The 66904-nt window shown below is 32.8% G+C and overlaps 5 protein-coding genes, 1 non-coding gene and 1 pseudogene across 13 annotated transcripts; 4 read left to right on the top strand and 3 right to left on the bottom strand.

The window, feature by feature from the left end:
- The first annotated feature begins 6711 nt into the window (after positions 1–6711).
- Positions 6712–11199, top strand: LOC100800618 (protein SOSEKI 2). 2 transcript variants are annotated; one of them, XM_006592650.4, is made up of 7 exons: positions 6713–7046; positions 7135–7437; positions 7513–7582; positions 7889–8004; positions 8100–8976; positions 10392–10694; positions 10809–11199. In XM_006592650.4, the coding sequence occupies exons 2-7, from the start codon at positions 7248–7250 to the stop codon at positions 10852–10854; spliced, it is 1602 nt and encodes a 533-aa protein (XP_006592713.1). In that variant the 5' UTR covers positions 6713–7046; positions 7135–7247; the 3' UTR covers positions 10855–11199. The 2 variants fall into 2 exon arrangements, with proteins under 2 accessions (XP_006592714.1, XP_006592713.1); XM_006592651.4 differs by lacking the exon at positions 10809–11199 and having other exon boundaries at positions 6712–7046; positions 10392–10698.
- A 12873-nt stretch (positions 11200–24072) lies between these two features.
- Positions 24073–26573, top strand: BHLH57 (bHLH transcription factor). The gene is made up of 4 exons (XM_003540155.5): positions 24073–24779; positions 24973–25173; positions 25289–25462; positions 25569–26573. Exons 1-4 carry the CDS (start codon positions 24291–24293, stop codon positions 25671–25673), a joined length of 969 nt encoding a protein of 322 aa, XP_003540203.1. The 5' UTR covers positions 24073–24290; the 3' UTR covers positions 25674–26573.
- A 531-nt stretch (positions 26574–27104) lies between these two features.
- LOC100788114 (uncharacterized) lies at positions 27105–34248 on the bottom strand. 6 transcript variants are annotated; one of them, XM_003540156.5, is made up of 8 exons: positions 33554–34248; positions 31103–33225; positions 30362–30852; positions 29570–29623; positions 28986–29316; positions 28259–28351; positions 28097–28169; positions 27105–27665 (listed from the first exon to the last, which is right to left on the bottom strand). In XM_003540156.5, exons 1-2 carry the CDS (start codon positions 34007–34009, stop codon positions 31306–31308), a joined length of 2376 nt encoding a protein of 791 aa, XP_003540204.2. In that variant the 5' UTR covers positions 34010–34248; the 3' UTR covers positions 27105–27665; positions 28097–28169; positions 28259–28351; positions 28986–29316; positions 29570–29623; positions 30362–30852; positions 31103–31305. The 6 variants fall into 6 exon arrangements, with proteins under 6 accessions (XP_003540204.2, XP_006592717.1, XP_040863494.1 ...); XM_006592654.4 differs by having other exon boundaries at positions 30362–31007; XM_041007560.1 differs by having other exon boundaries at positions 28269–28351; positions 30362–33225.
- Positions 34249–35370: 1122 nt separating this feature from the next.
- LOC100527058 (uncharacterized) lies at positions 35371–38277 on the top strand. Of its 2 annotated transcripts, none has more exons than XM_041007067.1 (8): positions 35371–35670; positions 35948–36021; positions 36105–36144; positions 36249–36344; positions 36429–36460; positions 36856–36931; positions 37201–37254; positions 38078–38277. In XM_041007067.1, the coding sequence occupies exons 1-8, from the start codon at positions 35505–35507 to the stop codon at positions 38101–38103; spliced, it is 564 nt and encodes a 187-aa protein (XP_040863001.1). In that variant the 5' UTR covers positions 35371–35504; the 3' UTR covers positions 38104–38277.
- A 15808-nt stretch (positions 38278–54085) lies between these two features.
- ZFP3 (C2H2-type zinc finger protein 3) lies at positions 54086–55297 on the top strand. The gene has a single exon (NM_001317604.2). It carries the CDS (start codon positions 54324–54326, stop codon positions 55263–55265), a length of 942 nt encoding a protein of 313 aa, NP_001304533.2. The 5' UTR covers positions 54086–54323; the 3' UTR covers positions 55266–55297.
- Positions 55298–59590: 4293 nt separating this feature from the next.
- TRNAV-UAC (transfer RNA valine (anticodon UAC)) lies at positions 59591–59663 on the bottom strand. Its single transcript has one exon. It is a non-coding gene; the product is annotated as a tRNA-Val (tRNA).
- Positions 59664–62988: 3325 nt separating this feature from the next.
- On the bottom strand, positions 62989–66170 carry LOC100801706 (thaumatin-like protein; annotated as a pseudogene).
- Between the last annotated feature and the right edge of the window lie 734 nt (positions 66171–66904).

Below are 66904 nucleotides of genomic sequence, written 5' to 3' on the forward strand. Positions count from 1 at the left end.
AAATGATTTTAGCCAATTCAATTATCCAACAATCCCTACACCTATGAATTTCATGACAAGAAATTACCCACGTGAAATAAAATATATAGTTTGTAAAAAAAAACAGTATCAATATATATGTACACGTATACACTGCGGTGTAAAAATAATTATCTGGACACAATATACATTAGCACAGGAAAAAGATTGAAAGGCCAACATATCTGGTATAAACAAAATCACCACCACACAATTTTTATGTTAATTATAAAGAATTCTAATTCCTAAGGTACACACCTAACAGAGAAACACATCAATCCTACAAAAAACTCGCAACAGAACACCAATTGGTTCATCAAACACACTCAATCCGCGATTAAACATGAAAACATAATTAAATTCATAAACACCCCAAAATAACCCAAAAATTGATCCTCTAGGGATCCCTACACATGTTCATTCTAATCCCCAAGCGTGAGTAACTCATCCCTTACCTCGAGGTAGTCGCTTAAATGTTCTCTGTTAGCAATGGTGGCGTCTCTGGTGCTCTCTAGAGCTCCTCCTCTGGTTGCTCTGTTAGGGTTCTTGTGCGTCAGAAAAGAAAAAGGGGCAGAAGTGTTTTGTAAAAGCTGCTCTAGGTTAACATTTTGTTTATATAGTGGAGATTTATGACCTAATTATATTTTTATTTATTTATTTATTTATTTATTAACTTATTACTGTATTATTTATTTATTAAAAAAAACGACTGTTACAGACACTAGAGGATTACTCTAGTACAACTACCCCATAATTCTTCACCAGTATTGCAAGGTCGGAGGTTCAAGCGGCCAACATATATTATCCTCACTCTCTCATACAACTGATACAAGGAAACCTCTTCCATGGTCTACCAAATGAGGATCCTTATGCTCATCTCGCCACCTACATAGAAATCTGTAACAGGTAAAGATAGTCGGTGTTCCCGAGAATGCCATACACCTCTATCTCTTTTCTTTTTCTTTGGTAGGGGAAGCAAAAAGGTGGTTACACTCCTTCAAAGGAAATAGCTTGAGGACCTAGGAAGAAGTTGTTGAAAAGTTCTTAAAGAAATACTTTCTAGAGTTAAAGACTACCGAGGGGAAGATGGAAATATCCTCATTCCATCAATTCCCCGATGAATCACTCAGCGAGACACTCGACCGTTTCCATGGACTACTCAAAAAGACGCCTACACATGGGTACAACAAACCGGTGCAATTAAGCATCTTCATAGATGGCCTGCGACCACGGTCAAAGCAACTCCTTGACACATCCGCAGGGGAAAAATCAAGTTGAAGATATCGGAGGAGGTAATGGAGCTGATAGAGAACATGGCAGCCAGTGATCACGCCATCCTTCGTGATCTAGCATACACGCCAACAAAGAGGAGCCTTCTGGAACTCACAGCCCAAGATGCAACACTGGCCCAAAACAAGTTATTGGCCCGACAGATAAAGGCCCTAACAAAGACCCTCAACAAGCTCCCTTAACAACTACAAGCGGTAAGTCCCTCTTACTCTTCAATAATGCAAATAGGGGGATGCCACATCAGTGGTAGAGCACACGAGCCAGGGCAATGCATAACCCAAAAAAATTCTTCCAGGGAGGTGAACTACATGGGAGCTCAGAATCACCACGGATTCCAAGGCTACAATCAAGGAGGACCGTCGGGATTCAACCAAGGGAGAAATTTCACATAGGGCTCAAGCTAGAGGAATCATCCGGGGAAACAATTCAACAAGGAGCAAAGAAGTCAACCTGTCCAGAATTCAAACCAAGGGGTCGATCTTTATGAGAAGACCAACAAGCTTAAGGAGACACTGAATCAATTCATAGAGATGTCCAAGTCCAACTCTAGGAGCACAAAGTCATCCATCAAGAACCTGGAGATACAAATGGGACAATTAGCCAAATAAATGGCTGAAAGGCCCACTAACAGCTTTGGAGCCAACACCGAGAAGAATCTCAAAGAAGGGTGCAAAGTAATTTTCACTAGGAGGGAAAGTACTGAGAAGAAAAAGAGAATTGATAAGGATGTGCATGATGAGGAAGGAGAAAAGAAAGAAGAGGAGAAAAAGATAAGAGTAAGGAGAGTGATGATGAAGTCTTAACCACTAAGACCAAGACCAAGAGCTAGTTAGCTCGGGAGACCAAAAGAGAGATACCACCAATTTCATCAAAGGAGACATTGTACCCTCTGGTGCCATCAAAGAAGGATAAGGAATGCTATTTCAAGCGGTTCCTTGACATATTCCAGAAGCTGGAGATTACTATGCCTTTTGGAGAGGCCATACAAAAGATGTCGTTGTACAAAAAGTTCTTAAAGGACATCCTCATAAAAAAAAAGGAAAGTACATCAACAGTGAAACCATTATGGTGGGAGAAAATTGCAGTGTAGTAATCTAGAAGCTACCTCCTAAGTTCAAAGATCTAGGAAGCATCATCATCCCATGCTCTATTGGGAGTGTATCCATAGGTAAGACTCTTATTGACTTAGGAGCAAGTATCAATTTGATGTCGCTTTCTATGTACAGGAGAATAGGAAATTTGAAGATTCAACCTACAAGGATGACGCTCCAGTTGGTAGACCGCTCCATCACAAGACCGTTCGGGGTAGTTGAAGACATCCTGGTCAAAGTCCATCAACTCACTTTTCCGGTGGACTTTGTAATCATGGACATTGAAGAATATGCTAAGATCCCCTTGATTCTGGGTCGACCATTCATGGTGACTGCAAAGTGTGTTGTGGACATGGGGAATAGTAACTTGGAGATGAGTGTGGAAGACCAAAAAGTCACATTCAACTTGTTTGAGGGAATTAAGCATCCCAGTGATAGCAAGACTTGTTTTAAGGTGGAGGAAATTGAGCAAAAAGCTAACCTCGTTGGGGGGAACCTGAATTCTGTGTTCCTAGAAGAAGATGAAGTCAATCCAGTTGAGAATCTTACAGACTCTTCTAGGGTCAAAACAGGTCAAGACCCGAGCCACTCCAAACATTCCACTAGCTACCCCTCTACCAGATGTCTCTCCTCCACCTGCTGGTCAGACCTTTATGCCTTTTTCTCAACCGGAGCAACTCCTCCCTATGCTATATAGCCTCCACCACGACCAATACCTACTGATGCAGAGCCTCCACCATCTCCCTCCAACAGCCCGTGATGACACCAGAGGCATTCCTAGCCCAAGTTACTTGGCCAGGAGTCCAACTTCCTTTTGTTATGGGGGGTGACACCTTTGGTGTAGCTGATGATGATACCGCAGATATTGAAGTTGATGATGATTATGTTGCGAACATTAGTGATGCTCATAGAGCTTGGGATTCAGGGCCCACACAAGATTGAGACCCAATTTTTTTACCAAGATTGTTTTTCTTTTGTTTCTTTATGTTTCTTGTCTTTAGTTTTTTTTTCTTTATCTTTATTTATTTTTCTTTAATTTCAACAATTTAATTCTAGCAGTTTAAATTCAGTCATTGAATAAAAATTGCATGATATTTATGAAGTCATTGCTAAAGCTTTTTCTGAAGGACTCACACTTGAAATGGTGCATACCATTTTTGTGAAAATGTTGGTTCCATGAAGGCAAACGTCAGTTCAAGTAGTGGAGTATGAATCACAACAAAGAGAGGAAAAGGTTAGTCTGTCTGAAATAAATCATGGTGCGGTAAGCCAATAATTTTATTTTGTCCCGGTGAGTTGTGTGAAACTTACTTGTGAGAGAACGTCTATTTTTAATTTCCCGATTTTGTATCATTCTTAGACTGTTAGATTAATTACATGAGGTGGAAATGATTAAGGTTATGTTTCTCTTATTTTCAGTCACTTAGCCAAAAAGCCAACCTTTGGTGATAATTTATCCCTTGCACCTTATTTGAGTCAAAAATGATAATCATGTTTTTTGTAAAACCCCTAAGCCTACTTTAGTTATCTCCTACCTTGTTTTAGAGTTTAAAAGAGCATAAGGATTTTAGTCATGATATGCCTTTAATTTGGGGGAGGGTTAAGGTAAAAATTGTTTCAAGAAGGTAAAACAACATACAATAAGGCACCCTAAAAAAAACTTGTAAGCCCAAAGTTTCTTTCCTAAAAAAAAAAAAAAAAGAGATAGATCCCCCCAAAAAAAGAAGAAAAGAAAAGAAAAGAAAAATAAGGGCAGAAAATAAATAGGTGTCATAAGTGTTGTTAAGAACAATAAATTGAGGCTGAAAAATAAACTCTAGGCTGAATAAATGGAAGTTTTTTAGGATAAATTCTCTCTTACAACCCTAATTTTTGAAATCCTAGAAAAACCATAATTTCTTTGATTAGTCAGGCCACATTACAAGCCAATAAAAGTCCTTAGTGATCCACCAAGTGTAAGCAGGATAACTTTAACTGAGATGAAGTGCAAATTGGAAACATTAATTGCAGGTCATAGAATTTTAAACACTCACCCAAGACACTTATGCGCAGAGAAAAACACTAAAGCCTTGTGAGGAAAAATGAGGCAAGCTGACCTGATTGATTTCTGCTACTAACCAATTCTATCTCAATGTTTGTTTATGCTTCCATTGCAAGATCTTGGCAAAAGCAAGAAGGTCCGACTAAGGGAATTTGAAAAATTGCAGCTATTGAAAGTGTTGGAGCATTCAGAGCTTGCTCTCATTTTTGTTTTTGCTTGAGGACAAGCAAAGTTTTTAATTTGGGAGATTTTGATAACGGTTAAACATGAGATATTTTTTATAATAAAAATATATTAAAAATATCTTTAAAAATATTTATTTAGTATTTATTTTTGGCTTAAATATTAGGAATTGATATTTTTCTTATGTATGGCTTGCAATATGAAAATGATGGATTCAAAGCAAAAGAATCCAAAAAATATAAATAAGGAAGATTTTTTGGCATTAGACCCAAGTCCACTCTAGCAACTATAGAAAGAGAGTCAAGTCCAAGTCCACCCCAGCAACTATAAAAAGGGAGTCAAGCCGAAGAGAAAAGACACATCGAGTCTCAAAACACTCTAATACACACCGAAAGCCTGAGAACTCTCCCTTAGGGAATTCTTTCTTCTCTTTCATAATTTTCGATTCCCTTTTTTCCATCCCTTCTCCTCAATCAATTCTTATACCCCTTTTCTAGTGTAAGGCCCCTTACGGCTATGAGAGACTAAACCCTTAGTTAGGGTCTAGCAGCCCAAAAAAGCCAAACGATGTATTGTACACTTTCATATTTATCAAGGCAAAAAAGTGTTTTCTTTCCTATTATCATTTCTTACTTTTAATTTCATGCATCATTCATCCTTACACCATCTTTGAGGCTTAGGTGTTCGACAGAGGGTAATCCTTAATAGAAAAACAAGGAAAATTTTGCATGCATTTATTTTAGGAATTAGTCGCTCGATAGAGGGTAATTTCTAATATAACTAAAAGGAATGAATATCTTAATAAAATCATTGCTAGACATAGAGTGATTGCATTATGCCCATGCATCAAAGCAAACTTCTAGAATTAGAACTTCATGCATTTTATCTATTGACTCTTTGCAAAGACATTTGAGAGATAGATAGGTAAAATAGACTTGTCATCGTGAGACATCAGGGGCAAGTATTTTAATAGATGTGGGTAGGATAAATTCACCTGATTGATAAAGAAAAATCGCAAATAATACATCTTAGGCAAATAAGACATACTAGGTCATAACATTCTCATTCCATTGAATTTCCTTTTATGTCTTTTGTCTCTTTTTATCTATTATTTTAGTTATTGTTTCTTTTAAATTCATTTTTTTTACCTTATCTCATTTTTTCTCTTATAAATTGGAAATTGTCCAATACAAGTATAAAACAAAGTCCCTGTGAAAATCGATACTCAGACTTTCAAGTAATTTATTATTTGTGACAAATTTGATACACTTGTCAACGAGTTAACATTTGACTATTGCAAGAATTGACTAAGGTATAAAGGAAGCTTTTAAGAAATTAGTTATATATTTTTAAAATTTAAAAGAATATAGGAATTCAATTAAAATATTAAAAATTTATAAGGACCTCTGAATTTATTTAACCAAAACTTTTAAACATTCATTAGCACCTAATTTTTGCATAAAGAAAACTCTTCTACATATGAATTTTGGGGAAAATATCGTTGATCTTTGTTTTTTTTTTTTATCAAGAAAACTATTTTTCTCTTTGATCTTTGTTTTTTTTAAGTACATTTTCCTTCATCTTTTAGTAAAATCAAATCAAATATAAAGATTGAGTTTTTTTTTTTACAGTCATTTCAGAGAAACCAAACACCTATTTGTATGTTCCAATGCACAAAATGGAGAGATAATTAGTTAATAACACTTTTGGATTGAAAAAACATTAAGTTACATTCACCTAAACTATAACTCAGACACATCTTAATAGTCACCATGTGAGACTTTCCAACAAACCAAAAATACATAATAAATTCATATTGATCCCTGCATGTCCAAATTACACAATTTGATATGATAAGGATGAGTTGAGTTTTCATTGAATTGCAGCCAAATTTGTAGAGCATTAAGTTGATTGTGAATGCTAGACCATTCATTATCCTTTGAATTTTACCGCGCTTGAATGGAACCTCTAAGATACAGTAACGTGCATAAACAAAATTGTTATTCAAAACTAACGTTGATTAATCTTGAAAATAAAAGCTTCAATTGTAATTAGAGAAATAGTTCAAAAGTGGTGAAAAAGACAAAAGGAAAAGTGAGTGAACATAACTAGCATCTGTCCATCAAATCAGCCAAAAAAGATTACCACCAGGAACTAAGCTGCAATCTTCACTTCCTGTCTTGTCTCTGTTTCGATCTCTTTCCCAACGCTTTATATCCGGGGCGGCCTTCAATTCCCTCTTCTATAATTCTTCACACCACAAACAAACAAACCTCTTTCTCTCTCTCTCTCTTCAATTTTCTTCACATTACTCTCATTAGTTCCCCCATTTCCATTTGGAATTTTGTAACACTTCACGTTCTTCTAGGCTCAACCATTCTTAATTTGCAACTAAACAAGCCAACGTGACTACATAGATTCCTGTATTGCCTTTCTTATTGGTCACTTTAACACAGGTCTTTCTTTTATTGTTTAATAATCATTGCTTTGTTATTGTTTATGATCTTTCAGCTTCAATAAGATTTATGGTGTGCTATGAGTGATGGTGTTAGAGAATTAATAATTTGGACCCAGTTACAAGTTGTGGAGAAAGTTTGCATTTTGACAAGTTTGTGAATGTGGGAATGGAAGCTCGCATGAGGAAGTACCGGCAAGTGAGTCCAGAGAGGGCCAAGGTGTGGACGGAAAAGCCCCCAAAGTACCATCAGAACCGGAAGGTGCCGGTGCTTTACTATCTTTGCCGGAATAGGCAGCTAGAGCACCCTCATTTCATGGAGGTTCAACTTTCATCCCCTAATGGGTTATATTTGAGAGGTAGAAAAGTGAGAGTTTTTGTGATTTTTGTTTTGTTTTTGTTTGTGGGTTTTCTGAGTGATTCTTTGTGTGCAGATGTGATTGATAGACTAAACGCTTTGAGAGGTAGAGGCATGGCTTCTTTGTATTCATGGTCGTGTAAGAGGTGAGCAAGTTATTTTGTTTATTAATTACTATCTCAGTATCTCCTCTTGGTGTTCAATTTGTATGGTGAGAAATATAAGAGAGGATGAAAAAAGAATAATGCTGAGACTTGGTAGGATCTGTCCTTTTCCCTTGTTTCACTTTTGCATTTTAGGAAAAGTCAACGCTGGTTAATGTTTATAGTTTTAGTTGGATGAAGCAATCTAGATTGTTAAGCTTTTTGTTGCTTCACTCACTCTGTGGTCAAATTGTTTGTGTTTTGTGTTCATTTTTCATTATGTATAGTTTTTGTTTTTTGGTTAATCAGAAGCTACAAGAACGGATTTGTGTGGCATGATCTCTGTGAAGATGATATAATTCTACCTGCACATGGGAGTGAGTATGTTCTCAAAGGTTCTGAGCTATTTTACGAATCAAATTCAGGTCAGGGTTATGTTTATGTTTTGTTTATCTTCATCATGTTGTGTTTTCTTAGGTCCTGGTGAAATCTTATTATGGTTGTGGATTCTGCCTTGCAGAACGTTCTGGCCCCATTAGCAATGTGAAAATACAGAACCTGAAGCAGTTACCAGAGCCGGTTTCTTTTAGGAGCCATGATGAGGCTTCCACTTCTTCTAGCATGACTGAGAAAGAGACAAGAAACTCCCTAGAAGATGACCTTTCCCCAAGGCAACAAGCTGGTTCATCTGATGTGTCTCCTCAGTCTAGAGCTAGAAAGAGTGATTCTCTTAGCTTACCATCGACAGAATGCCAAATCTACAAGAATGATGGATTGGCAGATGCTTCAACTCAGACAGAAGAAAATGTTAGCAAACCCGAAACCCAGAATACTTATACCAGGGGTGTATCAACCGAGGATGATGGTTCATTAGAACCTGAATGCCATGAAATATGTGAAACTCAAGTGCTTCAACTGAAAGATAATTCTGAAATATGTAGGGATACTGTTTCTCCTCCTCCCTCAACTTCTAGCCCATCGTCTTCTGGAGGGAAAACTGAGACTTTGGAGTCCCTGATAAGAGCTGATGTGAGTAAAATGAACAGCTTTAGGATCATGGAAGAGGAGCGTATTCGAATGCAAACCAATGCAAGGCTGAAAGCCTCAAATCTGCTGATGCAACTGATCTCGTGTGGGTCTATATCAGTGAAAAACCATAGTGTTGGCCTTATTCCTTCCTATAAGGATAGGTTTTCCCACTCAAAATTCCCCTCCCCGTTGTTCTCAACTTCTGTTATGTTTGGGGACTTTGATTGCATAGCAGAGAAAACAAATGTGATGGGCCTCAAATTGGAAGACAAAGAATATTATAGTGGGAGCATAGTCGAGTCTAAAGTACTGAAGGAAGGAGATGGACATAGTGTTATGAAACGCTCTTCTTCTTGCAATGCTGAGAGGTAGGTTTTGCTTTCGATTCCTTTCTTGCAACATCACAAATTAGCATTAGAAAGACTTACTGCTTCCTTTCCCAAAATCATGGCTTATCTGCTAGCTGGGTGGTTTATTACATACTGCTGCTTGGTTGGTTGCATATGGAGTCATAACTTCAGAGAACTCTTGTTCAAAGCTGAGGAAGTGAGTACTTGAGGTCTGATGAAGTTGTAGGACTCATTTTTGGCATATACAGTCATTCTTTAAAAAGTGAATAATGCTAGGTTAGGCTACATTACCATATAGGTTGTTCCATAGTACAAAGGTGGAAAATGCTTGAATTCTGGTGTTAAAATGCTTATGCTATTTAGAGTTTTTTCCAGACCTGAAGTTTGTTCTGATTAAGCCAAATTCTCACTCTTTAAATGAATGATTTCGTTGTTAGAAACACAAACAGTCCTTGAAGGTGCTTGTTAATTGTTATTACTTATTCAAAACTCAGTTTAAATGATTGCACTCTATTTCTCTATTTCCATATTTCGCTTATGCTTTCACTCCATTCAAAATATAAACAAGATCACTTTAAACGCTTATTTGGATTAAAAAAATTGAGCATCTATCTATTTTAATTACTTTGTCGGTTCTGAATTTGTTCAAGGTGAAAGATGCTAAAACTTTTCCCGACTTATTTCTTTTTGAAACTTGTTTTTAAAAGATAAACAATATTTAATGGGAATATAATGCTTTCACATGCTTGTTTAGATCTATATTTATGATTGATAGTATGGCAAGATGTTTGAAGGAAATGGAGGCTTCAAAGGCACAAAAGAAGGGGGCTTCATGCTTTTTAATTAAGTTATCTTTCTAAGGAAAAAAAAATAGATATCATCAGAACTTCCAATATCAGGCATCCTCCTCCCGGGGGAAAAGGAAAAAAGAAAACAAAATAAAAGTAAAAAAGCAAAAAAGGCTGGACAAATGGGAGATTTGGATCCTCATGAGTTTTTTATTCGTTTATTTCTGCCTCCTATCATGTGAAACACTTAAATATGATAAAAAGGACCTGTGGCATAGTAAAGAAGAACAAGGCTTTCATGTTTTATATGCTCTTTTGAATAAATGTTGGGGATAACATCATAATTTGATAATATATTCTGAAGTAGAGTTGATGGAGACCCCATGGGAATAAGTAGAATTTGTCTTGTATATTGTTACTAGATAAAATTTGCAGTTTACATGCCCTTGCTTTCTTACAAAATGAGGTCCTTACTTGGAGACTCGTCTTATATCACAAGCTGCTAAACTGGCTTGGGATATAAATATTGTGGCTACCTTTGTGGATTCATGCTTTAGAGTTTTATAATTGATTATGATTGGCATGTGATAGGAACACATTAGTCATCACATACTGGCCAATGTTTCATCTGTGACAAATGTGCAGGACATCTGAAGAGTTGAAATCACAAGACACAGAGGAATCATCATCCTCAGGGAATCCAAAATGTGTTCCACAGTCAGTTAAGGCTTCATTGACCAAGCAGCTACCAAGTGAATGCATGAGATCTCCTGTTTCTGATGGATCAAGAAATTCCATGGATAAAACTGATGGTTCAGGCATATCCCCAGTACCATCTAACGGTAGCAGCAAAAGAATCACGGAACCTTCATCAGGGTTTGGGAGAAAGCAATCTAAGAGGGTAGACTCATTTAGAGAAGAAGAGAGGGTGATCAAAATTGAAGAAAGTTAAGTGTTGAATTTATCTTGTTTCTACTAATGTTCTTAAAAATTGTTAGGACTTAGGAGTGTCTTCTTACAGTTTTCAGTCATTGATTGATGAGTTTGATTTTAACTCTACAGGCTTGCTTCAGGAGCTCGGGTTATAATCCAATCTAAACCATATTGAGACACAGCAAGTAACAGCTCTTAAAATATTTTTGTTTCAGAGGTTAGGCAGCTAGCAAAAACTGCTAGTTTTCATCTTTTGTTTGAATGCAACATGATGATGGTATATATTTATGTAGGTCCACGTGATATATCCGTAAATCTACAAAGTGAATGTTGTGCTAGAATTATATTTTTTAAATTTTTTTGGTGAATATGTTGTGACAGATTATTATTCACTGCATGGGGGGCTAGAAGTGCATGTGGTCCCAATGGTCCATTACTCATCCTGTAAATTTCATGTGTTGGTTATATAACCTTGTAGGGACTGCCACCTGAAATGAAGTGATTGCACATTTTTTTGTAACTACACAGTACATTCTATATATTCTTTTGCCCCCGCAGCTTTTGTTTGCTGAAAGTACTTAGCTTGCATTTCCATTTTCCAAGGCTAAAAATTGACACACCACACACAAAAAAAGTGCAGGCTTAAAATTGACACACCACATGGGAGATTGAACTTGACGTATTCGCTTGTATTAATAATTAGTACAACTTGAGTTAATTCTCAATCATGAGGAAAACAGCTGATAAATGGGCTGAAGACTATGTTCATAAGGGATTTGCCTATATTTAGAATTGGTGTGTAATTGGCTTGTAAATGAGTCTAGACCATGAACAAATACTTAGTATAATGAAAATGTCCTCTGGTGAGGAAATAAGTGTTAATAGTTATGTGTGGTTTAGGATTTCTTTGGGTGGAAATAATTGTTGTCTAAAGGTCTGTCAGGAAATTATATAAGAAAACGCAATTATAGATGTGAAATATACTCAAGTGTATGTTTAGTTAATCTTGGATACCACTTCAAGCCTTACATTAAAGCTTGAAAATTAATTGAATGTTAAATAAGAAACTCTATATATTTCCTTGTTATACTAAAAAGGCTTTAAGCTTGAAAAGGGGTTGATTTTTCGAAACAGTATATAGCTTGTTGGCTAATAACAGTAACATTCACATTCAAACTTGGAATTTCTATGCAACACATAAAGGTCCTTCTGAATAAAGGTACTATCTCAAAAAATAATAAAATTCTTTATGTTACTAGGACAATTTTATTCCAAGAATGTACGAATTCTTCAAATGGGTGAGTTATAATATTCTTACATATACTTTCTACAGTAACATTCTTTTACACCTATTTTTTTTATCACGTTATTTATTTTAGTTTACATTTCTCTCTTAATTTATATAAAAAAAATTATACAAATAGAATTTTTCAGCATATAACAGTAACACGCGAAATAGCTTTCTTTCTTTGAAATTTCATGCAAAGAAATAGGGACTCTCATCCAAACTGGAATCTAGTCAAAATGCTTTTTGTCTGGAAAGGTTTATGGGTTACTGCTTTGATGCTCATATCTGGCCATTGTGATCTTCAGAATCGAGAAAACTTAATCGACAAACTTTGGTTTTCACTTTCCCATAAAGCATGAAGGCATTGGTCTTCGCTATGCAATCTCTGTCTCTTCCAATTTGTGTTTCTCTTCCACCTTGAATGTGGAGCCTGATTTCATGTCACACGAGCTCTAGCTGGATGATGATGAACCAGGGCAATTTAGTCAATTACGTTTTGATTATTATTATTAATAACTAAATTAAAAAATAATGATTTAAAATCAAATTGTATAGAGATGATTGTTGAAATTTTCCTCGGCAGCATGGAATATCAAAGTGTCAAAGCATGGAATTCTATTTAAAACTTTAATACAATATGCTGAACTATAAGTTTGTACACATTGTCATCATTACAAAAATGCAAGTGGCAAGAACTTGGTACAAGTTATAGGCAATCGATATGGGTATTTTTACATTTTATAATTTAAGTAGTCATTATTTAGGAAAAAAATAATAGAAGTTATGTGTTTGTACATAAACTTATTGATCGTAGGAATGTGTGAAAATTATGAGAAAAACAAATCACTATTGTATCTCTAATCGATGGGCTTAGTATATGAAGGAAAGAGATTAAGAACATAGAAATAAAGAATTAAAAATATTGAATCAAATGATCAATAACCTCGTTTATATTTATTGACATATATCTTGAGTCTTGCTTAGCATAGCATGGTGAGCAGATGAGAGTGAGAGTGAAAATGTCAAAGTGAACACTGAACAGCTAGCCTCAAACATGAAGACTGCAAAGAACCAGAAAATCATTGAAAAAAGCTACCTACAGCTTTGCATGCCCGCCACATTCTTAATCAAAATGTTGATTAATATAGTATTATTATTAGGCTGAAATACTTTTTTTTCCCTTACAATTTAATGTTTTTTTCATTTTCATTCTTGTATTTTTTTATTTTAATCCTTACTCTTAAAACATTTTAAACAATAAAGAAAGTGTTTGAACAATTGAAAAAAAATAATGTTATATAAAACACTTTAATGATAAAAAGTAAAACAAACATATTTTATAATGATTAAAATAAAAAAAAATTACAAGAATAAAAATAAAAAAGTGGAACGGAAAAAAAAAAATTAAACCTTATCATTACGGTGATGATGACAATATAGATGGCTTATGAGTCACTAGAAGAAGGAACAACATGACGGCTGCCACAAGATGCAATCATGAAACTTTTACAGAAACGAGATTATATGAGAAGGAAGAAAGATATATATACCCGAAATTCATAATTCCAATGTGCATAGAAAGAATAAAGTTATTGGAGAGATGGCTCAGAAGACTGATACTATATACTATATGAGAAGAGCAGAGACAACAGGCGGTGAAAAAGACGGATATAACATATTAATTGGTAAATTGTGAGCAAAGTTATCAAATTCGACATTTTTGGTAGACTCATACAGAATTCTATAGTTTCGACTCGTAGATTCAACTTGTAGATTCGTAAGAATCTACTACATATAAAAATAATAACAAAATATTTATAAATAACATACTAATTAAATATTTCAACAATATAATAAAGAAAATCAGTAAATCATAAAGTTCATAATATTTAAATAATTAAGTCTAATAATAATACATCACTAGTAGATAATAACTTATAGAGGTTATAGTAGTGGTAGATCATTCTCATTGAGAGTTTGATGTTATTAGAGAACAATGATTTGATATTATTAAAGGTGAGAATTTTGTATTTGAGAATAACACGTTAAATGAAGATATGCTAAACACACAGAAAACAATAAAAAAAATGACTTACATTTTGATCTAATTTTTTTAATTTGCTAACTCGTTGACTCGGTGATAAACTCGAGAGTCTATCGAGTTTATTTAGAGTTTATAGAGTTTACTCAGAGTATACTAAGAAAGAGTTTACTCAAGAGTCAACTTATAGAGGACAAGTGAACTAGTAAACTCGTAAGAGTTAGTGAGTTAACTCGAGAGTTTGATAATTCTGATTGAGAGCATCAATCACGGTATAACTATAAGAAGAATTTGATTCTAATTATATCCCTTCGTATCAATCGTCCTCTTACTTACTCCCTTATTTTATAGTGCATACCTTACCATACACTATTTGGTACTTGGTAGGTCCTAACTATTAACGAACAAAAAGTGAATATCTAAATGACAATGGCTATGCTATTTTAGAAAAAAAAGTAACGATGACATTATATGAATTATGCAGTGAATAAAGTTATCGAGGTTGATAAGTATTGTAATTTTAATATTTATTTTAAAAGAATTTTATTAAAAAAATATTTAATTAAATGGACAAGTTATGACATTTAAATTCAAATTTAAAATTCAAATTTTCTATTAATGTCAATAAAAGTAAAAATCAAGAGGGGAACAATGGCATTATAGGCTCATAATTGGTGATAAAAGATAAAAAAAAAAGTTGGTTGAAGTTTTTTTTTTGAAAAATGATTTTAAAAGGAAATGAGGTCATTGGCTTCTTTTGAGTTTTTCATCTTTGTTTTCTTCTTTACTTCTTCTTTGCTTCTCTTTGCATTTATTAAGCCATCTCCTTCTTTACTCTTAGGTCAATCATTTTTCTTTGCGAGTTTTGTAACATTACCTTTGCTATGGCGTTACTGTTGTATCCTAGGAGGTTTGTGTGAGATACCGCAGATAAACCTTTTAGGACAATGACTATCACACCTCAGGAAGTTTGACCGCATTCTTGATTTTTGACTTTAGCAACAACAATCTAAAAGGTTTATTTTTCATGGTTGAAGCCGCAAAACCTGTTAACAATGCTAAGGCTTCCAACCCCACGCCTCCGACGACAATCTTTGTTAAGTCGCTACCCGACATCTAAAAAATTGAGGTCTTCAGTGGCCAAAATTTTTAACGGTGGCAAGAACGCGTTCGTACCTTGCTGGACATGCATGGAGTTGTCTTCGCTCTTTTCACTCCCAAACCTAATGCCGATTCTAATGCCAGACAACTTCGACAATTGGTTCAAGCCAATAAGGTATGTCGTCACACTTTGTTAAGTGCCTTATCTAATGATCTATTTGATGTCTACTGCTCTTACAAGGAATCCAAAGAGATATGGGACTCTCTCATACTCAAATACACTACCGAGGATGTGATCAAACAGAGATTCATCATTGCCAACTACTACCATTGGACCATTATTAACTTTTGTATTGAATAGTTTCATTAAATTAACATCTTTCCCTAAATTTATGGTTCTTTTTGTAGGATTTGTACATACTTTCATGTTTAGTTTGATTTTGCTCAGCAGATACTCCCATTTTTTGTGAATTAATGTGAATCAACTTCAATTCAGGCCAAATGAAGAGAAGGTGAAGCAGCTAGTGTCTCGCTAAGCAAAGCATATGCACTTAGCGAGTGACATTCGCTAAGTGAGGCACTCAGCCTGCTTAGCACGTGGGGAAATTCTAAAAGAGGATCAGCCACAGATGCCCGCGCCCAGCGTGCCGCAAGCTCACCCAGTGAGTCGTTTGTCCCTTCTCGCGCTCAGCGCGCCCAGCTCGATAAGCGAGAATTCACTAACTTGCGCTTAGCGAGAAAATGACGCTAAGCGAGCCTTCAGAATCTGAAACGTCAAGGAGCCTTTAAAACACTGAAGTTGATGTAAAAGTGGGGGGAGACATCAGATACATAGAAGGAGGAAACGAAGATACACACAGAGAGATGAAAAACAAAGCAAAGCTCTTGCCTTCAAGAGAGTTTAGGTTTTAGGAGTGATTTTAGGGTTCTAGGGGTGGAGGAGACATCCTCATCCATTTGTAACCTTAGTTTTTCTTCAAAAATCTATCCTTTGTGCTAAAAGTTACTAGCTTGTAATGGAAGGCTAAACCTCTTGTTGGGGATTTCTGCTAAACATTTGATGTAATATTCTCTCACTATCTATTTAAAGTTGTTTTTATGTGTTCATTGCTTCTATTTGTGCTTATTTCTTGCATGCTTGTGGCTTGATCATCCATTTGTATGTAAAGTTAGGATTTTTAGTACTGGGAAGTGCTTTAAAACCTTAGAACTTGATAGAACAGGCTAGAAAACTGTATGTCTGGGGATAGAGTGTAGTGATTTAGTTTATATTATGCTGTAATCTTAATGTAACTCATTTAAACCAAGTTTGTTGAGGGATCAAGAACAAAGTTTAAATAGAGTTTGGCCTATTCACTCGAGGAATCTTGGTTTGGGTAGTTGTTTTCAGCATAAGAACACTAAAACAATGTTAAATAGAGAAAAATATTTAGTAACATCAAAGTAGGTTCAGTAGAATAAGTCAACGCTTTTACTTGACTATTTTTACCTCTCCCTTTTAGATAGTTTAAATTTGTAGTTAATTAGAATTGTAGACAAAATCCCCTTTTGATTTTTTACTTGTTTTACACAAATGTTTACTTATTGAATGCATATTTTCTGAATGAGACAAGTTTCCTATGATTTTATACTTGATTCTTACCGTTTTATATTACTTGTGCAACGCAGTACACTTGCTGATTAGCATTCGTGGATTATTATTTCCAAACAAGTTCTTGCCGTGAAATAACCATGAACGAAGAAAAAGACATCAAGGTACAAATCAACGAATACCACAAGCTGTTGGAAGACCTGAAGACTAAAAACATCTCTTTGCCCGACGAGTTTGTTTCTGAACTCCTGATTGAGAAGCTGCTGGAGTCCTAGACAGAATATAAACAACAGTTAAAGCACAAACACAAAAAGAAGTCACTGCCAGACCTTATCACCCACATTATCATTAAAGATACCAATATGAAGAAAAGTGTTGCAACAAGGACCAAAGCAATCTCTACCAAAGAAAACATGGTACAAGACAAACCATTTCATAAGAGGTATGCCAACAAAATTGATCACAATAACAAGAATAAGTACAAATATAATAACTCATGTGCTGCTCCTTCTAATCCCATCCCACGTTCCCTTTCTTCTAATACTTCTTTCAAGAAAAAAGTGCTTGTTTTGCTTGTGGGAAACCAAGACATTTTGTTCCTTAGTGCAGGTACAAAATTGTGAGAAATGATAATCCTCCTAAGCCTAGGGCTAACCTGGTTGAAGGAGATGACATTATTGTTGCGGTCATTTCTCAAGTGAATGTTGTCACCGATGTAAGCAAATAGGTGGCAGACTCTAGGGCTACCAGGTACATATGTGCTAATAAAAGTACGTTTACCTCCTACACTATTGTGGGGGATGGCAAAGAACAAGTTTATCTTAGTGATTTGAGAACTACTCCGGTTCAAGGAAAGGGGAAAGTTCTTCTCAAGCTCACTTCTGGGAAAACACTGGCTTTAAATAATGTGCTACATGTTCCCTCTATGAGAGTTAACCTTGTTTTTGTAACATTGTTAGGAAAGGTTGGGGTAAAGGTATCCTTTGAGTCTGATAAGATAATTATGACCAATAATAATGTATTTGTGGGGGAAGGGTTATTGTGATCAGGGTCTCTTTGTACTCAATGTTTATGAAGTGATTAATGAGAGTGCATCTTCTTTTTCTTACTTGATTGATTCTTATGATATATGGCATGCTTGATTAGGACATGTTAATCCAACGTATGTTATGAAATTTCAATGACTAGGTTTAATTAATATGCATGATAAACAAAATAAGAAATGTGAAATATGTGTTGAATCAAAATTAACTAAGAAATCATGTCCTTCTTTACAACGTGAAATTGAACTACTATGCTTAATTCATTCTGATCTTGTTGATTTAAAACAAACTAAGACAAGAGGAGGCCAAAGTTACTTTGTAACCTTTATAGATGATTACTCTAGATATACTAAAGTTTATCTAATTAGACACAAAGATGAAGCATTTGATATGTTCTTATCTTATAAAGACGAAGTTGAAAATCAATTGAATAGAAAAATCAAAAGGCTAAGATCTGATAGAGGTGGTGAGTACACTTTGTTTAATGACTTTTGTGAAAAAGAAGGTATAATTCAATGAAGTAACCCGCCACCATCCCCCCCCCCCCCCCCCATATTCACCCGAGTCAAATGAAGTAGCTGAAAGGAAAAATAGAACCTTTATGAAAATGATGAATGTTTTACTTGTTAGTTCCTCTACTCCTAACAACCTTTGGGGTGAAGCTCTCTTGACTGCTTGTTTTTTACAAAATAGAATTACACATAAAAAAAAAACAGGTTTGAGCCTTTATGAGTTATGGAAAGGATATAAACCAAACCTCAAATATATCAGAGTGTGGGGGTGCTTAGCCAAAGTGATGTTACCTGATCCAAAGAAAAGGAAAATAGGATCTAAGACTTCTGATTGTTTGTTTATTGGTTATGCTGAACATAGTGCTGCCTATAGATTTTTAGTTCTTAAGAGTGATATGATTGAGTGTGACATCATTATGGAGACTAAGAATGTCGAATTCTTTGAGGATGTTTTCACTTTGACGTCTAGGGCTAGTTCTAGTATTGTTTCTAGTCTTGAACAACTAGTTGAAACCTATAGTGAACCTATAAGCGAGGATTTGAGGAGAAGTAAAAGACATAGGACAGAAAAATATTTTGGAGATGACTTTTATACATATCTTATTAAGGATGACCCCTTAAGTTTTTTAGAAGCTATTAGTTCTTCAGATGCAAACCTTTGGGAGCAAGCCATTAGGACTGAAATTGACTCTATTAAAAAGAATAATACATGGACTTTAGTAGATCTACTTGAGGGTGCAAATCCTATTGGATGTAAATGGATCTTTAAGAGGAAGTATAACCCTGATGAATCTATAGATAAGTACAAGGCAAGGTTGGTTGCTAAAGGTTTTACTCAAAAACCTAACATAGATTTTTTTTATACCTTTGCACCTGTTACAAGGATTTCCTCCATTAGGATTTTGATTTCCTTAGCTACAATCCATAAGTTAGTGATTCATCATATAGATGTTAAGACAACTTTCTTGAATGGTGATTTAGAGGAAAAGAGATATATATGACTCAACCTCAGGGGTGTGTGGTGGATGATCAAGAGAACAAAGTGTGCAAACTTTTAAAATTCCTATATGGTTTAAAACAAGCGCCTAAACAATGGCATGAAAAATTTAATGAGACTTTACTTGTTGATGGTTTTTCTAGTAGTGATGTTGATAGATGTGTGTATACAAAGTCTGTTAATGATGATCATGTTATTATATGCTTGTACATGGATGACATGCTTATTTTTGGTACATGTAATGATATAGTTTTTAAAACTAAATCTTTCTTAGCATCTAAATTTGAAATGAAAGACATAGGTGAAACAAGTGTTATTTTGGAAGTTAAAGTTATAAGGAAGGGAGATAGTATATTATTATCCCAAGAGCATTATGTTGAGAAAATTCTTAGGAAGTATAAATATTATGACTTTAAGTCAGTAGGTACCCTTTATGATGCTAACTCTCAATTAAAGAAAAATAGAGGAAAACCAATTGCTCAAACTCAATATGCCCAAATCATTGGGAGCTTACTGCATTTGATGAACTTTTCTAGAACTGATATTGCATATGCAGTAGGCATATTGAGTAGATATACCCATAGTCCTAAGCAAGACCATTGGGATGCACTTGTTAGACTCATGAGATATATGAGAGGTACCATAGATTATGATATTGAATACAATGGATTTCCCACGGTACTAGAAGGGCATAGTGATGCTAACTGGATCTTTGATTCAGATGAGACAAAATCCACTAGTGGTTATGTGTTAACTCTTGGTGGTGGTGCAGTAGCTTGGAGATCAACCAAACAAACTATTAATGCTAGATCAACAATGGAGTCAAAGTTTGTTGCTCTAGAAATGTCTGGTTGTGAGGCTGAGTGGTTGAAAAACTTCTTAACTAACATTCCCAGTCAGTGATAGTTGTGGCTAAGAATAAAATATTCAATGGGAAAAATAGGCATATACAACTGAGACATAATGTGGTTAAATAGCTACTAAAAGATGAAACAATTTCCATAGGTTATATGAAGTCAGGAGGAAACTTGGCATGACAGATCCTTAGACAAAACCCTTAAGGAGGAATATAATATTAGAAACATCGAGGGGAATGAGACTTAAACCACTTAAAACAAACAAGTGATGATAACCCAACCTTTGTGATTGGAGATCCCATAAAGAAGGTTCATATGGGTAAAAATAAGTTATTTGCCAGTTCTGCTAACACTCATATTGATTTCTATCAATTTGCTTTTAGTCACTTCCTATGGTGTGAGAAAGTGTTAGAGTTGCATTAATGAGAGGATAAACTTTATAGTAAACTTTATATGTTAGAGAAAGCTTTACTTCTTATAAAGTTTTTAATGATTTTCATATCCTTTGTGGGTGGTGTATGATTTGCAGCATACACTTGATGAAATCACCTATATAAGTGTCAAGTGGGGTCGGGGTCGCTTGCATGAGATTTTAGCGAGATCTCTAGAGCACTCATGAATACTGAGCACGCAGATAACCTAGTAACGCAATATAGCGATAACAATAAAGACTGTGGGGGTGCCTTGTGATTAGTAGACCATTATCATACGCCAAGTGTCTTTGGTTCATATAACTTGCTACACCAACTACATTGTGTGTTAAGTCCTATCAGTCTAGGTATGATTCATATAGCTTGTTATACTAGGTCAAATGCTTTACACCTCATTTTGACCTAGGAATTTTCTTTTATTTATTATGTAATTTATTCTTTTGAAATATGTGGGGGATTGTTGTAATTTTTATATTTATTTCAAAAGAATTTTCTTAAAAAAATATTTAATTAAATGGACATGTTATAACATTTAAATTCAAATTTGAAATTCAAATTTTTCATTAATGCGAATAAAAGTGAAAATCAAGAGGGGGACAAAGACATTATAGGCTTATAATTGGTTATAAAAGACAAACAAAAAAGTTGGCTAAGTTTTTTTTTTTTGTTTGAAAAATGATTTTAAAAGAAAATGAGGTTATTGGTTTCTACTAAGTTTTTCTTCTTTGTTCTCTTCTGGGCTTCTTCTTTGATTCTTCTTTGTACTCTTTGCATTTATTAAGCCTTCTCCTTCTTTGTGTGAGATATCGCGTATAAATCTTTTAGGACACTAACTGTCATACCTGAAAAAGTTCAACCGCAGTTTTGATTTTTGCCTTCAACAACAAAAATAAGTGACATTTGACTAAATGAAAAATGTTATTTACACCCTTTTAATATTTTTTAACACATTTTATTATTAATCAGAACTAATAATTAAAATCGTGTAAGTCTTACTTTTTATTTCATGAGTTTTATAACTTTATAAGTTTTAATAAATTTTACTTAATAACAGATTCCACACATAAATCATTTTACTATAAACTTACTTTTCATAAAATAAATTTTATGAATCAAGTTTGTAAATGTCTGCTCAAACGCACTCGACAATATGCACATACACATTTGGGACTTGGGAGCAATATTTTTTAGCTAAAATCACAACGACTTAATCCGAAGTTGATTTGAATTGTTTTGTGAAATCAGATTCAGAAGTGCCAAAAACTCCATCTATGATGGTTGTCGAGTTTTGGGTTTGGAAATTTTTAACTTGACCCCAACATTTTTTTTCCTTCCCAAAACACTTTTTTTATTTTAATATTTTTATAAATGAATTCGTTAAAAAATTGGAAAATCTTTTAATTCCACCTAAACTAGCATGAATTTGTTTAGATTATAATTAGCTGGGATCATTGTGATGCATCAGCAAACTCCATTGTAAAAAAATAATCTTAGAACTTCTCATCAAATTCAACCAGCTTGTAATTCTATATTGGCTGGGCTGGTCTATCACATCTATCAGAGATGTTAGTTACACGCCCCCAGTTTTACGAATCAACATTCTTTAATTTCCATCATTCATATTTGAGTGAAAAATAATGCAAGGGTTGATTCCGTTTAGTTATGCAAAAGAATAGAATGGGTCATGCAGCATCCGAGACGTCGCATGAAATTAGTATATGATAAAATAAACAAAGTTATTATGACCCTACCATATTCTTTTTTTTGTGTGTGTGTAGAATATGCCTGCTGCTTATTGCTTCTAGAACCAAAAGCTAGAAATAAAATTAATTCCTATTTTCTATCATATAAGTGTTGCGGCTATGAAGCTTATGGTATACCCGTGGTAGGATGAGATGGATAGAATTGTTGGCTATGATATGTGGGAAATAAAATGTAGATAATGGACAGTGGCACGTGTAAGCGTCAGCTCAAACTGTTGTCTCACACGCTCCTTTACGTGCCTTCCATAAGATTGTTCCAAAACTGTGAAGTTAATTTAAAAATTGCATTAGTTTTGCGTGGTTCTTCCTTCTTCTGTTTGTAATTATGCTTATATAGCTGGTATAAAATAGAACAAAGAAAAAAACACACACAAAGGAATCAAAATCGTGGTCTCTGATGTCAGGTTAGATTCTCCTCCCGAAAAAAGAAAAGGTCAGAGACTCCAGAGCTTCAATCATTTGATTAAGGTCAATGAGGGCAACATATGTATCTACAGGTTCAAATATTTACTCTCACACACTTCTTGACAGTTTTGGAATTCATATTCATGTACATATACATTGATAAGTATCTTTCAGTAAAAGCAAGTCAATAGTTAAAAAAATCAAAGTAAGATCACTAGCTAATCATATACATGTGTGTATTAATATTAGTCATAAACAAAACCTATGAAGTTCTTTTCCAAGTATCTAGCTAGGCGTAAAACTTTAATTAGGGTTCACATATTGCATGTTAATGTAAGCTACTACTATATAGTCTTGAGGATCTAGAACCGCACATTAATTAATGGAGTGCAAAGTTTGAGGGCTATTATGATTGTGAAATCACTAACTTCCTTCCACAGTAGTTTCCATTATTTGATAAATAAAATTTAAAATATGTGAGGGTCGACGTCATTATGTTCCCAATTGATTCTGTTCACACAACAACAGTAGACACTTAGGTATTTATTTATCCCGAACAAGAAGTTGTAGTACTCATCATAGAAAGCGACCTTTGTAATAATAATGAGCTTAGCAACAATATACTTAATATAAAAATCGAGAAAAGCTGGTCATGCTGAGACTCGGTTATACAACAGAACTAAATAGAAAATTAATCACGTATGCAGGAATGAATTACTTTGCCAGATTCAACCTCTTCTAACAGCATAAACTATAGTGATATTAATGATATCCAGCATGACATGTAAGTGATAAACCTTATTTAAAATTGCTTCCGAAATCAACAAGTCGTTAGTTCGAGTGATTTAACTTCGATTTTTTTAAGTAAGATTTTGGATTCGAATCTTGTAAATAAAAAAAAATATTTGAGAGAAGAACTTTTATTAAAGATGATCAGTTAGATTCTTTGACAGATATTAATCATCAATAGAACTTATAGATATTCCACAATAATATCATAGTGAGAAAGAAAATTGTTTCTAGAGAAAAATTAATCTATAACATTTACTTAAACAACTTGGCCGATAAAAAAAATAAAAAAACATTTACTTGAACATCCACAGTATTCTTAGAGCTGGTTTGCATTATACTTATTTCATTACAATATTTGTGTAAAAGTTGAAAAGTTGAGATCGGCTGCAACTAGGTTCATTTTAAGTCATATATACTTAAAATAGAAATTAGAATTCAAAGTAATAATTTCTTTAAGATAAGTGCTAACAAAAATTATAAAATTATGAGTGAGAGTCACTTAATAAGAGGAGAAATCTATAAAATTTTGTAATCTTCTATAAATATTTCTTTTTCTTCAATTCACCAGCCTCCAAATTCAACTTAATTATACAAACATCCAACGGAACTATCTGGTGTGAGTTTATTCATAAGTAGGTCGCTGTTTGGAATCGTACAAACATCCTTTCATGAACCCCGGTGACATGAAAGGAAACTCATCTTATTCCATTCACACCAAAACTATATATTAATAATCATGTCAACCTTCTATATATTACAATTAGACTTCTAACTATCCAAAGTTCCAACTATGAACACGATGGATGTTCACCAAGACACACTGACGTACATGAATGATTTTGAGCTGTACGACTTCGTTGCTGATCCAAATTTTGATCAGTTCATCAATTTGTTCCGAGGGGAGAATGAAGATGCTAACTGTGATCACTTCGGTTCTGACCTTATCAATGATTGTTTTGCTAACAATCAGCAGCAGCTACTTTCATGTCCAGCAAACCCTTTTGATCAGAACAATAATAATAATGCTGTGAATGTCTATGATCCAAGCTCCACATTTAGCTCCTTCTCTTACTATGATAGGGAGCTCAAGGGGGAAGGAGGAGAAGAACTTGATGAAGAACATTCTTCTGGGACGATGACAACGACAACTAACAATGCTGTTGGCAAACCAAAAGTAAAAACTGATATGTCCAAGACTCTCATTTCTGAGAGGAGAAGGAGAGGCCGAATGAAGGAGAAGCTTTATGCATTGCGTTCTTTGGTTCCCAACATAACTAAGGTACGGTTCCCCCATCAATTAATTAAGTCCTTCTTAGATAAATTTCTCCATGAACACTTACAGAAAAAGAAAATAAGGTCAAATGAGTCGAACTTCTTACGTAAGCTCAATTCTTCTTCTATAAGTATTTATGGCAAAGTAGTTTATCATAACAATATCTAAAAATGACATGGTTTTATAATTGTGTCGACAGATGGATAAGGCTTCTATAATTGGAGACGCAGCATCATATGTGCATGACCTTCAAGCTCGAGCTAGGAAGCTGAAGGCTGAGGTTGCAGGACTTGAAGCATCTTTATTAGTGTCTGAAAATTATCAAGGATCAATTAACTACCCCAAAAATGTGCAAGTGGCCCGTAATATTGGTCATCCAATCTGCAAGAAGATCATGCAGGTTGGTTTGATAAAAGAAGTTGTTGTTGTCAACACCATAAGTTAATTTTCAGTTAGTCTATGTATGTATGTGCATTCGATGCATTACTGTAACATTTGTGCATGCTGGTTTGTAGATGGAAATGTTTCAAGTGGAGGAAAGAGGGTACTATGCAAAAATAATGTGCAATAAAGTACAAGGGTTGGCTGCTTCACTGTACAGGGCTCTTGAGTCTCTTGCAGGTTTTAATGTTCAGAACTCAAACTTGGCTACAGTTGATGACAGTTTTCTACTTACATTTACATTGAATGTAGGCTGTCCTCTCTCCTTTCCAATTCAATCTTTCTATATTGTTGAAATGAGTTATTATGATTTTTGCTTATGGATTTAGTCATTAATTTGTTTGTTGAAAACAGGTAAAAGGAACTGAACCAGAAATTAACCTGCCAAATTTGAAGCTATGGGTGACTGCTGCTCTTCTGAACCAAGGCTTTGAATTCGTGGCATCTTTTCCTGCTTGACTATGAGTATGACGTAGAAGTTGCATTTTAGAGATTATGATGAGGCATGAAATACGTATAATATGCACGCCAACATCTTGAGCTAGTATGATATCACTTAGTATAACCACAACCCCGTTGCTACCTTCGTTTTGTGTAATTCTCCAATTTTCAGAACAAATAATAACATTACAAAGACTAGCAAAACCCCACAAAGACACATGTTCATAATAAGTTTTACCTTTAAATTATTTCGTGCTGGCAACAAATTTCGTTCGACAGTGACTGAAGCAAGTGAAACCAACAAAACTTGCAAGAAAAAACAATCATAAAAAAATTTCAGCAGTAAAAAACAAGTCCTTATTTAAGCAAGTGTCACTTTTCTGTGGATTATTGGACGTGCGTATTATCATTGATTTCCAGAGCATAAAAAAGTTAATTACCTGTTGGTCATGCGTATTATCATATTAAAGTTAGGATCTCGTTAACAAGTATAATTATAACGTTAGTCAAGAAACTAAAAAAGATAAATATTTATTATAAAAATTATAAGAGAACGTAAAAAAGTTATAAATAACATAATTTTGTATAATTTTATAATAAAAAATTTAAATTCTTTTAATATATACCCTTAGCACACTGATTAGTATTTGTCTTATTTATTATCATTTATTTTAAATATCTTGAAGTAATTAATGTATATAATTCACACAAAAAATTATGGATATTTTCTAATTCTAGTCCCAAAAATTGCACATGACGATCATTGGAGTGGGTATATAGATATGAACTATAGATCGGTCCATTAAGTTGGTGGACCTTACAAAAAACATACTTTTTTAAAAAATATCGAATTTTTAAGTCTGATCCTTTATGCTCACAGGTCTAGCAAGCTTTGTCCACATACTCGCAGATTACATGAGTAATCCAATGTAAGTATTATTAATTTATTATGTTAAGATTTTCATCTTTAATTTAGGTTGTTATTGTTAATTTGTTATGTTTAAAATATTAATATATTTTAGTGTGATAGATTTTATTTTAAAAAATAAATTTATTTTTTTCTTCTAATTTTATACATTTTTCACTTTTTTAAAAATATCTTTTTTCTACCATAATTTATTTTTCAAATTATTATTTGGACCTACCAGCTAGTTTGTTTATCTACATTTGTAGGCCGAATACAAACCTTAAAAAAATAATTTAGTTTGCAAACTAAGCTTATCTGATCCATCTAAAACGCTGCTGGCTTTGCAAACTGAGTCTTAAATAGATCAAACTAGTCCGTATATCCACTCCTAAATGATGTAAAAAAGTTATACGTCTAGGTTTTGATATTTGAACCTCGTTTTAAAACAAAAAATGAAATAATTTTATGACAATGAAAACGGACAAAAAGTGTTGCAAGGATAAAATTCAAAGTTTACAAATTTTATAAGAACGCAAAATATATTTGAGCCTTTATAAAACAAAGGCCTAAAGTAAAGATGTTATAAAATCAAGAAATAAAATAAAGCGACCAATGTTGATAATCTAATGAACAAAAATGAAAGTTTTACTTAAAAAATTACACATTTGTTCCCCTCTCTAATGCATAAACCAATAGTTTCAACATTATAAAGAACACTCGATTTAAGCCTTTCACAAAGGCCATCCACAGGCTTCAGTTCAACGATTTTTTGCCACCTTGATGATCAGCAAGCTTACAACACCAAGAAATGCCCCCCAGGGAAATCAAGAAACACCAACGTGCATGGTTTTCCTTGCTAGCCCACGCTTGCCCCTTTTTTATCCTTTTGTACCTCACGTTGAATAAAAAGATCACTACATAAAAGATATCAATCGGTGTCCTGGTTTACATGATCTTCCATGTACATGCTGCCATCCACCCTTTCGTCAACTACAACTTTGAGGGGCTTCACCAGCAAGCAAACTTCGCCTTCGTAGTAACTCTAGCAGTTGAATTTCTATAACGGGCTTCAATCTAAATACAGAAGTTGCTTGTGCAATTAACTGTGAGACATGCAAACAATAAGCCATCAATCAACATTTCGCCCAACCTTGTATGATATAACAAACTGCACCTGTTATTTTCTTATTAATGTTATTTTATAGTTGTATTACAACAAACTGCTCAATATTTGATAGAACGTATTAACTAATCAAATTATTAAGATAAAGATCCAAGCAGACCAAACAACAAATTTACTGTCAGGAAGGCTAAAATGTAACACTTATCATAATGAATGAAGTCTTTTTAAGAGCGGGTCATTGAGAAAATAAGTATGAAAAAAAAGTACTGCATCTATAAAACATAGTCACTACCATTACCAGGAACATCCTAATTCTCTGGTTATTGATGCACATATCTCAGACTCTTCCCAACCATAGAATACTTTCATTTGTAAAGGGCAGTATCATCCAAATCAATCCAGACAGCATACCTGAACCATGAATTTGCAGTTACCCACAAGATATAAACGAACTTGTGCACAAGAAAGAAAGCCAACCACAGATCTGCAAAAACCAAGAGGCCCACAATTGCACCAAATTAAAAGGCTGGTGATTAAGTACAAACAATTCACGATATCAGAAATCCATGTTACCAGTTCATGCCTGAGTTATGAACTCCACTAGTTTCCATTACAGCTCAGTAATTCAATTCCAGACCATACCCATCATTCACTAAGTTACTTGTCCTGCACACACATATCCAATCCCAGCAAAGTCACAAACAATTGTTTTATGCAAGACAATAATTAAGCAGATCAATTTAATCAGCATTAATGGCCTTTGATCTGAGACATTTATCAATCAGTTCTAAACCTTCAAAATTTATAGACAATCTTCATAAACAAAAGTTTTCTTGTAATTTAGCTAAAAAAAAGAGTGCAGAAAACTTCACACATCCTTTTAAGGGTAAGGACTAAAAAGTTTAATCACAACTTGTATATATTCTGCCAAGAACAAATAAAGCTAAAAGAAACAACACACTTCTGAAAAGGTTTCTGCTAGTCCTTCATGGTAGATACAACATGTGGGAGCCTGATCATCTAGACATTCTTGCACAAGTTTTTAACTAGATGGGACCCTGCCTGCTACAATCCTTTTGCTAATTGCTTCTTATTGTATACCTTTTTATCTTGAACACACATTTAACATTTCGTTTTATGAAAGGGCCAAGGTCATCTTGAAAGGGCACATAATATAATTGTTTTCTTTAACATAAAGGATCTAGTTTCTATAATGAATAACTATTGCAAGGTGCATACTTTTGCCCATTAAATTTTCAAACATGATGTTAGTTAAAAGAAGAGGGGGCATGAACTGCACCTGATATTTGGAGAAGCTATTGGCATCCTTTCCTTTTCACTATAGCAAGACCACTCAAAGATTTAGTATACTTTTACTGTGTTTGATATCCCTCATCATTGTTTCCCTTGGACAAGATCTGAAGTACTGTGCCCTTGGTAATCCAGGCAGTCATTTCAGGCTGCTGTTCAAAGGGGTTAAGAGGATGCTTGTTTCCATCTTCAAGCTGCACGCCATACACAAATGGTAATTTAAGTGTAAGGAAGCTCTCTGGTGGCAAGATCACTTCACATCCAAGGCTAAACTGCAATTTTTGTTCACGATCTGGAACTGAGGGAGGCAAGCATGACGTCTACAAGGCCAAAATAGCTATAAATATTACACAATTGAGCAGATAAACAGAAAGTACAACAGTCTTAATATATTTTTAAAAGTACAAACAACAATGCCGAGAAAAGAGTAAATATGCATGCAAATAGCACAAAACAGAAGGTTGTTCCCTCCCATCATAAAGCATCAATTTCTTGACAAGTTTAAGTATGTGAAGTATTATTCATTTACATTCAAAATTTCAAGAACTCCACACCTGAAGAAGAAAGACATACCTCAAATTGTACAACAGGGCATGTTGCTAGTATCACTGGAAATGCAGGTGTCACCTAAAGTAATATCTAAAGATTAGTTTGCTGATCTGATATTAATTTAAAATAAAATGATTAAACGCAACAGAAAACATCAATATCATGTGGCATATAATACATACACCAGCTAAATATATATGCATGGTTTCAACTACTGGGGAAAATGCCCAACAAACAAGAAATAATGATAAACTACTTATCAGTAATCAGTTAATTCAATAATGAAGATGTCATACTGTAAAACATAAATCCCTAAAAAGTAATGGATGGTTTGTAAGATTTGTTTTAAAAGGAACCAGTGTTTACATCACAACTTTATATTATTTCATAAAATCCAATGTTGCCTTTCTTTAACAGGATCACAAGCACAAATTTTGTTATAGAAACTGGCAACCTATCAATCAGTGGCTCCTTATATTGAAGTACGTCCAAAGAAATTTTAGTTTATCTTAAGCAATAAAAAAGAAAATGAAATAAGTAAATGGAGATGAAAGTATGAGTTTATTACCCTAGAAAACTACATCCCATTTTTTACGTAAAGCAAATATGTGAAAGGTGCAGTTCATAGACAAAGTGTAAAAGACAAACAACAAAAGGAAAATTGTGCAACCCCCATGGGTTTATAAGAAGAAAATGATAAACAATCCAAAGTTGTTAATATTTCAATATTAATATGGATTTTATCAACAGAAAAAAAAAAAATCAATGATACTAATTGAAACATAATTTAATGCTTATAAGAGCAGCAACTCATACCAGAAAAATCCTTTTAAGTTGTGAGATCCCACTGGCAAATTTAACCTTTGGTGTATCCTTATTATTCCTAGAATGCTTGCAGTGAGGACACATCATGTAGATAGGCAAGTTTTGATTCAGCATGGAGAATGCAAGATCATCACCATCCATGCTAATAGCTTGAAGGTCCCCTCCAAAATCTTTTATAAGATTCAGGGGTTTTGCATTTGAATATATTGATGTCCAATTAGGTTGCTTTAGTGGAATGGAAGTACGTATTAAACCATCTGAATTCATATCACTATTAGGAATCATTTGATTAGATTTGTTCACATCTCTTTCCTTATTTGAGATTGCAGAAAGAATTTCATTTGAGCTTCGATGAACTTGGTTCCAGGAAGCATTCTTGCTTACTTTAGTATGAAATGCCTGATTTCTGCCAGCAGGCTCCATAGAAGATATATGAGATTCTTCAGATAATGAGTATGCAGATCCAACTTCGGTGAGATGTTCTGCATTCAACAGAAAACGGTGTCCACAGGGGCATTCATGCTCAAATCCAACATATACTATAGCATGCTTTAAAGAATGTGATATGTTCATTTCACCACCATTCAAGAATAGAGGTACTACATTGCTACCAATCCTCAAAAAAGGATCACCATCCCTACAGATATTATTGGCATTAACATCAAGAGGTCCCTGAGTAGATGATACATGTTGAGATTTTTGAGATATTTCATGATCAATGACTGCACTAACCTGTTCAACAGTCTGACTACTTGACCTGCTTTGTTTCATACCCTTTTCTGAACCTGGTGCAAGCAATTTCCTTTGTTGAAGAGGAGGGAATCCTGAATCACCAGCCGCTGATCCAGCAACAACCTCAGAAAAAGGTTTTCTCATTTTGAAAATAGGGAAACCTGATCCAAAACTTATCTTTTTATCATCAGCCTTCAATATATCTAAAGATGTTCCTTGGTCTTCCACTGCGAAGCATGGTGGGCTTGTCTAACATCAGTTTTCTTTGCATCTGCAATATATTCAACCTTCGGTGCCCTAATTACAGAACCTTGCTTCACTATACCCTCTGTAGAACCATTTGGTATTTTCTTTTTCTCTAGGTATATAGTCCATTTCAAAAGAAATTTCTCAGTGGCACAAAATCCACTTTGAAGTAGGCCTTTAGAAGATTCATAGTATTTTGAACCCCCAATACGAAGCAAACTCCAAGCAGAAGATTGAACAGGTCCTGCAACTTCTATTTCTGTTAATTTGACTGCAGGAAGTAGCTTATCACAGTCAGAGAAGCAACTAGCATCAGATGATTCAAAATCAAAGGGATCAGGACATAACTGCTGGGAACGACCACAAGCACAAGCATGAAGGAAAGAATAGCCACTTGAATGTGGCATGGGCGGGGCTCCCAAGTCTGAATTACTGGTTTCAACATCATGCCTTTGGTGCATGCATGGTTTTCCTGTCAAACTAACAGCATCACATAGTTGCCTTTCTGATTTCCATATGGAAGTGCATTCCTCTTCCAACTTTTTTGCAAATAGTTCCACTGCTGGTCCTTTTACCATTGAGCGAAATGCATGCAAAGCCTTATCTAAATGGGCTTCATGTTGTGAAGTAGGATAACAAGCAGGCAAATCTTTCAAATAAATCTCCTTTGCGGCTGGAATGGCTCTTTGGCACCACAAAGTTGAGAATTTAGTGTTCAACCCTCTACCACTTTGTAACCAAGATACTGCAACATCAAAAGGATTTGTACTCTTTGAAGATCCTTCCACTGTTGATGAAACAGTATTCCTTGGACGAGGTTTTCTTTTGATAATTTCAAATTCATCCAAACAACCACCTTTTGCACAGAGAACTCCACTCAAGATATGACGACTAGAAGATGACCAAACTTCAAGATTAGGAAGATCAGGAGTAGTAAATGTTTTCCCAGATGCAGCTGAGGCAGCAGCTGCAGCTGCTGCTACAGCAACCATACCAGCACCTGCAGCTGAGCCACTGCTGGTATTAATTAGCCCCCCTCTCCCTCTCAAAATATCAGATTGCCTGTAAACAAACTCCTTAACTGATATTAAATCTTCTTTGCTCGCACTTTGACTGTGGCTTTCAAGCAAAAGGGAATCTGAAGTTGCTTTCCCATTTAAGACATCATCAATAAGTCCACTGGCAAACTCAAGAGACACACCTCTTTGATTTGAAGACCGATCCAACAAGACAACTGTCCTTGATGCATCAAGTGAAAACAAAGGTGCAGAAGTTGAGGTACCCCCAGTTCTCACACCCGAATGAGTTATTTCAGAACCTGATAATGTCCGACATTTCTTAACCAGAAAGCGAATTTGTGCTTCAAGAGACAACTGTAGTTTCTTCCTAAATCCACCTTCAGATCGACTTGCAGGGCGTGCCAGCACAACTACCGAACCAGAACCTTTAGCAGGCAAGTTTTCTTTGGCTGCACTACTCAAACTAGAAGACTGGTTAAGCGAAGAGCCATCCAAAGATTCCTCCCCATTTGCACTGGAATTCGACAAACTGGAGAAATCATCGATGAATACAAACAGTGTAACAGGTATGCACTGTCCTGGAAACAAAGAAGCATAAGAACCTAAACCTGACATGAGAGATATGGCCGACATATTGCGACCCAAGTTACCACCACCTCTACCAGGTGAAGAATTGTTCACCGACGAAACAGGTTGGGAGGACGGTGAAGGATGCGATCTAGACGGTAAAGGCCCCATAGTCTGGTATCTAACAAAGGGAGCCATAGCATGCTTGGCTGCTTGCAGCACACGAAAATTCCTTAAAATCCCAGTACCAAAATGTGACCCCTCCTGAATATATATGATAACATGACAAACCTGCATTTCTAACTCGTCAATTACACCATCAAACCTGCATTTAAAATTAACAGCATACACAGAACACACAATGTAATTTAAAAAAAAAAAAAAACTAACTACAGCAGCTAAAATTGGAGTTCCTAATTCACTGAAGGTAACAGTCTTAACTCTTTCATGATATAAATTGGTAAATCCTACACTAATTCTGCAAACTTCTCGCTAAATATAAGAAAAACATTATCATATCTTCTATGTAATTCAGACGATAAGATTAGGTTATTGATACTTTAATATTCTTTCTGCATAATAATATAAGGTGTTTAGAAGAGTGAAGAAAATGACTTACAGAGAACATGAAAAGCATTCCCTGGAGGTCGCCGAACTCGTGCTCTTCGACGGCGGAATCGAATCCCGACGGCGCGGCGGCGGCGTGATTCACCGGACAGCGAGTGGAAGAGAACTGAAGGAACAAAATCCCCTTGTCGTGGTCGTGAAAGTAGCTGATTCTCCTCCGCTCGAACCACTCCCTCGCCTCCTCATCGTCGACGAGCAGCGGCGTGTCGAGGTTGCCGGAGGCGAAGACGTTGGAGTCGATGACGCGGTTGAGGAGCTGCGCGGAATCATCGTGCCGCCGTGCGATGAAGCCGACGACCACCACGCCGTCGGAGGAGCGAGGGAGCGACGGCGCCGGTGCCGGAGAGGGATGGTCGGAGGAGGAGGACGGAGACGAAGACGAAGACGACGGAGGGCGAATGAGGACTCGAACCGGTGACGGCGACGGAGAAGGGTTTCGTGGCTCCATCGTTCAAATGTCAATGCCTTCTTTGCTCTGCACGATTTCGATTTTCAGCTTCATCACATTTTTTTTCTTTTTTTGTTTAAATTGTGTTTTACTTTTACGGAGTTGGCTTGGCTTCGCGGTTTGCAGTGCGCTATTTGTAACATGGACTTTGGAGTTCGACAGTTCGAGTTCGGTCTCAAGGATTCAACTCAAAATTTCACCACATAAGTGAAAGAAGCATTTGCATAATCTCTTATGTCATATACATATCCTCTATTATCTAAGCAAAATTTTATCATATAATTGTTATTTTTTAATTTCTAATTTTACGTGAATAAATACCCCACAAAAAGTTACTTGGGTGATAGAATTACACTCAATTGTTTTTATAAAAATTATTAATTACTTTTTATAAATTTATTATTATTTTCACTTATTTATTACTAATAAAAATATTTTAGTTTTAAATTTAATCGATAACAACATAATTAATATCTATGCATGTATAATACTATCATGTTAGACTAATTATTATTATTAAAGTCAAAAAATAGGATTATTAATATAATTGTTTACAAGATTACACTTTTCAAAAAGAATATAAAACATTGAATCGTGTTCAAATTATTTGAATATATAACTCAAATCCTTTTTCAAAATTAGTCCCGTCTAATTTTTTAAACTCGAACTTCTCAAAAGTTATTTCAAACTAAATCGAATTACTGAGATGAGATAAGTTATGAATATCCTAATACTATATTTGGCATGTGAGAATTTATCATGACTAATTGAAAATTATTATCTCGTTTATTCTTATTTGATAAGCAATCAACTATTTCTTAAGTTTTGAATGTAAGCAAAAATAAACTAGTTTAGGTTTATTAAGAAAGTTAGTTAACATTTGATTGTATCATTCTCATTTAAAAGAGCACAAGTTAGTTTCGAATATATTTTTCTCAAATTATTATTCATTGAAAATTAATATTAAGAATAAAAGAGAGAAACTCAAAGAATTGACATAATGATACATGTTGTATTTACATGTAGGGGTTGATTTATTTAATGAGATAACTCTATTTGATTCTTTTGTGTATAAAAGGGGAAATTAATTTTTGACCTAATAAATTTAAAAATATTTGTGATTTCTGATCTTAGAAAGCATGAATCAATATTTTAGAAATGAATTCATTAAATAAAATAAAATTAGTTAATATCTATTAATATTTGAGACCAACACCTAAGGCATTTTTTTTGTTTGCTTATTATCCATAAATATCAATGAAAGAGAAATATTAGTAATATATTCTCTTGAAAAAAAATATTTAATAATAAAAAACTTCAAAAAAAAAAAAAAAAACCACATTCACGTGACAAAAAAATATCCAACTAACTTCATCATTTGGAGAGCAGATACTATAGCTAGCAGTGAGAGGGTGTGGTGTGGGGGTTGCATTGCAGTATCATCAGAATCAGAGTTGAGTTGACCCCTTCATTCCATTAACTATCACTCTTAACAATGCAAGCAGCAATTGCAGCCATGGCCGCCCACACTATTCTCTTTTCTTCCTTCCCAGCTCCTCAATCCATTGCCCTTCCCGCCACTACCAAGAAAGCCGTTGCAATCCTCAAGGGCAATTCCTCCGTCCATGGCCTTGTCACTCTAACCCAACAACAAGACAACGGTTCCTTTTCAACCTTACCACACTAATAATACTTCTTTTTTTTTTATCGGCAATGTTAGTTGTTAGTTTTTATTAGCGGGTGAATTCGAACTTGCTACCCCTCTCATTTTCTTCTCTTCTTCCTTCAGCACTAGACCACTAATACTTTTTTTTTATCGATAGTTAGTTTTTGTTAGCGAAAGATTCAAACCCACTAGACCAATAATACTTCCTTAATTTGTTACCTTCTCTACTCACCAATATGTTATGTTAACTAATAACTAGCTCTCTGTGCTAGCTGTGTTTGCAGGCCCAACAACTGTTACTGTTCGTGTTTCTGGTCTTACTCCTGGGCCTCATGGTTTTCATCTCGTGAGTTTTGAGGCCTCTTTCTATGTCATCCCGTTTTCGAAATCATTTTCTAACTTGTGCTATTTTTGTTCTCTTTCTTGCAGCATGAGTTTGGTGATATAACAAATGGGTGCATATCAACTGGTAAGGCCACTTAGTTTTTATTTATTTATCTTTGGTTAGTTTTGGTACTATGGTTGATGAAGTTGTAAGAGCATTTGCTTCTTGATATTGAATGACATATTTAGGGCCACATTTCAATCCTAATAAACTCAAACATGGTGCTCCGGAGGATAAAATTCGCCATGCGGGTGACCTGGGAAACATAGTTGCTAATGCCGATGGTAATGCTTCTTTCCCTCTTCTTTCTTTGGAATGTTTTTTAAACCTAAGATCCATGCCCTCATTTTACCATTTTTTAAGTACAGGAGTTGCAGAAGCAACAACTGTGGACAATCAGGTGCTCCTTAAGATTTCATATGATTCATTCATTGTCTTTTATTATGTTCTGCTATACAACCCTTGCTCCTTCTGTCTGCAATTTTATTTTTTAAAAATTGAAATTTTATTGTATTGAGCAAATTACAGTGACACTCCTGTAATTTCTTTGAAATTCACATGATACTCTGTCTTTTTAACTAAACGCTAATTCCTCTTAATTTGTTTGAATTACATTAGACTGACACTTTTAGATACCCAAGAAACACGTTACATCGTGTACCCTTGTAAGTGGTTACTATAAAGCTAAAATACAATGGATATCATATGAATTTCAATAAATCACAAGGAGTGTCGATGTAATTTGCTCTATTGTATTTGTAAGCTAAATGAGGTGTTTATGCCTAAAATGTGCAGATACCACTCATTGGACCCAATTCAGTAGTTGGAAGAGCCTTAGTAGTTCATGAGCTTGAGGATGACCTTGGAAAGGGTTAGCACCTATTAACTCTACAATAGTCTACAGAGTTTCAGCACTTTTATGTTAGCCAATTAAACAGTAGATGAGTGTGCAAATGATATGCTTAGCTTACCACAGATGGAAAGCCATGACATGAATATGAGATTTACTTTTCTTCTCCCAGCTATTGTTTTATACCTCATACTGCAATTGCGGAGTTGTATATTAAGTTTCATTCGTGTTCAGTCATTATTGGAGCATTTTTACTTTAGTCTCATTTACATTTTCTTATACTTTTGTAGGTGGGCAAGAACTTAGTTTGAGCACTGGAAATGCTGGGGGAAGATTGGCATGTGGTATGGAAAAAAATTAACTAAAATAATTATGTTCTTTCCAATTCATCAATCCATCTATTCAGATATGATTATATATATGTTATTTGATTCACCTTTTGTTTTCGTGTTCAATGATGACTAATTTTCAATAACTTTGTGATTAATTTTGTTTCTATGATTGAATGTCCATCACGATAAAATGTGCAATGACCTTATCATAAAAGATTCCAGTAAAAACATGCATGGTGCTTATATGATTCAAAAGCAATGTGTAATTTTCAAAAGTTTTGCATATGACTCTGCTAGATAAGTAAGGTCCTGATATAACTGATGATGGCAGCTAATTTGATCGGAGACATGCTTTATTGGCATGATATATACTTTGCAAAGTGTTAGTTGATCAGAGACATGCTCATATTGGATATAGAGAGATGGTGGTCGGAGGTCTTGATTGAAAATCTATCTATCTATCTATGATATTAGAGACTTGCAGTAATGATACAGACATGGGAATGTTCAACAAAAGCAAGATAAATGTATCGCAGATCTCTTTTTCTTGCTCCTTGGATATAAAAAAAATTGACTTATAAATTAAACTATAAAATCTCAATTAAAATTTGCAATGAGTTCTCAAACCTAATATTTGGCGTGGAAAAGCTTTGCCAGCACTTATCATTGATCCAAGACATGGACAATATCATTTCATAGTCTAATTCAGAAGAAGAAAAAAAAAAGTGCTGCTTATTTTATGACTGCAATTGTCAGAATGTTCTAAATTTCTGTATCATAAACTTAAAGTTTCTCCATTTTAGTAACATCTCTGTTGCGCTTTCTTGTTTTTCAGGTGTGGTTGGTTTGAGTCCAGTGTAAATGAAACTAAATGTTTTTGTAGCAGTTGTGTTTTATCTTTTTCTTGTTTTCATCAATTTACCCATGTAAGCTCTGAAGCACGATCCTTCTAAGATGAATGTAAAATGGAATCGTGAAGACATGTAGTACATTAGTACCAGAGATTCGTCTCAATAAAATTATATTTCTAACGAATTTCTGGTGAATAAACCTACTGTTGAATGTTGTTTTTGCAGTGTTGCATGCATACTGATGTTTACTGAATGACACTCTATTGCTTGTATATAGAAAATGGCTTTTGTAAAGTTTGGCTTGTGTGACAGATTCATACTCAGAGCATCTCCTATAAAAGTTTTTTATGGGGTTCTTAAACTCAAGAACTAGTTCATACATAGTTTTATTTTTAGAGCAATTGATGTGATAGTTTTTACATAAGAATAGTTGCTTATACAAAAAATGGCTTTCAATAGTTCTTAAGGATTGCACTGTTGGAGAGATTTTCTTTTTTTTATTTTAAAATCTTAAACCCAATGTGATATTGTATGGCCAACCGAAAAATGAGATAAGAAATTTTACTATTATTACACCATTGGACATGCTCTTATTTTCATTATACCAGTTACTTGTCAAAATTTCTTTTGTTCTGGATGGAGTGTGAGAGTTTTGGCTTAAACAGATTGGAGTTTGGGTGGGTAGAGATAAATGATTCCTTTGAGTGTGGAATAACAATTATAGATCTCATCTCAGTTTTAGTCTAGTGGGCCTTCTTGCAAGATGCAAACAGGCCTCTGCCAAAATAAACTTGTAGTTAAGCCCATAAAAAAATAATCCTATGGGCACACTCCGACTCTAATACCAAAAGGCAATTGCTATATCAACTTTCTTTCTTTGTTTATCCACTCTCCTTTCTAATTTGTTTTTCAAAAAAATACACTCCCCTATTTACTTAGAAAAGGGGAGTGGATAAGGAAAGAAGAGGAGTGAATATAGCAAGTACAATACCAAAATAGATGTACAGAAGCTTCTCTAATCATGGTGTGGCCATGCCTCCTATTGTGGTTACTCCTGTTGGGCCCTATAACGTAATGATTGATTGATGTAGAGCCTAAGCCATGCGTGTTTAGTTCTTCTTTGATATACTTATAGAGGAGCCCTTCCACTGCCGGGGAACGTTGATTATGAGCACGAAAGTATCATCAACTATAGTCTTGCATGCAATTTGATTACCCGAATCAGAACAAGGCAATCACGGCCTTTATCAAATAGATTCTATACAAACCAGAAAAAAAAAAAATAGAAGGTAAAAGAAATAACATGCCCAAGACTTGAAAAAGCATCAAATGGATCTCTATCATATTGATTTTTTTTTTACAAACTATTATACTTTCACGGGAACTGGGTAGGTCCATCACAGGCAACAAAGTTCTCCCTCCAATTTTTTTATTTTTTTTTGGCTATTTACCAGTATATAGCTATCATGTTTAGTTAATATGTATATCCAAACTTAATTTTGATTTGATACATCATGTGTTCCACGTCTAGAGTCCAGCTAGATTGCATGATAATGTAAGTAAAAGAGATATATGTGAAGAGAAAAATAAACAAGAAACTGAAATAAAAAAAAAAAAAGAGGACAAAAATCCAAATGTATTCACAAGGAAAGTACCACTTTTAGCCCCCACCTAACTTTTCTCTATACATAATGGACTCTACACGTGGAATGTATTCTTTCTATATTATTATTTATTACTATTACTATTATACTTATACTGAAGAACTACCGATTTTGTGGCTTAAGAATGCTTCTGTTAGCATAATTAAATATTGTTGCTTTGAAAGGTTCAGCTAACTCCTTTCTTCATTATTAATTATGAGTGACGACTACTATCACCAGTAACAACTTCTTGTAGTTAGCAGTTGGGCACAGATCAGAAGCAACCTACAATTAGGTATCCACCGGTAAATACACCTAGCGGTAACTCTAGCTTTTGTACTCGTATAATTTTGCTTTGACAAATGTAACTCACTATATTGTGTTTCAAAAGAACAAATTCATGTGAGGCAACCTAACCTCAAATGCACCAAGCTTATTCATATGTATGATTATGATAGCTAGAGCAACAAATTAAGGGTGCTAAGCTTAGATAGGATTAGCCTTTTGGTTTTCGGGAATTTTTCAATTGACATAATTATTTGATTCTTAATTTATTATAAAAGGCTTTTTGTAAGTTTGTTTATTTATTATACACAACCACAACAATCATGTATGGAGACAATCCTGTATGAGTCCTAAGTCATATGATCACAATAAACAACAAATAATAGAATTCTTATTATTTTTGACTTGTTATTACTTTCAACGAGAAAACATGTATCAGTTGGTTAGGAAGCTAACCAATGAAGATTGTTTTTTGATTGTTGGGTATTGATCAGTCATTACTTTTGGATTTTTACTTTTTTTACTTTGTTTTAGGTGATGAAATAGAAAAGTAATTTAATAGAGAATGAATGATATTATTAGGCTTTGACTTTGACAGTACATTTATATATTTATAGATAGAACTTGAGCTAACTAACAAAATTGTTTTTATTATTTTAATGTTGTTTTTGTCATTTCATAATAATGTTGTTTTTATCATTTCATAATAATGTTTTTATTATTTTAAATTAATTATTTTTTTTCAAAATAACATTTTAAGACGATCGTTAGCTAACGACCGTCTTAGAAAGTTATCTTTCTAAAACGGTACTTAACTAAGCACCGTCTTAGAAGATAACATTTTTCTAAGACAGATTTTATAGAACCGTCGTTGAAAGTCTTAACTTTTAACGACGTTAGCTTCAAAGACGATGCAAAACTGTCTTTATATGTTGTTTTTCACAATTGTCATTTGTCTTTTTTGTAATAGTGAAAATTCTTCCTTTAAATATTTAATGCACTTACATATTTAGAATTCAAAATTATTGACTAAACCAAAACATATTCACACTAGTTATATGCACTCGATATCAATGTAGTATTGTTGAAGGAAAAGTTACACAAAAAAAATTGATTAATTTTATTTTCTTAAATTACTTTAAATTCCTCTTCTATTAATACGTGTGGTGAAATTTATTCAGACTGAATGGATGTACGTATGGCTTTGGAAATTAAGTAGAGGAGCCTAGGGCAGTTGGTATGGCAGTTTCTTTCTTTCTCTTTTTGCGTTATGTTTGTGTCATTGTGAAATTAAGTATGGGTATTGGTTTGCACTTGCAGTTAGAAGATGTGGTGAAATTTTGATGGAAAAGTTTGCTCACGAGGTAGGCGTGAGAAATTAAAGTATATAGCAGCTAAGGGAGTAGTGAAATAGTTGTGTTCTCTGGAAGCAGTAAACCTAACATAAGGTTGAGTCGGCACGGAGTCATTTTCGTTCAAAGAAAGGGTTGAATTTGCTGAACCGTGACCCTCTTGTCTCCACTTTCCAATTGTGCAACTTTCATTCAATTGAGTTCATTGATCTCATAACCTCCACCATTCAATAATGAGTAGTAGATATGTAGATTGAAACCTTTTTCTTTGATTCCAGTTTTCACTTATTATTATTGAGCGCCTAACTGCCTCAGGAGGATGTGTGAGACTGTCTTTTTTTGCTGCGTGTGAAGAGGACATGAAGAAGTATCATGAACACTTTTAGATTGAGAAAGGATAACAACGCTAATCTTAATTTAATTGCAATAGATGCTCATAACTTAATGGAATAATCTTAGAAAGACTTTCAAAAAAAACATATAAATGATGTAAGGTGTGTATAGATATTAGATGAGAAAAATATATTTTTAATTCTTCTATTTCGAATGCTGTCAAATATTTAAATTCCTAAATATTTAAAAAATGTCACATAATAAATAGTATATTGTCTGTCTTAGAGGATTAAAATCATTAATTTTTAAAAGTTGCATGAGTACAATGTTCAATGGTAAAATACCAAGGATTAAAATTAAAATTTTATAAAATATAAAGACTAAAAATATATTTTTTTCTTATTAAATTATCTGCAATTTTTTATTTGTCAAATTTTATGTATGTGCATTTCTCAAATAATTATATATGTACAGTCAATTATGAGACCAGAAATTTTATTTCCAAACAAATAGCTAGGTTTTACCTAGTTACAAACAACTATTTAGTACGTGGTCCGGTAATATTAATGTTTTTTTATAATAACTTACTTATAATTTTATTTTTAAATCGACCACTCATTTATATTAGTTTTCATTCATTCTCAAAAATATGAAACTAGAATTTAGTATTTTCTCTAAAAATACTAAAATAGTTAGTACCCCAAGTGACTTCTGTGTGGGTGTGTGAAAATATGACAAGGGATAAGAGGAAGAAAAGACTTATTTTATGAATTTTGGAAAATATATTAAATGAGTTTAATTTTTGTATATTATAAGTGTACTGTTTACTCTTAATATTAAAGCAAAATACGAAAGTGATTATTTGTTAGTAAAGAAGCCCAATGAAAATGACGATAGTTGAAGCACACTGAAAAATCAACTTGATCGAAACCGCTGCTTTTCTAGAGTTCGGTTATATATATATATATATATATATATATATATATATATATATATATATATATATATATATATATATATATATATATAATTTTATAAAATTTCCTTCCGTTACTAGTATTTTTGTAAATCTTTGACTTATAATTTTTTAGTCATTTAAAAATGGATATCAAATCTTAGAAATCCCTTTCATATTAGTAAAGAAATTATATTTTAACTCTTTATCTGTTTTTATAATTATTTAGGCAAATGATTAGTATAGAACATATTTTACAGATATGCTTATATAGAATCTATTAAATTAAGATCATGTTGTCAAAGCAGGTTGCTTCACTACCAACCGAAACATTGAATAAAATAAAGGGATGAGTGCAGAGAGTCTTTGTTTGTTATAATGTAAATGCAAGGTGTCTCATGCTTAGTTGCAACAAACTACCTTGTCTTTACCGTCATGAACTGGAGTGAGTATTAGGTTTACTGGTTTTCTTTGCACCATTTCTCATGGCTCTTGAGACAAGCAATGCCAAACTAATTTCACTTGCACCAGTACTAGTTGTAATGCCTAAGAAGTGACAATTTTAATTTTTATTTTTTCCTTTATTGCAAGCTAGATTGTGTTTCAATGGAGAATTTTAAAATTTTAGGAAATTTAAAATGTATGAAAAATAATTTTTCAATTTTAAATATTTCATTTAAATAAAGTAATTTAGTTTTTTTAGATTTTAAATTCTTTATTTGGATAAAATGATTCAATATATATATATCATATGTGTGAAAAAGACTTTTACTGTATTTGTTTTTAAATTGAAATTTTAGTATAAAATTTTACTAACCATAAACATTAACTAATTCTTAAAAAAAATATTTTGAAATGAGAAATTTTGCAAAAAGAAAATAATTTAACTACATATATCATTTTTCATAAATAATAATCGATAACTACAAAATTGAATATTAAGGTCTTGATATTCTAACTTTAACATAATTTTTTTATATATAGAAACCAAAGGATCCTCCATAAGAGCCAATCTTGTTCCAACCTCTAGGGTGAGTAAAATTACTATAAGTGATAAAAATTTCTTTGAAAATTTAAAGCAATTGCATACTAAGGGCCACTATATAATTTTAACATAATATTTAACCACGGAAACATTGTTTCATCTATAAAAAATATTAATATTTTATTATTAATATAATTATAACTTTGTATCTTATTACTAAAAATTATATTTGTTAATAGATAAGGATAGAAAGAGGTGTAAAAGAGAGGAGGGAGAGAGTGGAGAAGAAAGATAAAGGCTATATTCAGTAAAATTAGTTGAAAAATTAGTTGAAGGTTGAAAAAATAGTTAAAAATTTTTAAATTAGTTTAAAATCATAAGCGTTCAATAAAATTAACTATTGAAGTAGCTGAAAAATATAAAATGACATATTTAATAAAAGTAATAAGAAAATTGAATAAATATTTTAAGAATAAAAAGATAACAAAATATAAAAAGCTAGAAGTTAGAGTTTTAAAAAATGTTACTTCAATTAATGTTTCAAAAAACGTTATAAGCTACTAAAAACTCTTTAATAGCTAAATAAACTTGTTTATTGAACAATCAAACAAACTTTCAAACTAATAAAAAAACTAAAAAGAAAAATATATGCAAAAAAGAGGGAGAAGGGAGAGAGAGATGTTGGTAAGAAAATGGGGGAGAGAGAGAGGAGTAGGAAAGAAAGGGAAAGGGAGAATGAGAAGAGTGAAACCTAGAGAGAGAAAGAACAAGAGAGAGGGAAGGAAAGACAAAAAAAATAGAGGAGGAAGAAAGGAGAGAGAGAGAGGGAGACACAAAGAAACATGTGCAACATAGTTAAAATGAACAATAAAAATTAAAGTTTTTGCATATACATAATAGTAACAATAATGTTTTTGAATCTAAGATTTTATATAAAATGTCTAAACCTCTAGCTATTAGATCAATCTTAATAAGTTTCATATTTAATATTCAAACAAATTATTTTTTTGGATTATTATGATATTCAGTGAGATTCTTTTTAATCATGATTTTTTTAATCTATAAAACTTAAATTGAGATCTTATTTAAGAGATATGAACTTGGATACACTCAAACAAGCAATACGTGATATATAATATTTTAGATTTAATTAAAAATAAAATTTTGCTTTCATCTTTTCTTATCTAACACTACTACAAAATTTACTTTTCACATCATTAGAATAACATTGATTTTATAGAAAACTAATGTAAACCAAAATGCAGTAGCATAATCGTAAATAATGTGATTTTGCCAACATCAGTTCTACAAAAAATTGATGTTAACGTGAGTTTGTTAACATCTATTTCCCAGAAACCGATGTTAACGTGAGTTGGTTAACATCGGTTTTTGAAGGGGGAAAAAATGACATTGTGTTGTCCTGTTTATAATTTTTTTCGCGCTTCTGACAGTTCGCTCATCTATCCCTCACATTTTGCTTCCCTCACGACTCATCTCCCTCATGAACCCTCCTTTGTCAATCTCACTCTCACTCTTGTGGCACTGAAACAACGACAGTGTCTCGCTCACGGTGTCACTCTCACTTTTACTCTCGTGGCACTGAAATCACCATTCACTCTAACTCTCACTCACAGTTTCACTCTCTCTCACGGTGTAGGTGTCACTGTCACTCTCGTTCTCACGGCATGTTTTTCTCTCAAAACGTTTTTCGACAATGGTTGTTCATGGTTCTAACTATCTTGGTTGTTTGGGTTGTTTTCAATAGTGTTTTGGTTGGATTCGAAAGTGTTTTCGACATTGTGTTGGTTGTTCATGATTCTGGTTATTTTGGTTGTTTTCAACAACGTTTTGGTTGGATTCGATAGTGTTTTCAACATTATGTTGGTTGTTCATGGTTTTGGTTGTTTTGGACAATGTAAGCATTTTTTTACAGTTAAATTTTACTTAGGTTAGGTTCTGTTTTGGTTGCAGATTAACTTAGGTTTTGTTTTGATTGTAGATTAACTTAGGTTCTGATTTGCATGGTTCTGGTTCCTCCTCATTATATTAGTTGCATGGAATAAGCTCCTAGATAAGCATGGTGCATAGTCAGTTTGTGCATGGATCAGTTAGTGGATTTAGATGGTTTGACAAAATCTACTTAATGTTATGTTTATATTATAAATGGAATTTAGAAACGATGGATGAACATCAACAAAACTGGAAGGAAATGACTAACACAATGATCAAGATTAACCAAAAAACAGAGGAAATGTTGAACATTATTCATGTTATTGATCAAGTTAGAAATTTCAAAATTATTCTAAAATAAACATGACTTGATATAATACATTTGCTTACATTACTTTGCTAGTTAAATGTAGTCTTATAGTGAAGTCAGTGGGTCATTTGTTATAAGATGGAAGGATGAACTAGAGAGTTCTATGGGCTCACTGGAAATCATTAGGTCACCTTGACTCACCATGGATAAAGTGTTTTCCTCATCACCATCTTCAAAAGCACTTCTAAACCAAAAGCTTACCCTAAATGACACTCCTTATACCACCAAGTTCCTAACTCGATCACTTTTAAAGTCTTGCTAACTAAGTAAAAAGTGACTTGCAACAGTTTGTTGAGTAATTAAGCACTCCTTTGTATGTCAAATTTTAAAATCATATACATATCTAATATGAATTTCATGTTGATTTCGAGATGTGTCGAGTACCTTGTACTCATTTATGAAAGTTGCATGATTCACCCATCTAAATTTGGAAGACTAAGGAGTGTAGGATAGTTTATAATCATCATAGAAAGACTGCAAAAATTGAAAATGGATGGAAGAATTTTTCACAATTACAGAATTTGCTTCCTAGAACTCAAATTTCCAGATGTAACTTCTAACTTTGTTTTATTTTAGCTTTGTTTGTAATTAAAGTACATTAGTACTCTACTATTATCGATTTGTAAATTTTTGTTTATAAGTTATTTGGTGAGAAATATTGGAACATGTTGAACACATTTATGGTATATTTTATTTATAAATATTTATAACTACTCTTGGTGCATGATATATTGATATACTTTGTTTGTAACTTTTGATGCATGGTTAATTTTATGTGTTTTTTTACAACTTTGAATGATAAGTTGTGATTTGAATTAATTACATATTGATGATTAAAAAAATTAATAAGATATTAAAAAAACAAAAATTAACATCAATTTTATTTTTAAACAATCGATGTTAACATTGATACTTTAACATCACTAGTTTCAACCTATAAGATATTACAGGTTGATGATTAAAAAAACAAATAAGATGTTAAAAAAATCAAAAAACAACATCGATTTTATTTTTAAACAATTGTTGTTAACGTTGATATTTTAACACCAGTAGTTTCAACGTCACTTAATAACTAATGTTAAAAGTTCTTAATATTGATATAAAAAATCTATTTTCTAGTAGTGTAAATATAATATTAATTATGTATTTTTTTGGGTATGTAACATTTCTTTTTTAATATTTATTCTCCCACAGTATGATCGACCATCCACATATCATAATACAAATATCCGCGACCAAACAATTTATTAGCACGACAATTTCTCCTTTGGCATATTAAGAGGGAAAAAAAATAATTGGAGCATCTTCCACGAGGGCTCAGAATTACTTCAAAGACCATTCTGCAACTAGCAATAAAAGCATCTTTTTTGTTATCCCGGAGGAAAAAGGAAAACTAGGAAAAGTTGACAATTATGCATTTATGCTAGTATATAAAGTGGTCATTTTTCCCAAAAAAAAGAAAAAGAAAAAATCGAGTGGTTTGTTTTGGGCCTATCACCGTCTTCAGTCGCATGCAGCATGCGTTTGTCATACTAATTCTATTTATTTTGTTTTAAAAAATATAATATATATATATATATATATATAGTCCGTTCACTGTTCACCAAAGAAAAACAAAATATATACAGAGAGAGAAATAGAGATTAATTTCTACACATTATTAAAATTATATTATTAATTAATGAAAAATTATGATTAGTTTATTTTTAAATAATTATTATAAAATTAACAAATTTATTATACATTATCTATGATTTATCGATAGAGTAAAAATCTTATACTTTATCTGTATGTGAATTATTTACTCACGCATTGATATATAATCATAAAGGATTAAAATTAAATTACGAAATCATGTAATTTTTTAGAGTAATTATATGTAATAATGAAATAACCTTTAATCTTAATTATTCATATTTATATATTACATTTATTCCTCCTACCCTTTAATACAAACATTTCTTTTAATATATAATATTAATTAGGTGTTTTAGCTACAACCAACTTGTTTGTTCTAATCACGAGTGGTTCACAAAGCTTCTCCCCTTGAGTGACGTGTGAACTGTTAAAGTGGAGTTGGAGTATTAAGTCCACTACTTTCAGTGTCCTGTGCTAATTGCTAGTGTAGTGCGTGTAATATCTATTATCTAGTGTCTCTTGTTTATTTATATCACTTAAATATTTATATATGAGTTCCACATAAACTTAAACAGTCCCCACTTCGATCACCAGTAGTACCCCAACTATTTGTTCTCTACTTTTATTTACAAATTATGCAAATTAGATAAAATGAAGACCTGAATTTATTTGTAACCAATAGGAGATGTCCCTTTAATTTGCTCTCTCTCTTTCTCTACTCCTGAAAGTGAGAACTCACTCTTTGACAATTGAGCAGTCCTTTCATCTCATTAAGGTAAATAGAACTATAGAAGGATACCACGATATCATACGTAAGATGGAAAGAAATATGACCCATCTTTTTCTTTATATTTTGTCTTAATTGATAAGTTTATTGTATTTTCATTTGAGGAATTCTAATTTTTTTTACTATTGTAGAAGAAAAAATATGTTAGTTTTTTATTATCTTAATATTAATACAAAGTATTTATTAATTTTATTGATAATTATTTTTTGTTAAAAAATTAAATTAATCATCATCAGTGAGATTTTGTTCCCTAATCATATTTTTTTCATTCACAAAACTCGAATCTATACAATTTATTTAAAGAAATCTAGTTAAATACTACTTTTTTGTGCGTAGTGAAAAATTATGTCTTTAATTAGTATGTGAAATAAAAATAGTGTTAATTTGCTCATAAGAAAAATCCAAGTTACGCCGAATTAGTTGAAATTGTTAAATATTGAAGCATGGTCTTTGGAGCAAAAGGCTGCGTAGTCATCTCTCAAGTGGAGTAGGAAAGGGATAAGGAAGAATGGTGCACTTTCCAAACCACCACCTCTTGATCCCCTTTCTTCTAATCCCTTTCTTGCTTTGTTTTTTTCTTCCACTAATTAATATTTTTCTTTTTCTTTTTAAAAAGGAAATGGTGGAGGTAAAGGCAGAGCAGAGCAATTTATAATTTTATATATATACGAAAAAAATGTCACTAGCAGGTTATGGCAGTATCCAATCCTCACGTTACGTGCCTCACACAAAACAACTTACCACATTTAATTTGCAACGCTAAGAATCTGCCGTCCTTTTGCATGATGATAATTTCTATTCTTTTCATTCAGAAGACTTCACTGTACAGTGAACCTTCTCCACTGGCTGCTACAAAATGCATTCCACTTACATATACATCACTCTCTAGTCTAAGGATGGCGCTGATTAATTCTCCGTTTGTTGCATGTACTTTAGTATAATTGGTGGACGGTGGCAGAAGTGCATGCATCAGAAAAAAAAAAAAAAAAAAGATCTTTCAGAAAAAACTTGCCCCCCAAAAATAGAAGAATTGTATTAGAAAAAATATTTGGCGTTTATTAATCCAATATGGGAAAAAGTTTTAAATGTCATTTGAAAGTTAGATATGATTGAATGAATTTACTGAACCTTGTATGAAAGTTAGTACAGAAGGTTTTTAAAAAGAAGAACTAACTAAAAAAATTAAATATATATATATATATATATATATATATATATATATATATATATATATATATATATATATTACATAAATAATTATGTATATTGTTGGCTCGAATAGGATTATAAAAAAAATTCAGATGTTTTTTAATAGGAGTTCCTCCTAACGGTGACCTTCTCTTTTAAGTTTCTTTTATCTTTTTCATTAAGAGTGCGGCTCAATATCCATATTTAGTTTTTTAATAGGTTATATATATTCTTGTAACAATGTGAGTTTTAGGTTTTACTCAATCTTACAAATTGGTGGTGAGAATTATTTTTCTTTTATATGCTTGATCTTAACACTATATATTTTGTAGAGAATTTGAGACTTCTCACATATTCCTTTTTGTCCATAGTTATTCGGCACAATGTGAAATTTTAACATACCCATCTTTTACCCACAATTATTAGGGGTGATCCAAATTACAGTGATTTTCCAACAATTCTCAATTATTTTCTTTGCAGAAAGTATTAATTGATATCCTAATTAATTACACGAGCATGAATTGAAAATCAAAGGTAAATGTGAAGATATCAATCTTCCTTGTTTCGTATGACTATCTTAGTTTCTTTAGATATATAATTGCAAGGAATATTTTAATAATTTATTGAGAGTACTAATCTTTTTAGAAGGATTTAAAAGCATCTAAAGATAGAAGTTTTTTTGACCAGATTTTCTTCATACACAATAGTTAAGATTCAAACTCTTCATCACTACTTAAACAACATGAATCTATTATCATTGAGGCCGATAATTTATTAAAATATGACTATAACAAAGTTTGTAGTTTATCGTAATCTAACCTAATTCAAATAAAATTGTCTATACCTAAAAAATAAATAATACTCATTTAGTTATTTACGGAAGGATTCAAATTCAATAAAAAAAAATGTATATTTACAAATAAAAGAATTTATTTGATCCAACCAACTTGCTTGGTCTTTGTGCAACTACAAATTAATTAGTTGATCGATAAGCTATAGCATGATCTTAAGATGTGGGTCAACGGTACATGAACCCGATAATGGACTACTTTAGATCTATATGCCAGCAAACAAATCCTCACACCAACTGGAAGATGGTAACTACTAACTAGCACGTACAACAGTAATAATGTCAAGAGTTTTTTTTTTTTTTTTTGAAGAAGATAATGTCAAGAGTGAAAAGGGTCTTCTCTATCGATCCCACTAGGACACCAATAGACAATAGTACGTATTAGTGCCATGATACACATAAAACTATTGATTTATAGTAGATACACCAAATGCAGTGATTTGAAGACCTTAGTTGTAGTGAACTAACATCTACCGACGAAGAACTTTTTTTCCTTACACTGTTGATTTTATAGTGGTGTGTTATTCTTCTTTTGAATGGCATTACACATTAATGGGTAGTATATTGCTCACCAACTAGTGGACCACGTCTTAGTAAAGACGATTAAGTCAATGATTTGAGATCCACTTCTTCAGTAACATTTTATTAAGCCAATATTGCTGAACCACTCCCTTAGAATGAAATGCTTCAACCTCTTGCTCGCATGGAGTCTTTAACCTATACTAATAATAGGAAAACAGTATACAAGCCCAATTGCGCTCTTAACCACCCTTGATTCCAAATGGCACAGTTTCTTTTTTCTTTTTTTCCTTTTTCTCTTTTAATTTTGTCTATACTTAGTCTCATGTTTTACTCAATCTATAATTTTGACTTGCTTATATATATATATAAAAAAATACATAACATTTCATCCTTCTATTTTTTAAAATTGGAAAATTTTGATTCAACCATAAATTTTACAACTAATTTTAGGGCGTTGATTGTTAAAAAAAAAATCAATTGTTAAATCACTACCGTGATATTATAATATTAATTATTAATTAATTTTTAGTATTATTTTTATATATTTCATTTAAATTTTGATTCAATTGTTATGAATTTTTACCTTTTTTTAACTACACTATTTAAGAATTGTTGCTATATCAAAAGATATTAACATGATTAGCTTATCTATCATTATATGTGTTGCATAAATATTACAATTATAATAATATATTGAAAGCATATATATATATATATATATATATATATATATATATATATATATATATATATATATATATATATATAATATTAGCATTTAAGTTATATTGACTAAGAAAAGTAATGCTTATATGGATGTCACTTATTCTTTTAACTTTATTTTTATCTTTCAGTTATATATTTCAAATTTTATTAATTCTTATAATTGACATTTTATTTATTATAATTAAAATTAATTTTCTAAAAATAATTAAAATATATTTATCTGCATCGCACGGATCTACCAACTAATTGATATAAACATTAACGTGAGGTTAGTCTAATAATATGATGTACAGGTGATACGTATCTATTTTGTATATTAGTTGTTAAATGGTATGTTTATTATAGATATGCATTATACTTCTTAACATTTATTGTCTGTATTAATGTGTTCATTTTAATTAAGTAAACATTATGCTAACAGATTGATTTTTTGAGGTCGCTAAAAAATATCTTTAATAACAAACTTTTATATTAGCATTTTTCTTTAAAATGCATGCATATATTCAAAACGGTACAAAATAGCTCAAAATGCGTAGCCCATCAGGAGAAAGAAAGAAAAAAAAGACAAATAGAATTAAAGAAGCTCGTACTATTACACAATGTAATGGCCTTTTGTGAGGCACAATATTTTCGTTGATAATGAAATAAAATCTTCTTTACAAACCAAACTTTTTTTATGTACAAAACAAACCAAACTAAACCATGACTATACTAGCTTTCAAATTAAAAGTCCCATTAGGCATGAAATCATTAACATTTGGTTTCGCAATAAATGATGATTATTATGACAGATTAGCTGCAACATCAAGTTCTCGACATACCTTTAAGCAGAAGATTAATTTTTTTATTAAGCTAAAATATTATTGAGAAAGAGAAAATGCTTGAATTGAAGCAAGATTCAATTACCGTTCCTTACATAAAATAGATAAACCAAACCACCCCTTTGTTCTGAAAACAAAACCCAATAACACCAATACGTGTATATAGCCCATGTTGCTAAAATAAAAAATATCACAAAAAGACATTACATTAATAACATTGATTATTTAAATATTTAACAAAATATGACGAAATCATATTAATAAAATTTATTTATAATTTTGTGATATTTTTTAAATGTTATCAAGAGTTTTTAGAAATATTTTTATTAAATGCCAGACGTGTTGTGCACGTCCTAGAATTATACACCTTCAAGCAGAAGATTAAGTTTAACTAAGCAATTTAATCAAAGGTAGTTCTACTCAAAGTAGGAACCATGCTATAGTGCTTATGTCATATACTTGTATGCTACATATACCCTCCTTACTCCATAGTCTTTAACCGAATCCTATACTTAATCACATGCTACTCGTGTCTTTTTCTTTTCTTGTTGATATATATATATAATCACTCCATCTAGATTAGTACTTTTCTTTGAAACTAAACTAAATGACGGTATGACATGCTTTTAAGTTTTAACGTGTCATGTTTGCTTTAATGGGTTTGTGTAAGTTTAACCCTCCCTTTAGTTGACCTAAATAATAGTTTAAGTAAGTGAGAGAAAAATATATCCTCCAACATATTCTTTTCTAATAATTACAAAAATTTGTAGGTCTCTTGTCATGTTTAATAAACATTTTCCTGATTTGTAGTTTTTGATAAACATGTTTAATAAGTAAAAATATATTAGAAAAATGTGTTAGCACTCCTCATAAAAAAGAGAGTGAAACCGACTCAGAACATTAACATATTTTTCTTGTGTAAAGGTTTAAACTAAAGAATTTATGTAAACCACACAAACTTTCTACGGTTACGTCAACCTTATTGCGTTAGAGTGTTAACATTTAATAACAGCATTTCTTTCTTCAACTCTCTTAAAAAGCAGTTAACAATTACCTAAATTAAATCAAATTCAGCCACCTCTAATCTCCATATTACGTTTCAATGAGTACGTAATTAATTAATCCTGGTCACTCGCAAGATATAAAAAATTAAAAACACACACACAAATGACATGCTCGATCCTTCTCATCAATTTGAACATTAATTACAAAATACAGAGCATGTTTAATCATTGATGAATCATACGCATGCAGTACTGTGGTATCGAAACAGTGTGCTCTGCTCGGGCACAAATTTGAGGAAAAATAAAATATTCTTTCGTAAAAAGTACTCCCACCCTGAGCAACATCATAATCATCATCATCATAAAAATAAACAAAAGAAAGGAAAAAAATTAGCAACAGTAAAACAGAAAGAGAGGCAAAAAAGTGTGGTCGTGATTGAAGCGTGAAAGCCACGCTCTATGAAAGGCGCGTGACCAAACAGAAGAACTTTTCTTGTTAGCAACACTTCAAGGTTGGAAAAGCAAGGAAGATTTTGGGTGGCTGACTATTTGAGAGTAGCTACTGTGTAACATATAACAAACCCCTCTCTCTTGTGTTGCCCATTCACTACCAATGTATATATAACCTGTTCACACACCCCCTCCTCCATATAAATTCTACATGTCCGTGTCTCTTTCTCTCTTCTATTACTATTAGTAATATATCTATCTTTTCTTGCACAACCAAACTCGTCACTCTGTGGTATTAATTCAATATTCATAGACTTCACTGTCTGATTGTCTTTGTTTAATACCATATAGGATTCATTAAGGATTCTCTAATGTTGGCACAAATGGACATGGAGGAGCTTGTCTCATGTAACAACAACGATGCCACCAACATAGCCAAAGGGAAGCGCACAAAGCGGCGCTTGAGGCCTTTGTCTCCTTGTGCTGTTGTCGCTGCTACCACTATCACCACCACCACCACTGCTATCACCGCTATCACCACCGTCATGACATCTAGCTGTTCAAGTGCTTCTGCCGGTGGCGGTGGATCGTCTTCATCCACCACCTTTGAGGAGGAAGAGGAAGACATGGCTAATTGTTTGATTCTCCTAGCACAAGGAAGAGTAGGACGGGACCCTCCTCATCATCACAAGGACCTATGTGGTGATGTCAAGACAGAGAAGGGTAGCACCAAAGTTGATCATTTATATGTTTATGAGTGCAAAACATGCAGCCGAACATTCCCTTCTTTTCAAGCACTAGGTGGCCACAGGGCAAGTCACAAGAAGCCCAAGATGGAGGAGAAAAAGTTGTTATCACCACCACTGTTATTGCCACCACTGCCAGCTTCGTCTTCGTCACTATTTAATTTTGAGGAAGCAAAACAAAGTCACATGAAGAATATTATTAGCCCTTCTGTCTCCCTTCAATTAGGGTGTGGCATTAACAAGGTTGGTTTAAATTTCCATGGCAACAAGTCCAAGATTCATGAGTGTTCCATCTGTGGGTCAGAATTCACATCAGGGCAAGCATTGGGTGGTCACATGAGGAGGCATAGAGCATCTAACAATAATAACAATATTGTTCAGACAACAACAACAACAACAACTACTTCTAATGGTGCTGTTGATGTTAAGCCTCGGAATGTTCTAGAGTTGGATCTTAACCTTCCGGCGCCGGAGGACGATCTCCGGGACTCGAAGTTTCAGTTTCCGGCGAATCCGAATTCTATGATGCTGTCGGCTGCTCCGGCTTTGGTGGGATGCCATTATTAGAAACCAGGGTGGGAATTAGATGGAGAGGGGGGAAAAGTTATATTATTTGATTAATGATCATTGTGAATTATTTAGCTTTATTTTAATTTACAATTATTCTTAATTATCGATTCTTTGGATTATTTTTTCGGTTTATTAATAATTTCCCATTTGGATGATCTACCTGTTCAAGTTTTGGAATACTTTGAGTAAGTAAGTGGTTAGTGTTCATGGTTGCCTTTCATTCACGAAAAGTGATATTGAGTCATACAGCATCTTTATTTCCTTTTTTTTCTCTCTCCCTCTTTTTATTAATTTTAATGTTTTGGGTCTGTATCTTATTCTAGTTAGGATGTTTCTTTTACGAGAGAGCCATAAGAGGAGGAGGAGATTGATGGAGCAGTGGCATGCCTAGGGTTTGGTTGCACCATCACCAGTTCACCACAACCCAAAAGTCATGGAATAGGCTTCTTCTGTGTTCCTTTTTATTAGTTATTAATATTATTATTAATTTCTTTAATTATTAAAACTTGAAAGATATTCTCTTTTAGTCTCTCTGTCTTCCTCAGTTCTTCTCACTTACGTTACTCTAGCTGCCACACTCTCACTCTGTTTCATTTACTATTAAGAATAAAACATTAGCAAATTAAAGTAACAAAGTTTCAAAAATGTCACTGTGCCATTAGCAAAGTACTCAATTATTTTAAAATCCACTCCTAGGACCAACTGTTGCTATATGTGTTTCTTGGTCCACTGCCCCTCTTCTAACATAGTAAGCATAATAATTTCACCTAATTAACCACCTTTTAGTTCTAATTTCGCAAGTCAAAAAATCAAACATCACTAGATTAAACTTGTTTGGATTTTATGTTTTTTAGATAATTTGAAAATTGAATAGTTGGCTAGCTTTGTGAATATGTCATGGAAGTTCCAGCCCATACAAAAGTTGATGCTCCCAAGAAAGATACCGCTGACTCTCACACCACAAACGTTTGATTAGGAGCTATACTGTGGTCCACTATTGGGACCCATCAACCATACTCTTCATCTGTCTTTCTAGTTTCTAGTTACTAAACTTCAGCCTTATTTATGTAGTTCACAGAATGAAGATGAGAAAAGGACCCAACAAATGACATCATTTTTATTTTTTCTCTTCCATGAAAAATAACAAAATTATTAGAATAGAGATACATACATAAAATGTTAGTATATTAATTTGGCTAATTAGCCTGACACAAGGGCATAAATGTCGACACGTATTATACGGTGAGATATAGAGATAGAAAACTTTTTAAGTCACTTACACTAGCCCACTTATCTAAAGTTAGTTATTTGCACGTTTTGGTGAATGCTGGTAAGCGAAGCATGTGGACACATACGTTGCGTGAGGTGTCCGAATGCATAAGAAAATCCGAGAAAAGTGATCACTCATTGGCATTAGCACATGTAGGTTGGGAAGTTCCTTCCATTACATATTCTCCTCTCTATGAATTATTATATTATACTAATACTCTCATTACACTCAAAAAGGAACTTCATTGTACGCTAATACTATAATAATTAATCATTGCTTTGCTTCTTTTGTTAATTAGGCCTGTCCTAAATTCTGGTCACTCAAACATTTCGTCAATTATTTCACCAATATTGCCACGAACTTCGCCATTTTTTCAAATAAAAACAGAACCCAGATTTTTATGTACCCATTGTGTATGATGAACCCAAAATATAAGCCATGTTTCTATACTAAGTTTTTCACTTTGCTTCTTTGCGTGTTTGTGCTTCAAATGGTTTTAGTCTCAATATTCCTCGACTACCAGTCACGGCGAGACAAGGCCTGGTATGATGAGATGTCCATGTCCTTTTCAGTAAAAAAAAAAAAAAGAAGAAAAAAGAGGAATAACCAGTATTGTGAGTACTATTATTTTAATCAGTTATAATATTCCCACGTTATTTGTAATTTTGTATCACATCATTTTCAAACAATTTTATTTCTAGTTCTAGATAATAAAACACACCCACACCACAGAAATGACATGTGTACTACATACAACACATTGACATTCTCACTTCTTCTCTTGCGTAAAATTAGAGTGTTGTGCTTTTACGATTTAAATTCTACGTCAGAGTTAATATGGTGATTCACATTTAATTGTTCTACCACATATCACAATCTGATTTGCACAAAGATTAGAGTGAATAAGAATTTTCTTATCTTAAAGTGGATTGCCGTGCCTTCCAATCTCAACAACTGAATGGCTATGATTGAATAACTTGAGAGCATATAAGTTGTGTTGGAAAGTACTCAACCAAACTGAAGCATGGATTAATTGTGTAGTTGTTATCCTTTTTGCTTTATATATTGTAGTAGAATTGGTTCACGGTTTTGAAGATACAGACAAAATCCTCGAATGCACGAGTTGGTTTACTATGTGTCCCTACTTTGCAAGCTAGCCCATGACCAAAAAAATGGGCATTGCCTTCATTTCTATTTGTGTTATTAGGGTTAAACAAATTTCCATTCAACCGAATAATTGCTTCCCTTGCTTAATCCTCTATCTAGTATATTGAGCATCAACATGATTAGGTTCAAACCATGATCATTATTAGTTTATTACTAATTGAGTTTGGTATCCAGCTAGCGACGGAACAATTAATAAATGTGGATTTAATTTTCCTTCTTTTTCATTATTATAGTGTGGTAGTTCTTACTTTCGTGGAATGTGGCTACCTAAGATCTACCTCACTGGTTTGGGTTTGGTTAGCTTAATTTCCATGGCTACAAATTAATGGTAGTTATACAGTGAAAAGAACCTAATGAGTAGATTTGAACATTGCTCACAAACGTTGTGGGTGTAGCAATCAACACATTACACATGCATGGTGCTATTTTCACTTGTCAGCAAAGTAGCCTTTTGAAAGAATTTGACAAAACCCTTATGCAAACCATAAATCAAATTGAGTCCGAATATGTTAGTACTAGAGGATTTGTGAACTGCTGTGGCTAGCTGGAATCGCAAGCAATTATAACGGCAACTGTCTAATGTTTAAACAAGGGTTCGGATAACTCAAACCTTCGAGATGCTTGTTGTGACCACAATTTTGTTCGAAAAATCATAAACAAAAGGTAGAAAGAAAACTGACAAATGTGATATATGGTATGATAAAAAAAAAAAAAAAGAGTAGAAAAAGATAGAGAAAAAAAATGGGGTGAAGGTGAGAGATGTAAGAGAGTAGGATGGATGTTAAGCAAGACTAATTTTGTTCACTTTTTATATATTTATTACTTTATTTGTTTTATTTTTTAATTTCTTTCTTTCTTTTCCATTTATTATGATTTGTCAGATTTAAATTATGAACTTAATTTTAATACATTGTCCCTATAAAGAATTTTTTATTATCAATAAGTTAGAAACACTTTAAACTTAATTTTCAAAACCCATTAATGCAAAAGTTGTTTACTTTTTGATAAAGTTTGATACGAATAATTAAAGTAGTATATAATTATAGTTTTACCATTGGATATTTTATATGGAGAGATATTAAATTAAACAAATATAAACTATACTATTACATTATTTGATAATTTTTTGTCAATTAATCAACACAAAGAAAAATATCAGTTTGAATCATATCATCAATGACTTATATTTAAAATCATAAATCCAATTATATGAATTCAAATATTGGAATTGGACACATGAAACCTGATTTAGCACAAACCAATTTGATTTGAACCTATATTTTTTATGAGAAAATATTATGTTATATAATTCATAAAAATTCTTGTAAAATTGAGAATAAAGTTTCCAATTAGTATCTCCATCCAATCTTCAAAAAATTTATGTTTTTTTATTTTATGCAATTCTATGATTTTGACTGATTGATTCAAGTTGTCAATAATTTTGAGAAATTCAAACAAATCTACACTTATGATTTTAAAATTGCAAACACAATTATATCAATTCCAATATTAAAATTGGGCATATGAAGCCTTATTCAGCCCAAACCAATCTGAACCTATTTTAAAAAAATATATATTGTTATATAATTCTATTTTTTATTTTATGTAATTCTATAATTTTGAAGGTTCGATCCAAGTCCTTGAAAATCCTCTTCGATTCAAGTTGTCAACAATTTTGAGAAATTCAAACCAATATAAACTTATGATTTTAAAATTGCAAACTCAATGATATTAATTCTAATATAGGAATTGGGTTTTTTAAAAAAAATATAAGGTTATGTAATTCTATAATTTTTACTTTGTTTTATTCGAATCCTTAAAAAAAAAAAAAACTTTTCGATTATAAATAATACATTAATACATAAGTTTATCCAAATAAATTTAATGTTGCTGCCCAGGATCGAACTGGGGACCTTCAGTGTGTAAGACTGACGTGATAACCACTACACCACAGCAACATTTTTATTTGATTTCATTTCAATTAAATATAACAATATTATCCAAATATTCCCGTCATTTATCTTAAAGAAACATCGTTAAATATATATATTTTAGGTGGAATCATTTCATTTTCTTGAAACTGCTTTTTTTTATTATAGTAAAACATTCATATTTGAATCTGATTCTTGGTTGGCAGTTCAATTTTTGAATGAATGCTGCCCTCAGGAACACTACTGCTAAGTCATTAAAAATTTAAAATGTTCAAAATCTCTGGTAGAAATTGGATGGAGAGAGAAATATTACTATTAGCAAATTTACTTGGTAAGCATGTGGGAAACATATGGAAGAAAAAAATATTACACTTCATAAGCAAGGTCTACAATGTATTTATTCAAGGGTTGATTGTATAAGATCAAGCACCCAACTTCATTAGTCTGGGCTTTTAGCCCATTCGTTCCAACAAAAAGAAAATAAGAATTGGTCTGGCTTACAGGCTTAGCATATGTCACTAGCTGAGATGAGTAAAAGTTGATCCACCCTCATATTTTTAGGATAAATCTGTATTTATTTAAGGCTAAAAATATTAAGTTAAATTGTTATTATTAATGAGAAAATATTAATTTGCTCCCCATCCTGGTTAAAATATTAAGTTTTGAAAATAAATTAATCTTATTTAAGATTATATATATAAACTACATTCATATTTGTATGTTAGTCAAATTTTATATATTATTATACTCTCTTTGATTCTATTTATAAGAGGCAAGTTAAAAGTGATGTTTGATTCTTTTTTATAAAACTTAATTTATAATATTTTTTATAAAACTGAAATACTTCTAATTAAAAGAGAGTTTGTAACGATAAATAATTAAAAGATAAAGAGAGATAGTATTAATAATAATGGTAGTTTTCAAAAAAAAATTAAAATATATTTATTTTATCAATTAAATTAATTAATTTTTTTAATTATGATGAATTAAGTAATTGGGTCTTATAAATAAAACTGAAGGAAGTGCAATTTTGTGTTAACAAATCATTTAATAAATGTATTATATCAACAATTGCTTAAAATATTAAGTTTACTACATACTGTAATATACAAATATATTTTTTTATACTTAAAACCCATTAAAACCATGGGCTTATTTTCTTAAGTTTTAAAATGATAGTTTTAAATTTTGTCAAAAAAAAAAATTATTCGTTATAAATTATGAAAATAATCTTTTTTCAAAGCCTATCTCTACATACAGAAATACTTTAAAAAAATGAATTTTTCATCCAAAAAAAATTCTCAAACGAGGAATAAAAAATTGCATGGAGTGATATGGAATTGATAATTAGCTGGCGTGGATGGCAAGGTCGCATGAGTTTTGACTGTTTGGTTTTGGCAATGTAATGGCTGGGAGTAAGGTCATGCATGTCATGTCATGCCACCATGATGCATGCTTGCTTGCTGCATTCTCCAAGCGAGAAGACGCTTTGACATGTCTTTTGAATAAGATTCTCCATACGAATACATCAAACTTAGCGCATGGGTTGACTGGATAAACCTAAACCAATAAAAAAGGACCACAAACGTGTACAAAGATTAAATAATATTTTCAATAAACATAGTTTAATTTATTTTTATGTCAGTTTATGTAATTTTCAAACATTTTTCTTTAAAAAATCTATCACGAAGATGTGACCATGTCACAAGCATTTTAGTGTGGTAATTCTACCTACAAATAAAATAATGATACATAAATCATACTTCATTTTAAACATTCTATTAACATACACTTTAGATTTCTCTTTTTATTATATCATAAATTTTATTATATTTATATTTTTCTCTTTTTTTTTTTCTTTTTTTTTTCTAGGTATAGGATAACATATGGGATGGGAGTAATTATCAAACATTTTTCCTACAAAAATTTGAGGTATTACATCGTGGAAGTGTAAGGATACTTGCAAATGTCCCAACTATTTCAAATACTTGATCTCCTTTGAAGATGGTATTGACACATGCAAAAACAGTCAGACACTCAAGTTAAGTGGTATTCTAGATGATATAGGTAGGGAAGAAGCTAGAACTTGTGTAATGTATCTTTTATATACTGTTATTTTTCTTTTAGTGGTGGGTTTGATTCGCCATAATAGTTTGATCTCGTCTCTCTTTTGGGAGATATGATCACCTTCAGCTCCTGCACAAACTACAAATGGCCCTTGGTTTTTGGGCTATCTAATGGCAGTTTATGACTGTTAGCAATTTAGTTGTGTCAATGGCCTTGTGGTCGAGGTGTGCACACGCCTCGCTTATCAAAGCACACAAGAGGTCAACATTGTAGGATTGCAAGTAGAAACTTGTCAAATAAAAAAACACATTCAAATGCATCAAATTGGGAAGCAACTATTTGTCTTATATATTAATTAAGATGAAAGTTAATTGCGTTGAATGTATCTTTTATCCAAACACACACTACTACTGGAAAAGGTGTATAGAATGACGATTCTAAATTATATTTAAAGATGATTTTGAATCGTTTTTTAAATCAACGTCGTTGAAAATCAAAGCTTCTGATGATGGTTTCATAAAAAATTGTCTTTGAAAATGGTATTCTTTTAAGACGATTTTTAATTAAAAATCATCTTAAAATGTTGTTTTTTAAGACAATTCTCTAACGGTTGTTCAAAGAACCGTCTTAAAAAATAATCTTCTAAGACGGTTCTTAGTTAAAAATCGTCTTAGAATAATATTTTTTCAAAATAGTTTAGAAGGATATCTTTCTAAGACGATTTGTCAGAGAATCGTTTTAGATGGTCTTTTTTTTATTAACAAAATAAAATAATGAAAATATTATTATTAAAAATTATATATGTATATTAAAAAATATTTTTACATTTTTTTAAATCAAGAAATTTCATATTTCATGCACAACAACGTATAAAAATTTCATATTATTTTTAAATAAAAAAATTATATTAAAATTTATTGATAATATAAACTATAAAGCACTTTGAATATTCATCAAGAATGCAAGCCTTTTGAGTGAAATAGGAAACAAATGAAAAGGATAGAATACTAAATGAAAGTTCTAGATGTTGGTTTACATAAGAAATTGCCACAAACCAAAAATTAAGGAAGGAAACTGTCAAGCAGTTATTAACAAAAAAACTAACTATGGTAATTAACTAGCTTAGCCTAATACTTGAAAAACTAAATAAACACATAAATTCAGACTTTAAGAATGCAAACACAATATATTTCATAGTTTAAATGTAGTAGATAACTACCAGGGGGAAGAAAAGAAATGAAGCATTGATACTTTAATTTAAACTCACCCATAAAGCCTTTTCCAATTACACTTTGGGTCCAAGTTTTTCATCAGTGCGAACTTTTTCCCTTATGTACTTCTACAAATACAAAAGGAACATAACAAATTGACAACAAATGCATGATACACACCCTAGCATCGAGAATAAAGTTGATTAAAAAAAAGAAATAAATGAGCAATAAGGTAACATCTACATGTTTTATTATTAAATAAAAAGAAAGAAAAAGGAAACTTAAAATGTACCACTGCTGTATAATTTTGAAAAGGCTATATAGATGAGGAAACAATATTGGCATGTTGGAAATAATCCAAGTCTCACGTCGGCTAAAAGTAATCTCACGTTCGAATATATAAGTGAGAGACAATCCTCACCCCTTGAGCAACAGTTGATTTAATATTTTAAAGCAAGACGTGTTTTATGAGAATGTTTGCAGGAACAAAGTCAATCAACAATTTGATTTAATATGTTATAAAATAAATTTACGAAAATATTCATAATTTTTTTTTTCAAAAACTCAAATTCTTGAATACTAATCCAAACGTATACCTTGTAAAAAAAAATCCAAATGTATACAAAAAATATGCCTTTTTTGTTTCATAATATTAGTCGTTTAAAGAGAAGAAACATTGTTTCATTTTAATTTTCACTTTAAAAATAAAAATAGAGAATACTTTTCTTAAAAAAAATTATCTTTGTCACATTGTTAACAAATTTGTTTACTAAATTAAATGACATGTATGTCTAAGTCAAATTTAACACATAATGAAAGTTATAGGATAGGACAACGCAAATGTGAGGATTTTGAAATATGAAGCCAAAGTTGACCTTAGAAAAGGTTAAGAAGTGAGTTTGAAGAAAGGGTTTTATCTTTGAAAGAGGCAAATAATAGTTTGTCAATAAACTTACACTACACCATTATCAATACATTAGCAATCTTGATATTAAATAAATAAATAAAAACTGTTTTGCAAATTTTGGGTTTTCTAACCTCTACCGCAGCAGACAAGTATGCTATAAAAATAAACTAGAACTCCATGAGATAGTTGATAAGAAGGAAAGGAAAAATGGAAAGCTATCACAAAGTATTCAACTTGTACTTGTTCTAGAGTTAAAAACATGATCACATTCCAAGATCCTAACCGTCCAAAATTTGGTATGAATCCCTTATAAAAGGCAAAAGGTCCATGCAAAACATCACATTCCATAACCAATTAGATGCGATAAATGAAGTGATACCCATTGGCAACATAGTTCCTTGTTTAACAAGTTCATACAAAATAGACAGAGACCAGCTATGTGATCATCTCCTCCTATATTGACACATTCAATAGTATTGAAAGAGTTTTCTTGGATAATGCCTGATGCCTCCCCCTCTCATTCCCCAACAACTAAAGCCAAATAAAGGAAAAAAGGCATATAATGATGATGTCAAAGATCACTTTTGTTTTGGCATATAAGGGTGAAAATGAGAATGTATAATGATCAAAGCTAAAAATTCACAAGGGAGTTTGTTCCACACATGCTTGTGGCTTATGCATAATATACACCAGTCAACAACAACTCACAATCAGATATGATCAAATTCTATGATGTACTTTGTTAAAAAGTCACAGCAACTATGCTCAGATATAGTTAATATTGATAATTAAGGGAAATGGGGAAGAGAGAAAAATAATAATAGTGGAGAACAACCATACATCATTTTTTAATGTCTTAATGAAACAATCAAAGGTGCTTTTGTAACTTGAATCTCCCATCATTCTCAACTTAACCTGTACATAGAAGGAAGATAGCACAATGGATTAAGGGAATGACAAGACTATTGAATAACTAAAATGCTCACTGAGCAGCCAAAAGAAGAAAGAATAAGAAAAGATGTCATATAAATCCACCCCAATTGATCTTAAGATCAGCTTGTCAACAAGAAATCCTTATTGTTATTAAACATTAGATGTATTTACTAATTCAACCATTTTTTAATATCCCTAGATTTATCAGTTTAATATAGTTGAATAAAGAAAGTCTAAAACTTATAGAAAATTGTAGAATATTAGCACACTATGTATAAAATGATGATACAATAAAATACAATTAACACTAACAATTTACCACATCAACAGGAGAGCCATCACATACTACAAAAAATCTTGCTCCTAGACCAGTAAGAAGGTGAGTTACAACATTGTCGGTGAATCCAGGAATTTTCAAAATAGTTTACAACAAAACTAAGTTAGGTTATAAAAAAATAAAAGAGGAAATATTATAAAGTTTTACTCCACAATGCAGTCCAGTGTCTTTTTCATTACCTGTTTCACTTGATCATAACTGCCTAGTTCAACAACATTAATAATACCATTCCTTGCTATGTAGGGACCAATCCCAGTCCAAAGTGCTCCAACTCCTTCCTGTGTGTAGAAAGCAGTTTGAAAAAAACTGATTATAACCTGAAAAGGATTGAATAGATCTTCCCATTTTCACAAATCATATCAAGTCATACGCAAATACCTGTCTCATAATTGTTGAATAAGCATTTAATGATCTAGAGTAGATAAATGAGACAGAGAGAGATAACTTACGTATCTTGCAGGCAACCACGTGCTTGTTGTTGCATGAGCAAACTAGGAGGTCCACGAGGCAGATGGTGTTTAGGTCACTCACGCACCCCTCGTAGCTGCATTTTCCGGATCCCTTGAATGGGGTGATGGAGATAGGTAGGTTGTAACCATCCACCAAGCTCACGCCCAGGGTCAACTTCGCCAGGGTTGCTGGTGGGCTTCCGCCAATGGTGTTGCAGAAGAGGGACCGTCATAGTCACCGGTGGTGTAACGCCCGTGCCCGCCGATGTCGAAGGTGCAGTCGTGGCGACCCCATAAGCGCCCAAACCAGAGGTCGGGTAGCTGAAGCGAGTAGGCCCAGTTTGGTGAGAGCTTGAAGCCTCCGCGGGCCAGAACAAGCTTTCCTGCGCTGGGCTGGATCCTAGGCCACACTTGGTGGGGGCACTTGTTGTAGAATATCACTAACGATGATGTTGAAACCTTGAGCACTATAAAGAGGAAAAGGATGGTGGTGTGAAGGGGAAGAAGTTGTTTTGCAAAAGTATGAATCTGTTGCTCACCTACTAGAGTGGGTTTGATTCTGGTGGTGGACGCATCTTCTCGAGAGCCTAGGAAGGAGGAGAGAAGGCATTGGGAAGAAGAGAGAGGCATTGGAAAGAGGAGAGCGAGTGAAGCGAGGAGAGGAAGAGTCACCCGTTCAAATTTAAAATTGCACAAATTTAAAAATGGTTTTTCTCGAATCTGTGTTTGAATAGTGTAAAACAAAGGCGGTTTCGTGAAAATTGTCTTTGAAATGTTGTCAATATTTACAAAAATGTCACTGCCCCCAAACAAAGATGATTTTGCGACAACCGACTTTAAATGTGTGTCATGGAATATGCTATTTTTAGTAGTGACACTTGTATTCTTGTGTCTGCATTAGATCATCCTTTAACTAGTGTATGAGCTCAAATTACTAAGCTATCCCAATATCAAGACAAGAATGTCTAAGTTAATTACCAGTTTGACCAATACAGTTATTAACCTAGAACTACTTCTCAAATACTCTTACAAATTCAACAACGGAACAAAAAAAAAGTAAAGGATAAACCTGAGATTGATTTGATTACAAGTTCAAGAAATAGCAGCAAAAAAATATTAGTGTACTCAAGTCAATCTCATATGTCTCAAGTCTACTTTTTCTTGTTCACCACCTGAATTAGTGTGTTTTCAACCCAATTTTTTATCCATCTAATCTTTTTTTCTTTTTTTTTTTATCAACACGAGTTGTTGGTTCATTCAAATTTTTGATATCATATTAAAATTTATGCACAACTCCAATAGAAAGTGAGTGTAATAGACCTATATATCAAACATGGGAGATGTCAGCGAGAATCACAATCTCA

The sequence above is a fragment of the Glycine max genome, chromosome 12, assembly GCF_000004515.6.
Source record: "Glycine max cultivar Williams 82 chromosome 12, Glycine_max_v4.0, whole genome shotgun sequence".
Classification (NCBI taxonomy): domain Eukaryota; kingdom Viridiplantae; phylum Streptophyta; class Magnoliopsida; order Fabales; family Fabaceae; genus Glycine; species Glycine max.

What these genes read in the sequence shown, in the direction of transcription:
- LOC100800618 (XM_006592650.4), top strand. Translation starts at nt 7,248, where the DNA reads ATGGAAGCTCGCATGAGGAAGTACCGGCAAGTGAGTCCAGAGAGGGCC. An exon ending in TAATGGGTTATATTTGAGAG is followed by an intron (nt 7,438 to 7,512) that starts GTAGAAAAGTGA and finishes CTTTGTGTGCAG; the next exon opens with ATGTGATTGATAGACTAAAC. An exon ending in GTGATCAAAATTGAAGAAAG is followed by an intron (nt 10,695 to 10,808) that starts TTAAGTGTTGAA and finishes TTAACTCTACAG; the next exon opens with GCTTGCTTCAGGAGCTCGGG.
- LOC100527058 (XM_041007067.1), top strand. Translation starts at nt 35,505, where the DNA reads ATGCAAGCAGCAATTGCAGCCATGGCCGCCCACACTATTCTCTTTTCT. An exon ending in AAATGGGTGCATATCAACTG is followed by an intron (nt 36,145 to 36,248) that starts GTAAGGCCACTT and finishes TGACATATTTAG; the next exon opens with GGCCACATTTCAATCCTAAT. An exon ending in CAACAACTGTGGACAATCAG is followed by an intron (nt 36,461 to 36,855) that starts GTGCTCCTTAAG and finishes TAAAATGTGCAG; the next exon opens with ATACCACTCATTGGACCCAA.
- LOC100788114 (XM_003540156.5), bottom strand. Translation starts at nt 34,009, where the DNA reads ATGGAGCCACGAAACCCTTCTCCGTCGCCGTCACCGGTTCGAGTCCTC. An exon ending in GAATGCTTTTCATGTTCTCT is followed by an intron (nt 33,226 to 33,553) that starts GTAAGTCATTTT and finishes TTAGAAATGCAG; the next exon opens with GTTTGTCATGTTATCATATA.
- BHLH57 (XM_003540155.5), top strand. Translation starts at nt 24,291, where the DNA reads ATGAACACGATGGATGTTCACCAAGACACACTGACGTACATGAATGAT. An exon ending in TGGTTCCCAACATAACTAAG is followed by an intron (nt 24,780 to 24,972) that starts GTACGGTTCCCC and finishes TTGTGTCGACAG; the next exon opens with ATGGATAAGGCTTCTATAAT. An exon ending in TACTTACATTTACATTGAAT is followed by an intron (nt 25,463 to 25,568) that starts GTAGGCTGTCCT and finishes TGTTGAAAACAG; the next exon opens with GTAAAAGGAACTGAACCAGA.
- ZFP3 (NM_001317604.2), top strand. Translation starts at nt 54,324, where the DNA reads ATGTTGGCACAAATGGACATGGAGGAGCTTGTCTCATGTAACAACAAC.